Source organism: Rhipicephalus sanguineus, chromosome 2 (genome assembly GCF_013339695.2).
Source record: "Rhipicephalus sanguineus isolate Rsan-2018 chromosome 2, BIME_Rsan_1.4, whole genome shotgun sequence".
NCBI lineage: Eukaryota > Metazoa > Arthropoda > Arachnida > Ixodida > Ixodidae > Rhipicephalus > Rhipicephalus sanguineus.
Genome location: NC_051177.1, coordinates 193,939,921 through 194,012,009, shown reverse-complemented (window position 1 = coordinate 194,012,009; position 72,089 = coordinate 193,939,921). Strand labels below are relative to the sequence as shown.

The 72,089-nt window shown below is 48.8% G+C and overlaps 1 protein-coding gene across 1 annotated transcript; it reads left to right on the top strand.

The window, feature by feature from the left end:
• The first annotated feature begins 23,736 nt into the window (after nucleotides 1-23,736).
• Nucleotides 23,737-51,951, top strand: LOC119382129 (uncharacterized). The gene is made up of 3 exons (XM_037649861.2): nucleotides 23,737-23,919; nucleotides 24,479-24,595; nucleotides 51,635-51,951. Exons 1-3 carry the CDS (start codon nucleotides 23,737-23,739, stop codon nucleotides 51,833-51,835), a joined length of 501 nt encoding a protein of 166 aa, XP_037505789.1. The 3' UTR covers nucleotides 51,836-51,951.
• Nucleotides 51,952-72,089: the final 20,138 nt, after the last annotated feature.

Sequence of the window (72,089 nt, the reverse complement as noted above, 5' to 3'; positions counted from 1 at the left end):
GTCAGCCAGACGTGCACCCAGAGACAAAGAGGAACATCTGTATGTACAGGCTGTTTCATACTTAGGGGAATTCTCGGAGCACCTGGCATCGCGATGCGACTAGCGCTGCAATCGCGCGCCGGCAGCAGCTCGCGCGTGCGCAGACGCTTTAAGGGTGTCGAGTTGTACATCTGCGCAAGCGCGCTGCTGCTGACGGCGCGTGGTTGCAGCGCTAGCCGCTCCGAGATTTCCCCTAAGTGTGAAGCAGCCTGTACATATCGACACCTACATATGTAACAATCGCGTGCTAATGCATTTGTGGGAAGAGATGTCACTCCAGCTTGCGGAATTGCGGCTCGCCTACGCGCAACACCACTGGTAATGTGCGAAACATCTTAGGCCGCTTCTCACCCACTCGTAGCCATCAGCTGCGGCGAGCAATGTTTTATTCGCCGCACGGGATAAGCCACCCTGGCATAAATGCAACGCATAGGGTCCGCTTCGGCTAGCCAGGGATCAACAATGATCCTCGACCCATGAAGGTGCCCAGCTTGTGAACCCGTGAAAGTAGTCCGGTACACGCGTTAGACGGTGCAGCCGTTTAGGCAACCAGAGAGCCTTTTGTACGATGTGCACTTTGGCCCGTATTCAAGAACAGAACTTAACTTTCGCGAAAAGTTGACTTATGAAAGTACGACAAATGTATAAGTTTGAGATAAGTTTGGGGAAGTTTGTAAAACTGCGCTTAAGGCTCACTCATGAAACTGCCACTTTTCTGGGGAAGGAAGGCTCCTGAGAACGAGGCTATATATAGAAGTTCGCTGTGTCCAAATATATGTCCACAACTTCAGTTACCACAACGGTTTAATCATCATCATGCGCGTTAGTCGTCGCGATAGAGACATGCCACTAGGCGTCAACATGGGTGAATCCATGTCAAACGGTGCTATAGCTGTCAAACACGAAGTGACATTGTACAAGCTCTCATAATCACTATACAATAAGCACTACTTCTGTGAAGACACGTTTTACTTTCGTGTTATACAGATTCCTATGACGGAGGGATCAGCCATATTTTTTTGTCTTTCGCGGGCTTTCATTGCAGCTTAAAAAATTGTACACGCAAGACTTCCTTTATGGCAAATAATGCAATAGGGGTTTGTGAAGACGCTCTTGAACTTTGGGAATCCCATTTCTTGCCTAAAGTCAATATTTAGCATATTTAGCATATTTAGCAATATTTAGTAACAAATTATTATTTACTAAACAAGAAATTGTAGTGCACAAAGTAGCCGTCAGCATTATGCAACTGTTTTCGCTCGCCTGCCTCTAATATTGCTTTTTTTAACCATTGGCTAAAATTCGCTGGCACACCCAGTATATATGTAACGCAGGAGGTATGCACATTAGACATATCGTCTTCCTTCTTTACCACGAGAACAGTGTGGTGCAATAGAGGTAAAGGAGGAAGACAGTGTAAAATAAACATGGAACATCGTCCATGCAGCATTCACAGTCTTCGTATCGAAGAGCAGGAGCCACTTGTCAAAGGGGACGGCCCCTGCTGCTGCAGCGCACTTCAAGATATTGATTATTTTCTTCGATGTTGCCCTGTTGAAGGGCACAGTAGATTCTGTCGACTAGTGCAACGCAGGAGACAGGACGGTTTGTACGAAGCTCCATCTTTATCATACACTTCGTCTTTCTCCTTTGCCACTACGCACGACACCGTTCTCTTTTGGTTCGTCGCGTATAATATATGGGACGTGGCAACACTGCATATATATATATATATATATATATATATATATATATATATATATATATATATATATTGTAGTGGGGAAGAGAGACAGCGAGACAGCATCGAGTAGGAGTGGAAGAAGACCAAGACGAAGAGCCGATTGAGAGCGCGCGTGACAGTTTTTCAGCCGCTGAACCCAGGCCTTTGGTTCTGTGAATAAACCCCCTTATAATTTGGTGGAGTCGCTGGGTAGTCTTCGAAGCTGGATCTACGAAGCCGCACCTTACCTCCAGTGTCAGCAATGCCGGAAGAATCCGCCAACCAAGGTACCTCCCAGACCCCAGCCACTGCATGTCCTGGCGTGTTGCCACTGCGTCACCCGCCGATCTTCAGCGGCACTGACGACCAAGACGTTGAGGAGTGGTTGGCTACATACCACAAGGTGAGCGCAGCGAACAAGTGGGACGATGCGGCTAAGCTGACTTATGTCAGCTTTTACTTGGCCGGCGTCGCCAGTCTCTGGTTGCGGAATCACGAAGCTGATATTACCAACTGGGCTTCGTTCAAGACAGCCTTTTCAGAAGTCTTCGACCGCCCCGCTGTACGAAAGCTCCGCGCAGAACAGCGACTTCGTGAGCGCGCTCAACAGCCAGGAGAGAACTTCACCAGCTACATCGAAGACGTTGTTGACTTGTGCAAGCGGGTGAACCCATCGATGCTCGAAGCAGACAAGATCAAGCAGATACTCAAGGGAATAGCCGATGACGCATTTCAGATGTTGTTAGCCAAGGACCCACAAACCGTAGCCGAACTGGTCAGTTTGTGCCAGAGTTTCGACGAGTTGCGCAAGCAACGCGCCCAGACACGACGCTCTCTGGAACAGCGTGACTCGATCGCAGCTTTGACTCTCGGAGACCAGAATTCCATGTTGGTTCAGATAAAACAGTTTGTGCGTGAGGAGGTCGCTCGGCAGCTCTCCATATTATCAAGTACTCCCGAACCAGCACAGACACATCATCTGACCCCAGCCATACGACAAGCTATCCAAGAGGAGGTAACTGACGCTTTGCCTTTCGCTCGTTCACCACCTCTGGAGGCTGCGCCCTTGACGTACGCACAGGTCGTCGCAGCCAGAGCGCACCGTCAGCCAACTCATTCACCCTCGCCGGTGCCTGTTCCGTCGTCACCAGTTCAGTTCGGCCGACCAGTCGCTACATTTCCTAACCCGTGGCGCACCGCAGACAACCGCCCTATCTGCTATTCTTGCGGCTATGCCGGACATGTGGCACGTTTCTGCCGCCGCCGCCCTCTCGTCCACACAGATACCATGCCACGATATTCGCACGACCCTCGACGGTTTAACGGCACATCCAGGCCACAAGAATCTTCTTCACCCGACCGCCTCCCCTCAGTTAGCCGCCGATCTCCATCGCCCCGACGTCGCTCCTTGTCACCTATGCGCCGTCGACCCTACCCTTCAGACACGGAAAACTAGATGCCGCAGTTCCCGAGGCACGAACTGCGTCGTCGTCGAAAGAATCAAGTCCTCGCATTTCTCCGGCAAACCTCATCGAAGTTTTTGTGGATGGCTTTCGTACCCTTGCGCTTGTGGACACTGGTGCTGCCGTTTCAGTGATAGGTTTAAAACTTTGCCGATTACTTCGGAAGGTCACCACGACGTCAGAGGGATTGTCGCTCCGTACCGCCAGTGCTCACCATATTCAGCCATCAGCCGCCTGCACAGCCCGCATTCTAATCCAAGGTGTTTTGTATACTGTTGAATTTCTTGTGCTCCCTGCGTGTTCGCATGATGTGATCCTCGGCTGGGATTTTCTCTCTCGTAATCATGCGGTTATCGACTGTGCTCGCGCCGAAGTTGCCTTCTCTGCGTTGTGTTCCTCGTCGCCTGAAGCTGCGTTGAACAAGCTCTTTGTCGCCGACGATATCGACATACCCCCCAATAGCGCAGCCTTTGTTCCCGTGTCCTGTGCCGATGTGTCTGAGTCTCCAGTTTTGTTTACTCCCTCCCAAACTTTCCAACGTCGCAGGAGCCTCGCGTTGCCATTCGCTATTCTCGACGTAGCCACCGGCGTTACGAACCTATTTGTCACGAATCCCTTGCCGTCTACATCAACCTTACTCCGCGGAGAATGCATTGGCACATATCAAGAGTTGGACGCTTCCTCCATCTTCGGCCTTGGCGGCGCGAGTGATTTGCTCCTTAATGCACTGACACCATCTGCCTGTACGCCTGATCGCCCGACTATTAATGCGTTTGGAGCCTCAGTTGATGGCGACCTTGAAGGGGAACACCGAGAGCAACTCCTCGAACTTCTGCACCAGTTTCGCGGCTCGTTTGACTGCCAGCAGACGTCGTTAGGTCGAACACACACCGTTGTCCATCACATTAACACCGGCTCACAAGCGCCTCTGCGACAGCGCCCCTACCGCGTGTCTCCTGCTGAGCGACGTGTGATCACCGACCAAGTAGACGACATGCTTCAACGCGGCGTCATTCGGCCGTCCAGCAGTCCCTGGTCGTCACCTGTTGTCCTCGTGAAGAAGAAAGACGGCTCGATTCGCTTCTGCGTCGATTACCGCCGTTTAAACAAAGTTACGCGCAAAGATGTGTACCCTTTGCCACGCATCGATGACGCCCTGGACTGCTTGCAAGGCGCCGAATTCTTCTCATCACTAGACTTACGGTCCGGCTATTGGCAGGTCCCCATGGCACCCTCAGATCGCCCGAAAACTGCTTTTGTGACACCTGATGGCCTATACGAATTCAATGTTATGCCCTTCGGCCTTTGTAATGCGCCAGCAACATTCGAAAGGATGATGGATAGCGTCTTGCGTGGGTTAAAATGGAAGACATGCCTTTGTTACTTGGATGATGTCGTTGTCTTCTCCCCCGATTTCGACAGTCACCTGCGTCGTCTCAAAGAAGTCTTGAGCTGCCTCACGCGTGCAGGCCTTCAGCTCAACATCAAGAAGTGCCGCTTTGGAGCTCGCAAGCTTACAATACTGGGCCACGTTGTCTCAAAGGAGGGCGTCCTCCCTGACCCGGAGAAGCTTCGGGCAGTTGCTGAGTTCCCGAAGCCTACGAACGTGAAAGCGCTTCGCAGCTTCGTCGGTCTCTGCTCATACTTTCGCCGCTTTGTGAAGAACTTCGCTTCTGTCATCGCACCGCTCACAAAGCTGCTCACCTGTGATGGACACCTCTCTGATTGGTCGCCAGCATGCGATGAAGCTTTCGCAACATTACGCCATCTCCTGACTTCGCCACCCATTTTACGCCACTTCGACCCTACTGCTCCAACCGAAGTGCACACGGATGCCAGTGGCATAGGCCTTGGCGCTGTCCTTGCTCAACGCAAGCCAGGCTTCTCCGAGTATGTCGTTGCATATGCTAGTCGCGCCCTCACCAAGACAGAGTGCAAATACTCGGTTACCGAAAAGGAATGTTTGGCCATTGTTTGGGCATTACAAAAATTTCGCCCGTATGTGTACGGCCATCAGTTTGATGTCGTTACCGATCATCATTCCCTTTGTTGGCTTGCTTCATTGAAAGATCCTTCGGGCCGGCTTGGGCGTAGGGCGCTACGTTTACAGGAATTTGATATTCGCGTCATTTACCGCTCAGGACGCAAGCATACCGACGCCGACGCACTTTCTCGTTCGCCCCTGCCTTCCGTTGCACCCGTTTCCATTGCCGACGCTACTATCGCCAGCACTGATCTCGCTGACATGCCTTCGGAACAGCGCAAAGACCCTTGGATAGCGTCGCTCATAGACGTTCTCTCCACGTCTTCGGCGACACCACGCCAACGGCTACCTCGTGCACTACGCCGACAAGCCCCTCATTATGCGATACGGGATGCCATGCTGTATCGCCGCAACTATCAGCCAGATGGTAGAAAGTGGCTTCTTGTTATACCTCGCCATTTGCGCTCCGACCTGTGCACGTACTTCCACGCAGACCCACAAAGCGCCCACGCTGGCGTTTTGAAAACTTACGACCGACTTCGCCAGCGATTCTTCTGGCGTGGAATGTACACATACGTTCGCAAGTACATACGTTCCTGCACTGAGTGTCAGCGGCGGAAGACAACTTGCCATGCGTCTGGCGAATTGCAACCTTTGCCGTGTCCAGCTCGCCCGTTTGATAGAATTGGCATAGACCTCTACGGCCCCCTTCCTTGCACACCTGCTGGCAATCGATGGATTATTGTGGCCGTTGACCACCTTACCCGTTATGCCGAAACCGCCGCTCTGCCAGCCGCTGCAGCTCGTGATGTTGCTTTGTTCATCTTGCGCAGCTTCGTCCTTCGCCATGGCGCGCCACGTGAGCTGCTTAGCGATCGAGGACGTGTCTTTCTTTCGCAAGTCGTCCAGGAGCTTCTCACTGAGTGCAATATTATTCATCGCTCCACTACGACCTATCACCCGCAGACGAACGGTTTGACGGAGCGCTTTAACCGCACTCTCGGTGATATGCTCTCCATGTACATATCATCCGACCATTCCAACTGGGACTTGGTGCTTCCGTTCGTGACGTACGCATATAACACGGCCACACAAGCCACTACTGGGTTTTCGCCCTTCTTTCTACTATACGGACGTGAGCCCTCTTCGATGCTTGACACAATCCTCACATACCGGCCGGATGCTTCTGAATACCGCCCGGCCTCCGAACTCGTTCAATGTGCCGAAGAGTGCCGCCAATTAGCACGGTCATTTACATCCGTCGCACAAGGTATTCAAAAAGAACGACTTGACCAGGACAAGCCTGCCCACACCTTCCCCGTCGGCTCGTTCGTGTGGCTTTCTATTCCGTTCCAGTCTCCTGGCCTCTCCCGAAAGTTCGCACCCAAGTACACTGGTCCGTACCGCATCGTTCAATGCACGTCGCCGGTCAACTACGTCGTCGAACCGGTGACATCTCCCACCGACAGACGATGTCGTGGTCGTGAAACAGTCCACGTCAGCCGCTTAAAGCCCTATTATGATCCGCTTGTGCTTGCTTCGCCTTGAGTCGCCAGGATGGCTCCTCTTCGACACCGGGGCAAGTGTAGTGGGGAAGAGAGACAGCGAGACAGCATCGAGTAGGAGTGGAAGAAGACCAAGACGAAGAGCCGATTGAGAGCGCGCGTGACAGTTTTTCAGCCGCTGAACCCAGGCCTTTGGTTCTGTGAATAAACCCCCTTATAATATATATATATATATGCAGTCACCATATGAATAAATTTAGTTGGCACTTTGCGCTTTTTCTGTCGATTTCACTTTTTCGTGTGTTCGTCCTATCGTATGCACAACACATACATAGTGAAAATTTTTTCTAGAGGGCGAGGGAAGGGGTCGGTGAACCACCCAACCTCCTCTCTGGCAGGGCCTCTGTTGCATTTTTTACAGCGCTGAACCAGATGCAGGTAAATACACTTGTTCACTTCTTTCAACAGACGGAAGCCCTAGAATTCTCCGTAGGTATGAGGAACTATTTAGGCCACTGCAACCTATCAATCGGATGGGCTGTGTCAATGACTCTGAAAGCGCGGTGGTTCAAGGCAAGTGGCTCAAAGGTGGGACTATTAGAAAGGTGCGACAACATCACGAAAGCTGTGGATGTGGATCCATATTCCGTAAGTGGAAACTTTCGACCTTGACTTCTTTAGGCTTAATAACATATGTAACGGTGCGCAAAACTGGAAAGGACGACAACAGAGATAGAGTGTAAGCATGGAGATAAGCCATGCAACAAAGCTGTCCCGTTCCCGCAAAACCATTGCAGCTAAATTCGCAGAGAATGGCGCCAGCTGTCCGAATGCTTTTCCACTATAGGGCGCTCTTTCACTGGCGTCATTTTCTCCGCTCAAGGTGATGTTAGTAAGTTCTTGGTGTGGCTTGGTATAGACCAGTTCCGTGGTAAGGATATGTTAGGTAAACAAATGGTTTTATAGCAAAGAGGTTTTAAAGCACGTAAAGGTGTACGTCTGATAAGGTAACACAATTCCTGGGGCGAATGCGAGGGGTTATTTTCCACTCCTAAAATTAGGCCAACGTGGCCTCGAGCACGCCAGGGTAACGCCGTAATTGTGCTAGGGCAGCGCCAGATAACGAACACGCAAGGTCATCAACACGCGATTAGCCTTGTGCCACATTGATAATAATAAGTGATGGGGTTTAACGTTCCAAAACCACGATATGATTTTGAGAGACGCCGTAGTCGAGGGCCCCGGAAGTTTCGACCAGCTGGCTTTCTTTAACGCGCACACGGGCCTACAGCATTTTCGCCTCCGTCGAAAATGCGCAGGTCGCGGGATCGAAAATACAATCACGCGAACTGCGGGTGAGCAGTTGAGCCCCATAACCACTAGACCACCGTGGCGGGTGTGCCACCTTGATACTGTATCGTTTAGGTTTCTCTGTTTCAGCTATGCAGCGTCCCCTTTTTTGATGTCATGCTTTCTGACGTGGTTTGCTCGCACATGTGTCAATGTTTGCGTGACCTATTCAGGCTATTGTGGCGTGGCCTGAATGAGGCCACGCGAGGCCTCATTCAGGCTGCATATGAGGAACGTTTTCAATAAAACTTCAGCGGAGAGTACAGCGCACATCCGGTCTTCTTGTTGCTTGTGTATTCGTTGTCTGGCGCTGCCTCACCGCAATTATGAAACCAAACCAACTCGTCCACCTATCCGTTATCCGACAACACCATAGCCGCAGAGCACATGCAGTATGGTTATATAACAAAGTACCGTACTTGTTTTATGAGATAGCATTGTGGTTTGCAAACGGACAACCACCATACACTGATGATCAAATTCCTTGCACTGCACATATGTAGTCTTCGTCCTCTCTTCAGTTGCTTCTGTATAGCCTTATATATGTAACCTCAGACACTATAAGTGTCTGTCAGCCCGACACGCGAGGCCTCAAAAATTTTACAAACTGACATAGCTGCACCAGGGACCGTGCGGAAAGAAGATGGTTCACCCAACTTCTCCATGCAGCACGGGCTCCACCATTAGCTTGTGGGACGCTAGCGCAGGCGAGGATTCATTCACCCGGAAGCTGTGTATCCCAAACAATAAGTGGCGTTTATTTCCTCTTCTCTCGGAGAGAGGGAGAGGCAGAGGGATACCGAGTGCCAATGGGCAAGAGGAGAAGGATGTATGTGCATCGGTAGGCTCCGGTTACCGCGGCGCCTGAAGGAGCGCGGTCACAGAATCTAAGCACACATCCAGAGTGGCAGTGACTGACGCGCTGATAGCGCGCACCACGTCAATCTCTCCCCAGTGTGTTGCGGAACGTGAGTTTTAAATGTCAAGGCGAATGGGCACCGTGTTGCGCCTCCCACTGCGCGCTGTTCGAGATGAAGTAGAAGTTTGTGCTGTTGCTCTGGTGAGAGGTGCCATGGCCCGCGGAAACGCCTATTGTGAGTTCTCAATATGGGCCGCTTTCACGCGGTCTGTAGAGATCACCTCGCGTCGACCGTGGATGTCCGCCGTAAATTGCTTGCTGGAGCGGTTGAGCACTTTGAACGGCCCGTCGTACGGTGGCTGGAAAGTGCGCGTCACTGCGTCGCGCCGCACAAACACATCGGAGCATGACCACACTTCCGGGTGCAGATAGGTCGGTCGCAATTGTCGACGCGACGAAGGCGACAGAATCTGGCCTCCACGCTGCACCCTCCTACAGTAAAAATAGTAAAATACAGAAATCGGAGAGAAATTTTATCTGTGACAGCTCTCAAGAGATGGCGCTACTTTCGAAACGTCGTCGGAATGCTATGTGTCGCGTAAACGTTGATGTAGCTATTTTATTCGAACTTTCGGCTCGTTCCAATGTTGCGGGTCTGCCCAAGAGCAGGGTTTGCGGCGGTGTCCTTCAGTTGCTCACCGGCTCTGTTGTGTGACCGCGTTATCTCTCTTCCTACGAGAGGCTGTTTCCCGTTTAGGGGACGCAGGCGGCTCTGCATCCGCGGCGCCCGAAGGTATGCGGGGTGATCTGTACGGTGGAAGCCTAACGGATGTCGCGGTAGCTTCTTCTGTGTTTTTAATTAGTTTAGGCCATTATTATTCAGAGGGACGGCGGTCATCGAGTTCAAACTCGGTGGAGGCCGCCCGCGATTGGGTGTACCTGTTTTCAATTCGCGACACCCGATTGGGTGGGGTCAACGGGGACTTCTGAATGGTCCTTTTTGTTTGGTATCCAGGGTGGACTCAGGAGGCTTCTAGAGGAGCCCAGGGAGAGTCGCACCGGATACGCCACGAGAGCAGGTTGCAGCGAGTGCTGCTCAGATTTGTCAGAGTTATGTAGCGTACAAGTGTGTACAACGTCTCATTAGGGAAACTTTAGCCAAATAACTCAATTTAGGAGAAAGTCTATGGATCTGCTGTGTGTACGTGTCATCTCTCCGGCGCCGACCAAGTAGCGACCAGAACACTACGCTACAATGTGGTGGAGGCTGCGCGGTAGCGAAAAGCCCCCGTACGGTGATGTCCACTCTGAGGAGCCGTTGCGAGAATTTCCCACCTTCCAACTGCTGCAACCTCGAGACCCTTCATCGGGCCCCCGATCTTCGAAGGTACACCTGAGGAATCCGTATTGGAGTGGGTGACCTGCTACGAACATGTGTCTTCACTCAACTCATGGGACAACGATGCAAAGGTGAAATTTCTTTATTTTGCTTTGGGGGTCGACGCAAAAAAAATGGTATACAACGAAAGTTATGACCGGCGCTCCTAATACATGGGAAGAGTGGCCCACGATGCTTGTCTAGCTTCACTGGCCGCCACGCAGCAGAGGTAACCCGCCTGAGACTAGAGAATAGAGTGCAACTGCCGTCTGAGAGCCTAGAGCAGTATTATTAGGACGTAGTGCAACCCTGTGCCCGCGTAGACCCAGCAATGAAAGAGGAAGGCCGCGTACGTCATCTTTCGCGCTAGCCGTGCCGATGCTCTAGAGAAAATGGTCCTCAAACCCGACAACTTCTGGATAATTTTTACAAACTCTGCAGCGGGTAAACCATGCCGCGTTGATGGCCCGTGCCCATTTGACTCCTTTGATCAGCTACCTCCCAACCAACGTTACGCAGCCATGGTCAGCGGGCATTCCTGGGGCATAAAACGCGAGATCTACCTCGACACAGCCCTCTCTAGTGAGCGCCCCCGTGCACCAGGACGCCGTGCCGACATGCATTGCGGACGCCCAACATCACCTACGCGACGGTGCGGGCAATCTGGAATTGAAGGTCATTGCCGAGTCGATTAAGTCACTTGCCGACAGGTTGAAAGCTGTAGAGGGCGTGTTTGCCGGCAGCCTGCCCAGTGGCCTCCTAGAACATCCCGCGGCGGCGATAGGCGCCCCCGGTGCTACCACTGCCATCGCCGCGGCCACGTCGCGCTACAGTGTCACAGGCAGTACGAGTACCAGCAGCGGCAGAGAAGGGACGAACAAAGCGGCAACGGTGAGCGCCATTTTCACTCGGCAAACGGAAATGGCCAGGCATAGGGGGCCAGCCTGCCCGTTCAGCCTGCACATTGGCAGTAAACCAATTAATCTATCTACCGGTCAAGGAGAACGGAAGATGTGACAGACTAATCGTCGACACCGGATGTTCTGTAATTGTGGTCTCCCTTGATTTCGCGCAGAAGATCACTGTAGTTCCAGAACTGAGAGAGAATGGAATTTTTTACTAGAGGAATTGCAGGAAATATCCTGTCGCCCATGGGGGAAGCGGAAATACTTCTTGAGTACGGCACTGTGCAAATAAGTCAGAAATTTCTCATTGCCAAGGAATGTCCTTACGAGCTGCTAGGTGGGCTCCCATTTTGCCGAGCGGCTCGGTTGGTCATCGACTTTTCTGCGGAGAAATTGCAGACTGGAGACGAGGCGTTTGATCTTCAAGTAGGGCCGAAGAATGTCACTCATGGCGATGTCCCAGTTAGGTGCCAGGAGCAGATCCGCATAGAGCCACGCACCCAGGCAATCGTGCCTGTAGAGGTTCCCATAGACGGAGTTTCACATTATCGAGCCAAATATTAACTTGAGAAACGGGTTGTGTATGCGAATGCGAATGTGTTGAGTGGTGTCGGCATTGTCCGTGTGGCTAACCCTACTATGTCGCCAGTAACTTTGCATTGCGACACGAAGCTTGGCTGGGCTGCGTCTATTTATGATGCACTGCGGGTAGCGGCGACTTCGAAGTGGACACTGGAGGCCATTTGCAACCTTCCGAAAGAGCTGAGCTGCTCTCACTTGTGACTAAGTTCCGCCATTTGTTTACGGGAGAACACAACCCCATTCAGAGGACTGATGTCCCGGAGCATGTCATAGACACAGGTGATTCGGCTCCCATCCCTACCGACATTCTACCTTCGAAAGGGACGTGATTGGGCAGCAGATTGATGAGACGCTTCATGACGGAGTGATCAGAGAGTCCAACAGCCCATGGTCGTTGTGCTGATAAGTGCTGGTGCGCAGTTATCGCGTCTGGTCGCAATGCGCTGACTTATCTTTTGTATCTGTGCTCACGGAAGCCCCGGGGCAGTGACGTCAGTGCGTCTACATATACGAGTGGAAATAAACGCCGGGGGCCTTTATTCGGTTGGAAGCCTCCCGGGAACTGCGTATCACCGGCGTGATCTTTTATCGTGCGAGGGGCGTGTGTCGCTGGCTTGCCGCAGCCCGCGCCAACACGACATGGTGTCAGAAGGTTAACGAGTCGAGACACCCACGGAAGAAAACGAGACGTCGTCAAGCGGAAAGCGTCATGGCCTCTGCATCGCATGGCCTTGTGCAGCCTCCGCAGCTGGACTTCAACAACGCGTCGGAGTGGCCGGCGTGGATACAGACGTTCGACGACTATCGCTACGCGTCGGGCCTGAACGAGCGCTCGGAGGAGGCACAAGTGCGCGCCTTGCTCTATAGCATGGGCCGGCAAGCACGGGACATCTTTTCAACGTTCCACCTCTCGGAGGACGATGTGAAGAAGTTCGACGTCGTCAAGAAGAGGTTTGACGAGTACTTCGTCAAAGACCGCCACTTGGTGTATGAGAGCGCTCGCTTCCACAGGAGACAGCAAATGCCCGGAGAAACTTTCGACCACTTCATGACAGCGCTACATGTTCTGGCGGACCGGTGCGACTTCGGCGACTGCAAGGAACGCCTCGTGAGGGACCGGTTCGTCGTCGGCCTTCGAGAGGAGAAGCTCTCGGAGGCTCTTCAAATAGACGGCAAGCTGACTCTGGCAACGGCTCTAGCGAAAGCGCCACTGAAGGAAACTGTGCAGATGCAACAAGAAGAGCTTCGTGGCCCTGAAGGCACCGGAAACGCTTCCTTGTTCCAGGAGTGCGGCGAGCTGGGAGTTAACGCCGTCGGGCACCAAAGGAGCCAGCAGAAAATAGTCCCCCGAAATCAAGGTTCACGCTGCAACTTCTGCGGGGGCCGCTGCCACGCGAGGACTGCCTGCCCCGCAAAGGCACAGAAGTGCCACAACTGCAGTATCAAAGGACAATTTAGCAAGGTGTGTCTCAAGAAGACTTCACAACGGCGACAGGTACGGGTCTCTTCAGTACACACAGACTCTAGTGACGTTTTCTTAGGAACTGTCAATGCATCAAGCGCGGAGTCGCGATTTGTCTTAGTACGAGTTAACGACGTGCCAGTTATGGCCAAGGTAGATACGGGCGCCGAAGTTTCAGTCGTACCGCAGTCTTTTCCAGGCTTACCCACCAGACTAAATAAGGTGAACGAGGTACTCACGGGAGCCAGTGGGGCCCGTCTTGATGTCTTGGGCAAGTTCGAGGCAGAAGTTCAATGGAAAGGGAAAACTTCTCGCCAGGTGTTCTACGTTGTTAGTGCTTTGCGCAACATTCTGCTCGGTTTGCCTGCTCTCGAAGCATTACGGATAGTCAAGTTTGTGGAACCTGTTTGCAAACAGACTAATTATGAGGCCTTCCTCTCGCGAGCTTTTAGCAGTCTAGGCACAATGCGAGGTGAATATTGCATCAGGCTCAAGCCGGAGGCCGTCCCATTTGCTATATGCGCGCCGCGCAGGATACCGATTCCACTAAGAGAGCAGGTCAAAAAAGAAATTGAGAAAATGGAGCACATGGGCTTGATTCGCAAAGTCGAAGGCCCCACTGAATGGTGCGCCGGTATCGTGCCAGTCGTAAAACCCTCCGGCGAAGTCAGGGTGTGCGTCGACTTGACGCAGCTAAACAAGTCTGTTTTCAGGGAGAGGTTTGCGCTACCTACTGTTGATCAAGCGTTAGGTTCTTTGGCGGAGGCCAAGTGGTTCTCAAAACTAGATGCAAATTCAGGCTTGCACCAGGTTCAACTAGCAAAGGACTCGGAGGAATTAACCACGTTTATAACGCCATTTGGGCGGTATTGTTTCACAAGGCTACCTTGTGGAATTACGTCAGCGCCGGAGTACTTCCAAAAGCGCATGACCGAAATACTGCAGGGCCTCCCCGGGGTGGTAAACATAATGGACGACATTCTTATCTTTGGTGACACTAAAGAGCAGCACGACGCGAGGCTCACAGGTGTTCTTGCTAGGTTGGTTCAAAATAACGTCCCCTTAAACAAAGCAAAGTGTGTCTTCGGGGTGAATGAAATCTCCTTCTTAGGCCATCTCTTGAGCATAGACGGAGTAAAACCCGACCCTGCAAAGATTGAGGCCGTGAAGAAACTGGAGCCTCCCTGTAATGTAACCGAGTTACGCAGTGTTTTGGGCATGGCCAACCATCTCGGAAGATTCTTGCCTAACTTGGCGCATGTAACGGCCCCTCTAAGGGCGCTGTTGGCGAAGGAAACCGAATGGGTTTGGGGCCCTGCACAGAACACAGCCTTTGAGAACCTGAAGGACCTCATTTGCCCCGCTAAGTTTATGGCCTTGTACGACCCTAGACTTCCAACGATTCTTTCAGCAGACGCCTCATCTTACAGACTAGGAGCAATCCTTTTCCAGACGCAACGTAATGGTGAGCGACGACCCGTGGCGTTTGCCTCTCGAGCGCTCACGAAAGCCGAGCAGCGATATGCTCAAGTGGAAAAGGAGGCACTGGCATTGACGTGGGCTGCTGAAAGATTCGATGAATACATCAGAGGACTCGAGGCTGTTTTCGAAACTGATCACAAACCTCTGGTATCGTTGCTAGGAAAGCTGCCTCTGGATGTGCTTCCCCCACGTGTACAACGCTTTAGGCTGCGACTAATGCGTTATGAGTTTCAAGTCGTGTATGTTCCCGGAAAATCCCTCATCACAGCGGATGCTCTTTCACGGGCACCGCTCGCGAAATGCAGGCGCTTATGCGGAGAACTTTCAGTGGGCGAAGTGTCGTCATACGCTAAATCGTGCATTCAAGGCCTGATAACCGGTAGTGACCTCTTCAAACGAGCGAAAGCAGCTCAAGAGGCCGATCCTGTCTGTAAATCATTGCGCGAGTTATGCCGCAAGGGTTGGCCAGCAAAACCGAACCTTCCTTCTCATCTGACGCCGTACTGGCAAGATAGAGGGACGATATCAGAGTGTGAAGGCTCGCTCGTAAACGGTACGAGGCTTATCATCCCTCCATGCTTGCAAAAAGAAATTTTATCAAAGCTACACGATGGGCATCCAGGCATTTCGAAAAGCCGAGCGCTGGCGAAGGAGTTGGTTAGCGAACAACTATCGCGCCAAGTGAAAGAGTGTGAGACATGTGTGCGGTATGCGCCGCAAAATTCTGAGCCTTTGATTTCAACCCCCTCTCCATGCTTCGCATGGGAGAGAGTAGGGGCAGATCTTTGCTTTATTAACAATCGCCACTATCTTGTTGTGGTAGATTATCTGTCACGCTATCCGGAAGTAGCATTGCTTTCTTCCACTAATGCGGCTGCCGTAATCGAGAGGATGAAGAGTATCTTTGCATGCCACGTCATTCCGGAAACAGTGGTGACAGATAATGGCCCACAATTCTCATGTTCCCAATTTGAGCAATTTGCCAACGATTACGGCTTTGGTCACATCACCGTAAGCCCAAGGTATCCGCAAGCTAACGGGGAGATTGAAAGAATAGTGCAGACGATTAAGCGCCTTGTGCTCAAATCCGAGGACCCATACTTGGCTCTTCTCGCCTACAGGGCGACACCCGGCATTGTGGGGCTCAGCCCGGCGGAAATTCTGACGGGCCGACGTCTTCGAACCCGTGTCCCAATGGTACCACAATTGCGAGACGCAGTCAAGTGTAGTCTTTTTCACGTTAAAGCAAAAGACTGCGCTGAAAAGAAGCGGCAAGCGCGGTATTTTGACAAACGCCACCGAGCCAGACCACTAAAGAAACTAGATCCTGGCGATGCGGTCTGGGTGACCGACATGCAAACGAGAGCCATGGTAGTTGCAGCGGCAGCTAAACCCAGGTCTTACGTGGTGAGAACTGATCAGGGCATCACGTTAAGGCGTAACAGAAGGATGCTGAACCGTCTGCAAAAACGGGGAAAACCCGGAGGAAGCTACGAGTTTCCAGACTCCGATGATCCGGCTGAACAGCGAGGGGACAATACGGCCCCCTCATTAGCGGTTACTCAGGCTCCGTCGGCAACAGGTTATGTGACCCGAGCGGGCAGATTGGTCAAACGTCCAGTGCGTTGGGGTATTGATGAAGGAGTTGGTTGAATGCATTGCTTGTTGTGCCACGCATTATACTTGCTCTTTGTAATGCCCGATACAAACCCCACCCTTTTTTGTTCCTCAGGATAACGCGAATTGGTTTGCAAATAAAAAAGGGGGGATGTGCTGAAGAGTGCTGGCGCGCAGTTATCGCGTCTGGTCGCAATGCGCTGACTTATCTTTTGTATCTGTGCTCACGGAAGCCCCGGGGCAGTGACGTCAGTGCGTCTACATATACGAGTGGAAATAAACGCCGGGGGCCTTTTTTCGGTTGGAAGCCTCCCGGGAACTGCGTATCACCGGCGTGATCTTTTATCGTGCGAGGGGCGTTGGTCGCTGGGTTGCAGCAGCCCGCGCCAACACGACAGTCGTCCCCTGTGGTTCTGGTAAAGAAGCCGAACGGCGGCTGGCGCTTCTGCGTAGATTTCAGAAGAGTCAATGTTATCACGAAGAGAGATGTGCACCCTTCGCCGAGAATCCACGACATTCTTCATGTGCTGCAGGGATCCCGTTAGTTCACGACATTGGATTTGACATCAGGCTACTGGCGAATTGGAATTCGAGAGGAAGATAACCCTACGAGAGCACTTTCATGTGGGCGGGGACTCTACGAATTCAACGTTGTCCCATTCGGTCTGTGTAACGCACCCGCCACATTTTAGAGAATTATCAACAAAGTCCTCAGTGGCCTGTTCTGGAGGGTGTGTTTGGCCTACTTGGATGACATCCTGATTTTCTCTAAGACCATGGTACCTTATTTGAAAGACTTGGAAAGTGTACTTACGGCTTTGGACGCGGCGAACTTACGACTGAAGCCCGAGAAGTGCAGTTTCGCCCGAAAGGAGATCAAGTATCTCGGACACATTCTTACAGGCGAAAACATCCGGCAGGATCCCGACAAAATGGCAGCGATCGAAAAATTCCCCAAGCCACGAAACAAGAAAGGTGTGCAGAGTTCTCTTGGAATCTGCGACTACTATCGGCGATTCATTAAGGATTTTTCTAGTATGTCTCTACCTCTGACCAACCTGACCAAAAAAACATGTTTTCATCTGGGATGCTGCCTGCGAAGTAGCGATGCAGTCCCTCATATGGAAGCTTATCAAAGCACCCATTCTGCGTCAGTTTGAGCCGGGACCGCCAACAGAGGTGCACACGAATGCTTGCGATTACGGCATTGGCGCCGTGCTCGTTCAGAAAATCGCAGGTCAAGAAAGAGTCATCGCATATGCTAGCGGGAACCTTAATAAAGCTGAGAATAATTACAGGACCACTGAGAAGGATCGCCGTCGTGTACGCCTGTGCACAGTTTCGGCCGTACGTTTTTGGGGCTAAATTCGCAGTCGTGACCGACCACGCCATCCTTGCTTGGCTTATGAAAATCCGGGATCCGAATGGTCGTCTCATGCGGTGGTCTTTGTTGCTGCAGGAATTCGACATAACGTTGACACACCGCCCAGGCCGGAGGAATGGAAATGCCGATACGCTTTCTCGCCTTCCTCATGATCCCGCGCCAGCGAATGAAGAAAACCAATTACCGTTGCTGGCTCTGGATCGAGCGGATGTTGGGGAACGGCACAGGGCAGATCCATGGATGAGAGAAATTATCCAGCACCTCGAGCGGCCGAACGCACCCGTTGTCAGGAAAACTAAAAGAACGGCAAGGAGCTTTAGGTTGATCGATGGTATTCTCTATCGTAGGGCAAAATAACTTCATGAAGACCACACGGCAATTGTCCCCAAGTGTCTGAGATTAGACATCCCAAAACACTGCCATGGCGACATTACGGCAGGCCACCTTGGTGTCAAGCGCACATGGCAAAAAGTACGTTGCGGTATTTCTGGCCAAAGGTGTTCGCATACGTGAGCAAGTGTGTCCTCACCTGCCCAGACTGCCAGATGTGAAAGCCGCCACCCGGCAAACTTGTCAGTTTTCTCCAACCTATACCCCCCTTGGGGTGGCTATTCGAGCAAATCGGGATAGATTTTCTCGGACCCTTCGTGAAAAGTAAACGCGACCATAGCTACGTGCTTGTGATGACTATCACACAAAGTGCGTAGAAGCGGTCGCCTGCCCCGCTGCAACAGCCTCTTAGGCAGCCCAAGCTTTTGTGGAGCAAGTGGTTCTACGACATGGAGCCCCGGCAAACATAATCACTGACCGGGGAAAGCATTTTGTTAGTAACTTCATTCAAGAGATATTCCGAGCAATGGGGAGCAACCACATCAAAACCACCGCCTACCACCCGCAGACGTATGGCCTGTGCGAGAGGTTCAACTGTACGCTTGCAGACATGCTTTGTATGCATGTTTCTACAAACCACCGGGATTGGGACGAATTCCTCCCTTATGTCGTCTTCGGTTACAACTCTTCGCAGCAAGAGACAACCGGCTTACGCCACTTTTCTTGTTGCGTGGCCGCGAGCCGACATTGCCTATTGATGCCAGCCTCAACCGACGTGACGTGACAATGAGGCCGTATGCAGTGGCGCGCAGGCTTCGCGAAGCTCGGGAGCTCGTAGCTCAGCGCGAGAGAGACCAGCAAATAAAAAACAAGAGAGCATACGATGCTCGACTTCGGGGTGCTGTGTTTCGACCAGGGCAATTCGTCTACGTGTGGACGCCCTCACGAGCGAGGGGCAAACCAATAAAACTCCTCCACCGCTACCATGGGCCATTTCGCCTTCTTCGACAAGTAGCGGAGAACAAGTGGGAGGTCGTGGCCCGCAGTGGAAGGAAGAGATACATTGTGAATGAAGCGCGTTTGAAACTGTGTCGCCATGTTCATGTCTCGACGACGACGCGGATGACGAGAGTGAGAGCGAACGCAAGTGTTCGGTCCGTGTTGACACCACAGAGCCACAGTGTGGTGCAGCAGTTCCGCCCGTGAGCGACCACGGTCACTGTGAACATTCGACTAGGGACATCGAGGTCTACTTTGATCCGCGGGCCAATATAGGGACCCGTCATCCGACACCGAACCGAAAATACTCTGGGCTAGTGACAGTGACACCGAGATTTACTACACAGCCAGCGATGTTGAGTGAGTTAAAGGACTCCTTTTGTAACTATGTGTGTCTCCGTTTGTGCCTTCGTACTGAGATGTGTGCGTCAGAACTCCAGTTAGCAGTTTATTTTTTTCCTTGTTTCATTGTTTTAAACGAGGTTTTCTTTTTGAGCATGCGTATTTCGCCATCATGTATTAGTGTTTTAGTGTCTTGAAGATGTAAACTGTTTTGTACATTTATTCGGTCGCGGCTCGCCGTTTTTGCATGTTATAGTTATGTGTCATTTTGTTTTAAAGGTACGTGACATGTTCGTTCTTTTTTGGGAGGGCGCGAAGCACCTTATGTCCCTGATTGTGGCTTTTTAGTTTACTTGCAGCTCATCAAGAATGGGGACACTCTTAGTTCGTATAGAGGAGGTGTCGCGTAAACGTTGATGTAGCTATTTTCTTCGAACTTTTGGCTCGTTCCATTGTCGCGGGTATATCCAAGAGCAGGGTTGCTCACCGGCTCTGTTGTTTGACCACGTTGTCTTTCTTTCTACGAGAGGCTGTTTCCCCTTTAGGGGATGCAGGCGGATCGGCATCCGCGGCGCCTGAAGGTATGCGGGGCGAACTGTACGGTGGAAGCGTAACGGACGTCGGGGTAGCTTCTTGAGTGTATTTGCTTTAGTTTAGTTTATTATTCTTTAGGCGGACGGCGGTCATCGAGTTCAAACTCGGTGGAGACCGCTCGAGATTGGGTGTGCCTGTTCTGAATTCGTGACACCCGATTGGGTGTGGTCAACGGGGACTTCTGAATGGTCCTTTTTAACATGAAAGTGAGTTACGCCGGTGTCCACCAATCCTTCAGTGACGTACTTCCGTCATGAAAATGACGTCGAAAAAATGTACAGGATTAGATGGCAAAGAAAAAAGTTTCGTCAACGGGCATCGAACCAACGACCGCTCGGTCCGCAACAACAGATGCCGGGCACGCTATCCACTGCGCCATGGTCACAGACTCCAGCGGCTTTACAAACGCGCCTTTTATATCTACCGCTCTCACGGTCGCCGGGGTGGTGTTGCCCTCTGGGAGCGGTACAGTAAAGAAATTCGTCGTTACTGTGGCCTCCGCGACTAGCACCTGCAACGCGCTACACGTCCGTCCCATTCGGCGCGTTTTCAATAGAAGTTCAATTTTGTCAATGCCTTAACACACCGCGAGGTGTTCGCCTTAACCCAAGCGTCGTAAAATTGCCGACCTCGCTCATAACATCACGCTAATCCAAACCAAAAGTTACACCATCTCCCGCTAAAGGGGACCATGAGGCGATGCGAAGCCGGAGCACTTGCACGATCGCGTTCCGTTGGCGTTCGTTGGGCATGCTACCGACATCGCGTCGTGGAACGCGAAGAGGGACGCTAGCGCGTCGTATCTTCCATCTAGCCTGGCCGTTAATTCTCACAGGGCGAGCGCGGAACGCGGTCGACAGGCGGGCGAGAGGGGGGCAGCGTAGGAGAGGAGAGAGAAGGTGAGGGGACGCGCATGCGCTCGAGCTCATCGCGGCGTTGCGCAGGAGAGAATTTCGGCATGTCTAGCCCGCGTTTAAGAGGAAGAGTGGAAAGGGGGAGGGGAGAGGGGTATGGGAGAGGGAAGGGGGAGAGGGAAGGGAGAGGATGTGGAGAGGGGAGGGGGAGAGGGAAATTGGAGAGGGGAATGGGAGGGGGAAAGTGGAGAGAGGAATGGGGGAGGGAACGTGGAGAGGGAAAGGAAAGAGGAGGTATGTGGAGAGGGTATGCGCATGCGCAGTAAGGGTGGTCACGCCGCACACCACCGGATTGAGCTCGGCCTTAAGATACTTCGCATCTAAAATAGCTCTGCGACGCGCGCCTGCCTCACGTAGCTCTAACACCGCGTTCCCCGCTCCCGCGCTCGCCCCGACAAAAATCGCGGCCGGGCTACCGGGGCGGCACAGTGCGCTTTGCGTTTCCCTCTAGTCCAGCCGTGGTGTTCAATCACATTTTAACATACCGCTGGATGGCGACCAAGTTCTGCGTCCAAGATACGACGCTCTTCTGGCTATCACACCTCGTTCTCTGATTACGCTTTCACCGTTAACTACTACAGCTACAAGGGTTCGTTTAATCATTTACCATGGACGTTAGTCGTCGGGATGAAGATGTACCATTAATCACCGAAGTGGGTGCATACACGTTAAACGGGGCCATAGCTGCCAGACATCAATATACATTGTGCAATCTCTCCTATATCAATGTGCAGTAAACGTTCAGTTACTTCTGTAAGGGCACGCTTTACTTTCGTGTTATTCCGATTCCTATGGCGGAGGGATCAACCATGTTTTGGTAGTATCGTTGAATCCCTCTGGATGGCGGCAGCTACCGCATACTTCATGGCTGTGGCGCTCTCCCAGCTCCACGTTCTTATATGTGTTGTTGAAAATCTTGTTGAGGTGTTTATTTGACGGCACTCTGAGACGGTACGCAATGGCGACAGTCAATGCAAAACACGGACACATTGCGCGAGTGGGAGGAACAAAAGAGGACAACCCACTAGAAGGCGCTAGAGAGCGCAACCCATTACTCACCTCTAAGGCTTCGCTACAATCTATCTATCGAAACTATGCTCTGCTGCGCCGGTATGTTTTGCTGGCGTCGAGTGTACTTTTTGGAGGCACATATCGGGGCCTATTGCCCCGTAAACGCGTGGATAACGTCGTCTAAACCGTGTGATGCTTCGGCAAATAGACAGCAAGCCCAACATGCAGTATCCGAATGAGATCTCCTTTGCAGTATCCGTCTCTTCCAAAGCGATCGCTGTCTTGCTGGCCGAGCGAAACGTACAAGTTCCGTCGTTCCGTTTCGCGAAGTTGTCATCACCACAGGTTTGCCTGCTTGATTTTATTGTGGTATTGCTTGATAATAGGCTCAGCGGGACCGTTTTTGTAGCGTTAGCTACACTTGCCTAGCCGGAGCCGATTTCGCGTGGATCCTCATGAGCCCTGCTGTGCATGCGCGAGGATCAGGGATGTCACACAGCTGGGTCACCGGAGCTGGCATCTCACGCGCTCTCCGACACCGCCACGCGCGGCTCTCCGCTGCTTGTCTCGGGTTCAGGAGTGGCGTCGTAGCCGCGGCAGACAAACTCCGCCACCGCCGGTCTGCGCTTTCCAGAGTGACGTCGTAGCCTTGGCAGACGTATTGGCGCCAGCCAGCGCGCGCGCAGCTATTCGCCTTCGTTGTGCAGTCGCCGTCTGACACTGTCCTGGTGCCGCTTGATAGCGCATCTGACTGGCGTTTGCAGGTGGGTAACGCCATGGAGAAGGAGAGCGCAAATGCTGCTCAACGGCGTTGAAGAGCCGAGAAGCTTATCTCATCGGATCCCGAAGTAGTTGCCTGGCAATTAGCGGTTCAGCGTACGAAGAATGAACAGAAGAAGGCTAATAATCTTAGACAATCTGGAAAGCTAAGAATAATCAGCTGAAACTGTGCTAACGCTACGTGTATCCTGGCATAGCCGAGTTACGCCACTGCAATTTTTTTGTGATTACCAGTGCCGCATACTCGTTATCAGGCGGGGATCGATGCACTAGCGAGGCCTATTGTATTGCTCGTTTCCATAGAGTTAATATACTGACTTCAGTAGTCAGTATATTAACTCTATGCTCGCTTCACTAGCCTGGTGTCAGCCGTCTTTATTTTGACGGGGGAGGAATGTTTCTCTGTGGAAAAAGGGAGGAACGTTACTGCATTCAAACACAAGCATAGGGGACATTGTGGAGCGAGGGTCACTCCATTTTTAAAAGAGTGAAGGATGGCCGTATGCAGCAATCGCTGTGTTGTTGACTGCATGTAACGAAGATGAGCTCCGGCGCCTACGGTCAGCTGAAGACGCAGGGATTACGCTGACTTCTGTGCCTGTGTCAACAAGGAAGCAGACGACCCAACTACGGTCGGTAAGAAAGAAAACTGAGGGGCGACTCGCCGTGATTGTCGCAGCATCGGCTGCCCTCAATGCTGGCGTCTGACATTTCTGCGATAGTCACAGGGCGCAATACATTTGCGTGCAGCGTCGCCTTGTTTCCGGTGATACCAGCACCAACGTTGGCGCGGCTGCTGTGATTGTGCAGGACGTTCCTTCGAGGGGCGCGAGCTTCTTGCCTGCAAGGCCGCTATGTGTCAGTGAGGTGCGCAATTTCTACGCGGAGCTCGATCGAGTGGGGTGTCCGGCCCGGATCCCGTGAGCTGCTTCTCCGTAATGTTCTTTGTAAGTGCGTGTCGAGCAAGTGGTTGGGGGAGGAGGCGGAGGTGTTCGCTAGTTGCACGGCTGCCAAGGACGGGGGTGCCGCCGCCATGCTTGTGTATGGCTGCCATCCTGCCGAGATCTTATTCGTCCACCGTAGCAAGAGCCACCCGGACGTTGTCGGGGAAGTGCTGAAGAAATATCTCGCGCAAAAGTGTACTGTCGAGGCTTGTACCACTTCCAACAAGTCTCTTCATGTGCCGCAGCAGTTGGGCCGTTGTGCGGTCGCGGAGGTGTGTCGCTCAGAAGTTGCCGCAACCGTTCGGGTTCTGATGGAGTGAGGCGCCGAATGAGTGTGTCCTTTAGTATTTTATAAGCATTTGCCGCAGGTAGGGCGAGCAGCAAATCGCGGACCTCGCTGGCGGTCCCGCCGGCAATGCGGTCAGCGTGCCGATGCTTGCCGCGCGGAGGTTCCGACGGGCGAGACGCCGACGGGTTCTGACGGGCGAGACGACGGGCGAGACGGCCTGCTTTCCGCCAGTGTGCACGTACCTACCAAGCCCCATTGAAATAACGTATATTTTAAAACAAAGATACACTTTCCAGAACGTCGGCTTATTGCGCTGCCCTAAACATCCGGGTACTATCGCAGCCTATTTTTCACTATGTCATACTTTCTTGCTATTACGTGGGCTTTGTGCACGATGAAGCCGGTTATTCTTGGTTAAGGAGTAACAAGGCGGCTGATGGTAAATTATATATGTATTCCGGGCAAATAGAGAACTTAGGGACACAGAATACTAAGTGGATTGTGCGAAGCCGTTTCTTTGTGTTCTTTACGTTTCTCTCAAGGTGTGCAGTGGGCGGGCGTCAGGGCAGTACCGGTACGACCAGAAGTACATGTCCGGAGTATTCACCAATAGCACTCACGCACTGACTCTCGAAACGGAGCAGAGCATAAAAGCAAAGGTGAGCTCTACTCAGGCATCAAATAAAAAAAAAGCATAGACGTAAATAGTACAATGAACGACTACGCGTAGACTGTTGCATGTACCAAAAGGTAACCTGCAGGAAATGGTTCATGTATTACCAGAACTCCCCACAATTGTTTACAAAGTGACACCTTCCTTCCTGAAAACTGAGCAGCGTGAATGTGCTTACAGCAGCGGATAAGTTAGATGATGAAAAAGAAAGCGACAAATGACAAAGTGTTGTCGCTGGGCTCCATTAGCGTAATCAAAAAGACGAGTAGGAAAAACCCTGAGCAATCGTGAAGCAATTGATATTGTTTTTGACGATGTCTCCTGCACATTACATCATATCAGACCATTCCATTATTTCCGTCTTGTTCTTGTGTGATGCACATTCCCACAGTAAAACTTTTCCCATGCAATTCACTGGCATCCTGGAGTTCTCAATGAGTTTCGCCGGTTGGACATTGCGTAAATCTTACGGATGTACCAGAATGGCTCAAAAACCCCAACAGAAACACCGAAGGATGTGATACAGGCTCCAGGTTGGCGCGCTCTTAAATTCTGACGACAGAACGCGTTTATTTACAAGATGGGTTCCGTCCGCGCGCTTAACACGACAGAAGCCGAGAAAGCGGCCATAGCCCTAACAGCAGCAGCCGGATTCACCATTATACTAAGCGACTCAAAGGCCGCTATTTCTAACTTTGCACGTAGCATTGTGGCCCCCACAACTCTGCTTTTACTTTTCCCCACTGTCCCTACCGATCCGGAGGAAGAAACACTATGCTCCATTAAGCTGATATGGGTGCCGGCTCACGCGGGGAACCCGGGAAACGAGGCGGCCCATCAATATGCTCGGGAACTCGTCGGCCGAGCGGTGGGACCCGCCCCTGATCCGGAGGACCCTGGTGAAGCCTTCACGACATTACGCAATATTACCGCCTGTCGAGGCAGTTAAAACCACCCCCGCACCACAAGTTAACCAGGCGCCATGAAGTTGTCTGGCGCCGACTGCAAATACATTCATTCCCGTGTCCATATATTTATGCACTTATATACCCCGACACGATTGACCCATATTGCTCGCATTGTGAGTCAATAGCCACACTTCATCACATTCTCTGTGACTGCAGGGAAGAACACCCCCTCTCCCGATCTCATGACCACTCCCTCGCCCGAAGGGTGGGAGAATGTTTTGACCTCCAGCAGCCTGGGAGTTCAGCTGCAGGCCATACAGAGGGCAGAGGAGGTGGCCACCAGGTTCAGCCTGGCGGATCACCTACCTCCATAAAATCTGACGACAATAAAGTTGTGTTCTCTCTCTCTTTACAAGATGGGCAAAGGTGTAGCAAAGCGAAAACAGTTCACGGTGGAGCTCGCGAAGCAGTCCAGCCTCGTTCTCATCTTCGTCGAATCTTCGCTTGCACTTTTCACTTCCTGGCTCGCAGACGATGCCCACTGGGCCAATCAGTCAGATGGTTCGTGGCAATACGGTGTAAGGCGCGCGACGTGTGTCGGGCGACTATTGCTTGTGACGCTAGAGATTACACACGTGACGTCGCTGAGACGCGTAAGAATGACGAATGGACCTTAATATTGGGCCAAGAACTTCTGGCACAGACCACGTTTTCGGACTGGTGTTCCTAACCACACAAGGTCACCCTTGGTATAAAAAACGTTGCGATGGGGGCGTCCTGGAATGCTGTTGAGATGTCAGAGTTCGGAGGCGTGCGATGCGAAGGGCTTCTTCAGCGCGTCGTAGTGAATAGGCTACCAAAGTTTCCACAGCGTAGCGTAAAAGGTAGAATAGTGTAGAGGCAACTACGCAGGGACCGAGCGCAGAGCAGGTAAAATGGAGAGTGCCTTGTGTTCTCATTTTCGGGGTATTGTACGCGTACGCAATGTAACGTTACTCTTCGTCAAATTTTTTTGTTCGAGTCAACATAGATAGCCTGTTCGTGAGAGTCCTCTTCGTGTGCTCTACGAGGCCATTGGTCTGCAGGTGGTATGTGGTGGCATGGTGGATCTGGCAACTAGAGAGGCGCAGGATCTCTTCTACGACGTCGGCGATGAGCTGACGTCCCTGGTCGCTAATGACGACGCACGGAGGACCATGGGGCAGATACTAAAGCGAAGCATGAACTGCGACACGTGCAATGTCGTTGTAGCAGCTATTGACAGTTTCTGTGTAGCGCGTTAGGTGGTCGATACAAACACGACCCATCGATTACCACTGTTTGATTGCGGCAACGGCCTAGAAGGTCGACAGCAATAGCCTCAAAGGAAGGGTTGGGAGGCGCCATAGGTTAGAGTACTCCTGGTGGCGTAGTCGTGGGAAGCTCGTGACGTTCGCATTGTTCGCAACCAGCGACGTGTTTCTGCGCGTCGTGTCGCATCCTAAGCCAGTAGAACTCTTGCTGGGTGCGTTGAAACCTTCTGGCGAAGCCCATGTGGCCGCAGGTTGCCTTGTAGTGTAAAGACCGAAATACGTGAGACCGTAGAGTGCGTGGAACAACTAGAATCAGACGACTAGAACCCGGAATAATCATTGTTGTAAAGGACGTCGTCATCAACCACAAAACAGCTTGGTGCGGCGTACTGACTCGCGGAGGCGGACGGGGAATCTAAGGCACTGTCCTCGTGTTGTGCTGTCCTGGAAGTCACGAGGTTAGGGAAATTAGAGGTAATAGCATCAACATACTAGTCGAAGTTGTCATGTGGCGCCCAGTCGTCGGCAGAGGAAGGCGCGATAGGCAGCGTTTTCCTGCCGGTCACCGCTGTGAAGTAAAACTCTTGTAAGCGCAAAGTTCTCCGCGCAAGTCGTCCAGATGGGTTGCGTAGGCATACCAACCAGCAAAGAGAATGATAGTCGGCCATGACTGAGAAGAGACGGCCGTAGATGTATGGGCGAAGCTTGTGTACGGCGAAAACGACTGCGAGGCACTCCTGTTCAGTAACTGTGTAACTGTACTCTGTCTTGCTCAAGAAACGATGTGCATAAGCGATTACGTGTTGAGCATTGCCATGGCGTTGAACGCGTGCATTGCGCCGAGGCCGATTCCACTGGCAACTGTATTAATTTCAGTTGGAGCAGAAGGCGCAGTACCGGTCCTGAAGTCAGCATGAACTGTAGCTGCTGCTTAAATGCTGCTTCGCCATTTTGCCTATTGGAAGGGGACATCCGTTTGCAGCAAGTCAGTCAGTGGTTGTGCCTTATCAGCAAAATTCTGAACAAAGCGGCGAAAGTAACAACATAGGCCCAGAAAGTTTCCCAACTCCCTGAGAGACAATGGCTGCTTGAATATGCTGACAGCGGCGACTTTCTGCGAATCCGGTCTAACGCCATTGCTATCCACAAGGGTGTCTCAGAAACAGTTTCTTACGTTCTGGAAAGCAACATTTTTATCAGTTCCGTGTGAGCGCGGCTTTTATCCAGACAGGTTAAAACGAGGTCAAGACCGTGATTAAGTTCTTGAAATGTTCGACCAAAAATTACCACATCTTCCAGGTAACACAGCCAGATGTCCCATATGAGGCTCCGCAAGGCTGCGTGCGTACACCTTTCAAGTGTGTTGCAGCGGGCATTACACAAGCTTAATGACATTGCATTAAATGCAAACAAACCATCTGGTGTAAGGAAATCAGTCTTTTCTTTGTCAGTCGGATTCATAAGGATCTTCCAATACCTGGATCGCGAGTCTATCGGTGAAAGGACGCTGAATGCACGCAGGCGATGCGAGAAAAAGGATGCACGTCTTTCTTAGTTATAGAGTTCAGAGGCCGATAGTCCACAGAGAACCTCGAGGACCCATCTTTTTTGCTTGACCAAGGTAACAGGCGGAGCCCAGGGACTTGACGATGCTTGAATAACGCCGGTGGTTAGCATCTCGCTGACTTGCACTGAAATGACCTTGCGCTCTGACGCGGGCGGACACCCGATCATGTTTCTGCCGTGGGAGGGGGAGGGGGGTTGCGCAGATCCGATGTCGATTTGGTGACAGAGTACGTGTGCTCAGTACCTGTGCTCTATGCGACTTCTGGGCGAAATCAAATGCTTTATCATGCCTTTCAGCAGTGTAACGAATGCCTTGCGCTTCAGTTAGGGAACAGACTTGCAAACGATCATTTAAAGTTGGTCTTCCTTGTCGGAGCCATAAGAAGTCAGACTTAGCAGCATCGCTTAGAGCCCCAATGCAGACATTGTACAGCATTTCAAACATGGCAAGGCGCATTCCCTGTGGGAGTACGATAGACTTCGATGAGCAGTTCACTGCCCATAATTAAGCTTTTTCCCTCAGGAGGGGGGGGGGATCGGAGATCTCTGTTCGTTCCGCGTTCGTTCTGGCGGTGTTACGTCACAAAAGTGGGCGGTCCGCAGCTCTCTTCCGCCGAGAGGAAGAGGACAGCCAATCGTCAAGCTGTGAGCGGCGAGCTTTCCGGAAGTAGACGCGCATCGTTTGTCCTCGGCAAGGGGACCGTATATTTTAAAACGAAGTGTTTCTCGCCTTCTAATAAATACAGTTGAAGGAAAGAAGTGTTAATTTCAAGGGCTCGTTTTCTTTGTTATACACAATATTAGTGAGAACTAACAGACAATAATGCCAAGGAAAGTATAGGGGATGTTATTAGTAGTAAATGTAAGGTAAATGTGAAGAAAGAAAAAGTGGACGAAAAGATAGTTTGCCGCGGGCAGGGACCGAACCTGCGACCTTCGAATAACGCGTCCGATGCTCTACCAACTGAGCTACGTGACGCCAACAGGCAGAAAAAGAGTGTTCCACACTCGCCGTCATGGCTACTGGCGGCACTGACTGACGCTCCCACGTTTAAATGTACATATATACCCTATAAAGTGGACGGGGGGATGGCCGCCGCGGTAGCTCAGTTGGTAGAGCATCGGACGCGTTATTCGAAGGTCGCAGGTTCGGTCCCTGCCCGCGGCAAACTATCTTTTCGTCCACTTTTCTTTCTTCACATTTACCTTACATTTACTACTAATAACATCCCCTATACTTTCCTTGGCATTATTGTCTGTTAGTTCTCACTAATATTGTGTATAACAAAGAAAACGAGCCCTTGAAATTAACACTTCTTTCCTTCATTTCGTAGCGAGGGCCTCGTTCTGGCAGACTTGATGCTTTCAGGTAGTATGCGAGGGATTATTGGTCAGCTGCCAGCTCGTATAAGTTCACGTGCTACGTGACGCCAACAGGCAGAAAAAGAGTGTTCCACACTCGCCGTCATGGCTACTGGGGGCGGTGACTGACGCTCCCACGTTTAAATGTACATATATACCCTATAAAGTGGACGGGGGGATGGCCGCCGCGGTAGCTCAGTTGGTAGAGCATCGGACGCGTTATTCGAAGGTCGCAGGTGCGGTCCCTGCCCGCGGCAAGCTATCTTTTCGTCCACTTTTCTTTCTTCACATTTACCTTACATTTACTACTAAAAACATCCCCTATACTTTCCTTGGCATTATTGTCTGTTAGTTCTCATTAATAAATACAGTTGTTATACGAAAAGATATTGTTTTTCTTTTCAAGCTCAAACAGTTTCTGAAACAGCAATAGGTTCGAGCGCTGATATTTATTGCTGTTAGTTTTTCTAACGTGCGCGCTATGTGAAGTCGCGCACGCGAAAAAAAAAGAGAAAAGTAGCGGTTGGCACAGTTTTTCAAGATGTCGTCCCGCCGGAATGTCTGGCTTGGCTCCCGGGTGTCGAATCGTCAAAAGGAGCTTCTGCTGGCTTTTATAAAAGAGCACCCACAGATGCCTACGCCGTTGTGCGCACTGGTGCCGTCGTTCACGAGTGAGGACCGGGACGACACGTGGCAGTAGCTGGTAGCGCTTTTGAACTAAGAAGTCCCTGCGCGTAAGACCACAGCCGAGTGGCAGGCCCGTTCATTTTGTTCGCACTGTTCGTTTCGAGAACAGAAAGCGACGCCGCACTCGCTCATGGCTTCAAACGCATCTCGCACCTCCAACCGCAAGAGAAGCACACGTCGCAAGCGCCATTTTCTCAAAATCAGCTGTTGCGGCAGCCGCAACCGCCGCATCATGCCGTGCGAAGCCGTTTGTTCGCTCGAGAGAACGCGTGCGAACGGTCTCGCGCTCCGTTCGTTTGTAGCAGACGACATGCTCGTTATGACGCGGTATGACGAAACCAAAAAATAAAAGATCAAGCAAAAAGAAAAATGGCTGCGTCCCTCAGAGACGTGGTTTTCTCCGGCTTCGGCCAATCGCGTACGCCACCAGAATGGGTACAGAACGAAGGGCGCAGAACAGAGATCTCCGATCACCCCACTCGTTATGCCGCGTTATGACGTCACCAAAAAAGAAAAGATCAAGTAAAAAAAAAAGAAATGGCGACACCCCCCGGCCTTGAGTGGCATCTCCCGCCTCAGCCAATCAGCCCGCTTGTTCTTCCCCAGGAGAACGAACAAGTGGAACGAGCAGATCTCCGATCGCTTCCAGTATGAGATACAATGCAGCCCGGCTGAAAGATGTTTCTCTTCACGCAAGATAAAGGCAACGGCTCAAACACAATGTCAGGAGAACTCGAACTCGACTCAGCATTCGAAGCAACAGCGAGCACGCTGGCCGTGGACCGCGCCGAATAGACTAGCATCTTTAACTGCATTGATACTGTCTCTATTACACTGAGGCTGGTGGGCGAGGGCGGACAACAGAACCTCGCCTCCTCCGCAGTCTACAGTCGAAAGACCCTTTTGCAAAAAGTCAGTTACAAGGATAACGTCGTGCATCGAATGAGCACAGACATAGCGCATACACCTACAGGGCACAAAGCCGCGCTGCTCACTGCGCGAAATGTGGCAGGTTTGTCCCAATAAAACATAACATTGCGGCCAAAAAGCTAAACTGAAAAGAGAAACAGTTGCACCGCTATCTACCACAGCCATCGTGGTAGCATAGTCAACAAAACGTGAACCTGGTTATGAAGCATGGAAGCTGGTGGAGGCATACTTGTGTCCAAACGATACGTCCAGCGACTTCGCCTCCATCGTCCGCGACGTCTAGTTTCCCGGGTGCGGAGATGACAGCCGCGGCCGACGTCGTGGAGATGGTGACCGTCGCCAGCGCGTAGAAGGTGGGGTCAAGCTCCGCACACGGGCAGGCGAGTTGTTTGGCCGGTACCCGTGCTGCTGTGTAATTGGATACGAAGGCCAGTGTGTGTAATCGGGTTGTTGGCTCCGCCGTGGAGACATCGCGGATCGCTCAGAAAACGTTGTGCGCGGGCGACTTCGCGATGGGCAAAACCGGGCGATGTGTCCGCGAACGCCGCACTGGTAGTTCACGAGACATATTGAATGCCTCGGTGTGGTGAGGATGCGCAGTACGCTGTTCCCACACGCATCAAACGAAGGTGGTCGGCTGTTGCTGCTGTAACTCTTGCTGGCCGCATAAGGCGAGTTGACGTAAGAAGCCGTTGATGATAGAGTTCTGAGCCATGGACTGCGGTTGAAGCAGCTGCACTCGTCGAAACTCGCTGCATTCAAGCCTCTGGATGGAGTACTATACTGCGGATCTTTCCTACACTGTGTCATTTGATACTTCACTCAGCTTTTTTTTTTGTTGATTCTCGGTGCCGTGACAAAGCTTTGTTGTGTTTTCGCCCGTGCGTTAGTTTTCAAGCGTTTGCAAATTGTACATAACGTGCGCAACTCCTATTTTGTAATTTTTGTAAATTTGTGTGCGGGTGTGAGCGTGTGTATGTGCATGTGTGCATGTCTGCGTGTTAGTGCGTGTGTATATGTACGTGTGTGCGCCTGCGCCTGCGTGCGTTTTTGTATGTGTGTATTCGCGCCTGTCTGTGTGCGTGTGCACATGTATGTGTGCGTTTATGTATGTTGTGATGACAAAGAAAGACACTGATGTTTGGACGCGCGGGCAGCTAAAGCGCAGTAGAGAAAAAAGAAGAGGCAGAATATGGAATGGCTGGCCCAGCAACGGGTGCTGTCTCTGCGTTTTTTCATGACAATGTCTGCATTCGCGCGTATGCATGTGCGTGTGCGCACGTATGTGTGGGTGTATCTTTGTGCCTGCGTGTGCGTGTGTTTGCGTATGTCTGTATACAATAAGGCAGAGAAGTCGGCGAGTTGGGAACGATGCGTACTTGGAAAATCAGCGCGAAGACGTCGTTTTTGCCCTTATTTTCCAAGTATGCCTCCATTCGGGCGTGCGTGGGCGGGGGGGGGGGGGGGGCATGTGTGCGCGCGCTTGTGTGTGTGCCTGCGTCTGCGTGTGTTGGCGTATGTTGTATTCGCGCGTGTGTATGTGCCTGTGCGCTAGTATTTGTGCGTGCGTTTGTGTACATCTGTATTACAGCACTGCACGGACTGTGATTATCAGACCGGGCCCGCCACTCGCTGAAGTTTACCCGCCCGAGCCCGGTCGTCTGACTCAAAGCGAGGCCCACACCCCCCCTGTCGGAGCCCGGAAAGAAAACTTCACTCACCCGGCCTGGCCCGGCCCGACCGCAAGTCAGGCCCGACTGAGGCCTGAGCATGAAGTTTTGAGCAAGGAGTCTTAAACAGCAATAATAGACATTTTGCTGTCGTATGCTTGGCTAAGAAGTCTATTTTCATGTTCAGTAATTAAGTGCAAAAAAAGACCTCATGGCGTGAATATTTGAGCACGTATAATGGGTACGAAGAATATTTATTGGCCAGCGGTATACTGTACCTATTGTTCTCGATATTCAGATAGAAATCGTCAAAAGAGTTTAGGAACATAATGTGACAGCCAAATTATTTGTAGCATGACTTCAGTTTGAATAAAAAGCGTAATGAAAACAAAGGGGAGAAGGAGCGCACAGCAGTGTTCTGAACTTCTTTTTTATTGCGCTCTCTATGAAAACTTAAAGCATGTTCTGCCAAGAAAGCTAATCCTGCACCTTTATAGATATCTAACGAGTGTCCTCAGTATAGAAGCAGCTTGTTTTAACAAGAAAAGGCAAGATGAAACCCAAATTTACTAATTTTGTTTTAAACGCGCCGACAACGACGAAAACTATAACAAATCGCGTGTACACTTCGGCAGACACATGTACAGCCAAAAGAAGAAAAACTAATTGTGGTACGTTCTCATATCACGACACGCTACTGGAAGTATTAAATCCGTAATACGTTTGCGACACAGTTCCCAGTTTATTGTCCTACATGTTCTTGCGCAAGAAAATCAAATTTTGAAAGATTCTGTTTTTAAGCACGTCCTGCGCTCGTTCATCACATAACCTGCCACGCTGAAGCTTCTCTCATTACTTTCACTCGTAGCAGGGACGCACAAAATCTCCCTTGGCAGGGGAACTCGTCTTTTTTAGACCTCGACCACTGTAGCAGATTTTCGACGTCTTCGCACACCTCTGCGGAATTCAAATAGCTTCTCAATTCATCTCTTCGTTTCTGTGGCTTCATAATGTCACACCAGTCTTCAAAGTCATATACAAACATCCTCTTTGCGGGCTTCTCGCTGTAGGTTTGAGCAGCGCATGCATCAGGTGGCAAGTTATTCGTTGGAATGGCGAACATTCTTGTTTTCACTGACGCGTAGATTTTGCTTTTTTCATCTTCCTCGAGTGCTCGCGCAGCTGGCAAAAGGGCGACAAAAAAAATAAAATAAAACGACGCACCATTTTTTAGTTGACTAAGCTGCAGTTTCCGCTGAAGACACTCTTCCCCTCAATTTCAATGCAGCTATTGTTGATGCCTCAGATGGAATTAAAGTGAAATGTCTTACCAGCTTTGTCTTGCAGAGCAAAACGAGTAGCAGGGTAGTTTGCGTATCTTTCTCGAGCATGTCGGTCGCGCCGTTGAATGGTGCCAAAAAGTAAATTAACTCCTTTTTTGCAGTTTCGCTGACATCTTCCATCATCGAGCTTCCTGTGGAATCTAGAAGGGCTTCAACTTCCTCGTACTGCGTGTACACAGAGTTCAGCATAGTTAGTTTTGAATTCCACCTGGTACTTACTTCTTGATTTACGCCACGGGGTAACTGGCTGGAATGGCCACTCTGCTTCAGAAAAGTGACGATGGCTTTCACATTTTGTAACTGCCCACGAACATGTGGTAGGTTTTCACTCATGAAGCCATCGTCAAACGTGTGGCGTAGGATCGTATTGAGGACGTGTGCGGTGCAGTTGACCGTCTTGTATGGGCCAAGTGCGCTGATCACATTGAATCCTTGGTCGGACACGAACACGACATTTTCTAGGAGGCTTTCATCCAGTTCAAGCTTTGCGCATCTTCGCACAAGCTCTCTTCTAACGTTGTCGCGTGTCTTCTTTTCGGGAGGGAAATCGGTTGTGAACATTACTAAGTTTTGCAGTTCCAAGTCGTTGTCTACATAATGAGCAGTGACTGCGGTGTACACCGTTTTCTCTATAGTCATCAGTGCTCTTGTGGACAGTCATTGAAGAACGGCCATCCTCCATCGCTGCCTTGATTAGCGTGTATCCACACGACGGACTAAATCCGTCTTTCTCGCCGCGGACGGCGCATCACGTGATCCCGCATCACGGATTTGTGCCATCCGTGCAGCGTCCGCGGACGGCGAGGACGGAAAATGCCAAGCTCTTTTTCGCATCCGGTTTTTGGCGGACTAACATAGTATATTTGGCCGATGGTGCCGCTATAAGTCTGGCAACAAGCGCTCCTTTTTTTTTCGTTTTGTTTGCTAGATTTAGCCGACGAAGCGCGATCACGGTGTCATGTCGTTCTATGCGCGAACCCACGCATGACAGCAACTGAACAAACTGCTCTCTTGACACTCGTAGCAGCCTCCTGTATTCTTCGGTGTCACTGATCATTTTGCTCACGGTACAGTTGATGCTGAATACCCAAATGTTTGTTGGCGATGTAGTCCTTTTGATAAGCTCTTTTTGCAGGCAACAAGAGTTCTTCACCGTCTAATTCTGACAAAGCTACAGCCATTGCAGCTAATCGTCGCTTTCTTTCGAACTCCATCTTCAACTAGAAATGAACTGTGCACGACAAAAACAAAAACATTACCTTGCGCGCCATCTCGAGAAAAATGAAACAAGCACCAATCGTAGAAAATATGGCCTCTGAGATTTGCTAGCGCTAGAGCTCCACAGATCTCCGAGCTAATGTTCTGTCAATAGAGGCACTCGCTAAGCCTACAGCTCCGTGAATGCGAGTACGGCTCTCGGAAACGGTGCGAAATCGTCATGAATATTTTGCTGTCGAAGCTTTTGGATACACACATAAAGTAAATACAGGCGTCACTTTTCATCTAACCGACCACGCAGTGCGCAACGATGAGCTTAAAGATTCGAAGCGGGCAGCTCTCGCTTCAGACGGTGCCGCCATGACATTTTATCCGGAGCGTTCGTCTGCTCGCTTTGTCCGCCGTCTGGATGCGCTCCGCAGCCGGACGGGCTAAAGTCACTGGAAGGGGAAAAGTACCGCGACCGTCCGGCCCGCCGCCATATTTGGTCCAGCGCGGCTGAAGCTGCGGCGGCGCGTTGTGGATTTCACGCGGAGTAACGCATGTTTTACGCATTTCGTGCGCTTTTGCAGCCCCAAATGAAGCATACCCTTGTTCTCTAACTGATTAGGAAAGAAATAGCGGCAGTTTTCACTTGCCTACATGCGCACGCACGCGTACTTACGCGATAAAGAAATGCGAACTGCGCGGCATTTACGCGCTGGGCTGTCGGCATTTATTAAATGCGAATCATTTCTTAGCAAACTTTTTCGAGTTTGAACGTAGTATCTATCTATCTATCTATCTATCTATCTATCTATCTATCTATCTATCTATCTATCTATCTATCTATCTATCTATCTATCTATCTATCTATCTATATATCTATCTATCTATCTATCCGCCCACGACTATGCGCTCTCCTGGCCGTTTCGTTAATGGGATGTATACCAAATTTGGTATGGCATAACATGACTGTATGACGAATATAAACTACAGGTGGTAACATGAAAATAATCACGTCTACGGCATGATTTACATGCCACGCTCATGGTGCCCGCGCGGCCGCTTCGCTAGCGTGACACACACCAAAAGTGATATGGCGTGACAAGAGTGTATGACGAACATGAGTTACTGGTCATAACGTGCAAATAATGGCAGGCATACCATGTGAAACATGATTTACATGACATGGTCTCAGGGCGCTCGCGGTCGTTTAGTGAAATGCATATATACCAAAATTGACATGACGAGATATTTCTATATGATGAACGTTAGTGACAGGTGGTAACATGAAAATCATGACTTGCATGTCATGTACAGCATCACTTACTTGCCAAGCTCATGGTGCGCTCGCGGCCGGTTCGGTAGCTTGATATACACCGAAATTGGTATAGCGCGAGGTGACTGTATGAAGAACATGAATGACAGGTGGTAACGTGAAAACCATGACATGCATTACATGTACGGCATGGCTTACATTACACTGTCTTTGTGCGCTTCCGGCCGTTTTGTTAACTGGATGTATACCAAATTTGGTATGGCATGACATGGGTGCGTGAAGAACATAAATTGCAGGTCATGCGTTGTATATACCAGATTCTACATGCATGCATGCATGACAATTAAACATGCGATATATAGTGAACTAGATGTCATGACATGAATGATTTCATTTGCCTCAAAGACGAACAAGGCGATATATGCAGCGCTTTGCATGAGATTGATTCCCACAATGCGTGGGATCTGCCGGATTGACACAAAAGGCACAATTATACAGTCACGTCACGCGCTACCAATCTTGGTGAATATGAAGCCAGCGAACCGGCCGCGGGTGCACCATGAGCCTGGCATGTAAATCATGTATTACATGACATGCGTGCCATTTTTTTCATGTTGCCACCTGGTATTTATGTTCGTCATACAGTCACGTCACGCAATACCGATTTTGGTGCATATCAAGCCAGCGAACCGGCCGCGAGTGCACGAGCTGGCATGTAAATGATGCCTTACATTACATGCGTGCTATTATTTTCATGGTACACACTGCTATTTATGTTCGTCATACAGTCACGTCACGCAATACCGCAGTCAGTTTTCACGGCGCACTGATCGTTATATGTGAGCCCAAAGGCGTCAATTTTACGCCAAACATAATGAAGAGCTGTCCGGCAATGTTATTGTACATGAACCTTCTGCAGCAACCACGCGAAACAAGCTGCTGTAGTGCAGCGGAGACGCCAACATTCCCCGAAACAGCATTTACGAATTTTCAATGAAACGCTTGCCTCACAAAGGCGGGTATCAGTCGTGGGAACAAATTTTTCGCACCGTATTCTGTGCAGCGCACACAGCCCGTCGCTTGGCATCCTTTTTCCCGCTGGGAATAGCAAAGAGGGCTTTGCCCGTTTCCCGCCGGTTGCTGCTCCGGAAAGCGCAGCCGGCGCAACACCCAGGGCTTCTTCGATGCCTCAACAGGCTTGCGATGAAGTGTCAAAACGATACGGGATGTCGTAATGTTCCTGCACGCTTTTCTGAGGCTACACAAACAATCGCCCTTCAAAGCGCCGTGCGTCGGCGGCCGGGAAACGCTAGCGAGGCGAGCGAGCTGGACCATTTCTGTGGCGAAGCCGCCGAAAGCGCGCGGCGACGAAGAGAAAAAGAACGCGGTACTTTTCCCGTTCCAGTGACTTTAGGACGGGCGGCGGAACCATCGTCCACGGACGAGTTTCCCGCGGATTTGTCCGTCGTGTGGATACACCGTTACTGGCGTCAGCCTTCCTTGTAAAGCACCGGCCACTACAGCTGCCTTGGGGGACACTGTTGTGGGGTGTGGAAGCAATTCTTTAGCGGATAGGGTTCCGTGCCGGGCACCGGCGGCGACATGTTCATCAGCAATTTTCAAAAATCCTTCAGCTCGCACGACGTCGAAGGGCCTCATATGGTTAGCACACCATCGGACGCATGACGTCTCCAAGCTTTCCTTTACACTGGAAGGATGCGCGGGCTTCTTTCAGGAAAGAAAGAAGCACAGCAGGTCCTCTCGCTGACTTGCACTTGTGCCTGTTCAGGTGAGTCGTTCCGGTCTTACCGGTGGCAAAGCTCAGAAAGCTTTTACACTATTTGCATTGCACGTGTCCTACTGGAGACAAGGTGTTCGAATCAACTGGCAAAAGAAGCATTTTCCAAACGTCGCTTTCTTGGGAGTGCTTTGACACAAGCTTCAGTTTTCCGGAATAAGTGTCCTCTTTCAAGCCTGCGCTCACTGTCCACTGAGTACACGTAAAATTGCCCGTTGCTATTACATTACACATGTATATTAAATTAAACACGTAAAATGGCCCAATGCACTTGGTCAAACATTTTAAATGTCATTCCGCCTGAAAAGCGCAGAACTCACAGCGTAAGCAGCGCATTAGATACTTACGTTAGACAGATTTAGTTGTATTGCACTTATGTAATGCAATTAAAGTTCGCTTACTGTATGAACAACATGGCGTCTTTCACGCATTGGTAAACATGAACAGATCTCACACGATGACAGCGAGAAACCACTGTCACAGTGCTGGCGTGATGAAGAGCGGACAAGATTGGGGGAGCAAACGCATTGCGTTGCCACTCACTTCAATGCGTCTCCAAGTCCTAGAAACAACGCGACCTCCAAAACCATGACCACACGTAGGCGTTTCTAAGCGTCAGCATCATTCGAAGAGGCCGAATCGCATGTTGACGCGGAACCCGAAGCGACGCCAAGCGTGCGCTAAGAATGACGCCCAGAAACAGAGCACGCAGTTATGCCCGTTCTCAACTGGAGACAATCGTCCCACTGCCCAAGAGAAAGGGCGCCAAACTAAATCGACTGTCCGCACCTCGACCAGACTGATCTAGCTCAGTCGCCCTCAGCGCCGGAAAGTTGTATCCTTCATACAGTAGGGAATCCTTCTAAGAGCTTGGGCAGAATACTAGGCTATTCTGGTCGAAACTGCCCAATAGGACGGGGCACAAAGAAAGGCAAGACAAACGAGCGCAGACTAACAACTCAGTTGCTGGTCTGCGCTCGTTTGTCTTGCCTTTCTTCGTGTCCCGTCCTATTGCACAGTTTCAACCAGAATGCACTCGTACCAACTCGCCCAACTCTCCACGCTGCTTACTCATATTACTAGGCTATGGTTGCACAGACGGCGCGCTGAACAGTGATGGCAGTGAAAGCAGAGTTTATGAAATGTCAATGGCGCTACAATCGCTTCTTTTGTCCGCTTACATGTGGGACTCAGTGTAGCTCATGGCGGCTAACTTACTTTAGTTTTCGGCACAGCGAGGCCACCGCCACCAGCCGAGAGATAACCGGAAACGGCATAAAAAAAAACTGCTGGTGGTTACAATGGCAGCCGCTTTTTTGGAGCCAGGCGAAGGGAAACAGCGGAACGCATTGTGCGGAGCCGCACATGAGTGCGTCAAGTGGTGCGTCGATGGTCTGGGCTTCTGCATTTGTGATCTGAGTAATGGTGAGCATGAAAAATGACCTAGATGCCGCGCACATTGCTGTGAAATCATAAGCTGTGCAATATTTTGTCAAAATGCTAATTAGGCTCATTTTTATATCATCGAGAAACCGACAAAATATAGCACTTACCGTGCCGCTCAATAAAAATATTGTTTAATATTTATTCGCAAGTTAGCCGGCAGCGCCCAAAGGCGTTACGTAGGGGAGCGGGGAGGTGGGTTAGATAATGGAATAAAATGAGTCTTCGTTCACACTGTGCACCGCACTCCTCTATTTGCAATTACGATCAATACTCTTTGAGATATAGAGTGATGAACTCATTTCCAATTCGTGAGCAGAATCATATCGGCGTTAAAGCAAATTAAACGGCGGGCCTTCATGGACAATTAAGGAATTGTGCCTTCTTGTGTCCGCAAGGGCAAGTGTAAGCATAGAAACGTCGCAGGTGTATCGACACACTCGAAAAGACGTGCCCACGCACTAATAATAATAACAATAATAATAATAATAATAATAATAATAATAATAATAATAATAATAATAATAATAATAATAATAATAATAATAATAATAATAAAATCTGGCTGATCCCTCTGTCATAGGAATCGGTATAACACGAAAGTGACACGTGTCTTCACAGAAGTACTGCTTATTGTGTAGTGATATATGAGAGCTTGTACAATGTCTATTCGCGTTTGGCAGTTATAGCACCGTTTGACGTGGATGCACCCATGTTGACAGCATGTCTATATCGCGACGACTAACGCCCATGATCATGATTAAACCGTTGCGCATGGTAGCTGAAGGTGTGAACATATATTTGGACACAGCGAATCGTGAATCCCGCGTAAGGATGATATCAACAAGCTCATAATCAACACTGGTACCCGGTATGCACTTCTTCAAAGCGTCGTCAATTAATGAGAGAAACGGCACGGTGTGCGCTTTCTAGTAAAGGGTAGCCGACGTCTGTGCTCATGCATACATAACACACACTGCGCTTCAGCAACACGGGAGGTAGAGGTTCGTAGCCTGAGCCGCAAACGCGTGTGTCCCGCTGGCCTCTGTCTCGCAGGCGCTGCTCTCGCTCGACCAAGGCACGACATTCGCCCGTCGAACTCGCGTCCTTTCTGCAACGCATATTGCAGCAGTTTTGTTAGTCGGTACTCTCGCAATTGAAGCAGTCGGCGGCGGAGAAATCCCGTTGGTGCACGTGGGAGCTGCACTACTACGATGAGCCGACGCACGCTAACACGAAGCCAAAGGCAAAGAACGTAACCGCGTCAAAGGAGCCTCGGCGACGCCAGCGCGGCCAGTCTACCGCTCTGGTATCGAGACGCTTTAACCATGAACTCTGATATCGCGTGCAATCTCGGAGTAAGCGCTAGTGGGTGTCGAGCGTGAAGCATTACTTCTTTTCACATCTCACAGACGGCGGCACCGCCCCGCTCCGCCCGCCGCGAAAGAGAATGTGCGAAAGATATAAGGCGCGTTCGCGCCGTGTCTAGCATCTCCCGAGTTTAGTCGGTAGTGCGTCGGGCGCTTGCCGTCGCGGCCGCAACGTCGTGGGTTCGATTCCCAGCGGGGTATCTTTTTCTTGGTTTTTTTCTTTCTCACCCGTTGGCGTCCATTTTATCAACGTCATATCCGTGACGGATGTACTTGGTGGACCCCGGCATAAAACACTTTCGTGTTAATAATAATAATAATAATAATAATTTTAATACTTTATTAACATTTGGCAAAGTAACAATGTAATACAACATTTGCCTGCCAAAACCACATTGGGCTTGAAGGGCAGAGCCGACAGACATTAGACAACAGCAATTCATTTGTCTAGGACCACTCAAATGCAGACACCTTTTTTGTCGCACAACGACACGATGCATGTCGTTGTGCACGTACTCACTCACGCGCGTCCGCGCTGGAACGTGCACACGTATGTAAGTGTATGTAAGTAAGCCGCTAAGCTTCTGGATGCTCGACGATTGGGTGCATGTTGTTCGTCCTTACGGGCCCTTCCCTGTCACGCAAATGGTAACCGCCTCTTTCAAGCCAGAGATCTGGCCAAGGGAATATGCCGCGGGTTCAAAATTAAGCTTTCTGGTTTTCTTAAAATTAGGCGCTGGGAGGCACTGGAAGACCACTAGCTCAAATGAGCTGTGCGTCTACGGGGACAAAAAGTGATATGATAATTATCGCTTCCAGCAGCCCAATAAACGAAAATTTAATAATTAGCTTTTATTGGCTGCAGTAAGTCGGGATCTTTGTATTGAAAAAAATGGAGGCAGTCGTATTTATAGTTTCACTTGGAAGATTTCATCAAGCATGTCGGTCCTTCGAGATATAAGGCTCCGAATTTAATTGTCGTTCGCGTGATTACGCATGCAGGAGAATGAGTATCAGCGCAAAGCTCCGCTTTAAAGTGACGTAACTTCCGTGTGACAGCAGGGAGAAGGCGTGAGAAAAGATAACAGCTCCCCTTGTTACCTCTGCTGGCGAAATGAAAAAATCAGTTTCGCCGCAAGGGCGAAGCAATGAATGCGGTAGCAAGAAACTAATGCTATACGAAGTGAGGCTCGCCAATGGATACTCTCAGTTTGACCAGCGCTCCTGTTGCAAAGGCGGCCGAAGCAGCGAAGTAAACTAGCTTGCTTCAAATGTCGAGCTGTGTCACTTGATAGTTCGCGCTCATCTTCTGTTTGTTCGTTTAGCGGCGTCTCTTGAGCTCTTTTGACTTTCGTACGCTCCGTAACATGAGAGCGGACACCACGGTGAAAGCTTGAAACATCCCTCTTGCCCTCACCACGAGAAAACCGCGCGAGCAGACAGCGGAAGGCCAAGGTTCTCCCTGCGCAAATATAAGAAGAAGCGAGCGAGCTCGCCGACGACTTTTAAGTGCGTCCGTCGCACTCCTAGCGCCATCTCGCTGGTAATGAAGAAACGCTTATAAGCGCCTGCCGTCTCTGAGTCCGTCCAGCGGTAAAGGGTGTGTATATAACGCTCGCCGTTAGCTACGTGGAGGACCTGCGTTCCGTGGCGTAGTGGTTAGCGCCACTTGCTGCGGAGCAAGAGGTCCCTGGTTCGATTCCGCGCTTCGGAAGCATTTTTCTTTGGGGCTTTTATATATATATATATATATATATATATATATATATATATATATATACTTATACATATACGGTGCATGACGGCGACGTTCAAAATCCTGTCGAGACTGTCCATATAATTGCTATCGCAATAAAACGAACTACCCCGGAACGACTACCGTAACACGCAACCACACAGCCTGTAACGATGGCGGCAGCTGCCATGTCAAGATGGTGGCGCGAGCGGAGAGGCCGAAGGCCAGTGCGCGTGCGTAATGGTGACTCGGCGAGCGTGCGTGGCTGTTGCCTGGTCTAAGCAAATAAAGTGACTGCTGATGTCCAAGTATTGTTACTTTTACTGAAATCAAGAGCAATAACTGCGCCATGAACAACCGAAACAGTTTTATCCATGTTTACGAATATGTCGTGACGCTACATAAGCTTATGTGGTCATGCACAGATGTCATGGAAAAGCTTAAGCCATCAAGAGGTCAATGCGCTTAAAAGTGGTGAAAATTCCTGTCTTCCACAGCAACGCAAAGCATAAACCGCTCTCGCGTCAACTCGACACTCGGCGCAGCACTCCTGAACTAATGCTCGCACAGGCAGATGTTATCCTGTCCTTCATATCATTAACATCAATGGGCTCTGTTGCATAACTCGATGTTTAACGTAGTCCCAGAGGAAAAAGTCGAGCGGAGAAAGGTCAGGGGATCTTGGTGGCCAAAACATTGCTCCTGCGCGCCCAATCCACTGTTGTTGAAAACGTGTGCCCAGCCAGTTCTATGCCGTGGTGGAGAAATGTGTTGGTGCTCCGTCGTGTTGAAACCATACTTGGTGCAGGTCATTGAGGGAAAGATCGGAAACAAAGTCATCGACGACACCACCAATATTTTTCCCGTGCACATCTTTTCGTTCAAGTTGTCCTCGAAAAAGTAAGGTCCAATGATCCTGTTCCCGAGTATATCACACCACACATTCACACTCCAGCGAACTTGATGTTTGTGCTGCCGTAGCCAGTGTGGGTGGGTTCTCTTGTGCCCAGTAATGGGGGTTATGAATATTTACGCTTCCGTTGCGGCAAAACCGAGCTTCATCAGTCCAAATTATTCTGTGCAAAAAGTCCTTTTCCTGATCAATTTTGATCAGGCCCCAACTGCAGAAATCAACCCGCCTTTGAAAGTCCGCCTCATTTAGGTCCCGATGAAGGTAAACGTGATAAGGGTGGTACTTATGCTTTCCGAGCACATTTGCAACTGTTCCGACGCTGCGACCGCACTGATTGGCAATCTGCCGAACGCTGAGTTCCGGCATCGACGTTACGCACGTGACAACGTCGATTTCAAAGCCTTCGTCGACGATTCTTTTTCTGGTCTGTCTCGAATGATGGGTGGAGCCTGTTGTGCGAAAGCGCCGGAACACGTTTACGAAGGTAGGCGTCGTTGGAAGGGGACGGTTTGGGTGGCGAGCCGCGCACAGCCGCATCGCCAACGAAGTGTTGCCACTCGTTTCAGCCATTGCAAGAACCACGTCTATTTTTTCTTCGGTAGGATGCCTCGTCCCGCATGAAGAAGCCATATTACAGTAGGAAGGGGCTCCACGTGGATTTCCTTAGTTTTCTCGCCAAACAGTGGCGCCGCATCACCGGAAGGCCTGTAGTAGATGACAGTGAAGCTAACACGTTCAAAAGATGTTGTCCCAGTGTAATGTAAAGTCATGTAAAAACGTCGCGCAAAATTGTCTCCCGTTAGCTCGTCTAGGGTATTATGCTGACTGCTCATTGCGCACGGCGCTGTCACATCTTGATTGCGCTAGCAGAGAGGGCAAGGGGAACTGCCTACGCTGCCGCCTTCCTATAGACTAAACACGACACGCAACAGCTGCGTCACTTTAGGGGATCCTCTCTCTGATGCATGCGTAATCATGCGAACGACAATTAAAATTCGGAGCCGGATATCTCGGAGCACAGGCATGCTAGAAGAAATCTTCGAAGTCAACTGCGTAGAATCTTGACTGCCTCTGTTTTTTTCAATACAAACTGCAGCCAATAAAAATGTAATTATTAAATTTTGGTTAATTGGGATGCTGGCAGCGAGAAAGAACCCCAGGTGGTCGAAATTTCCGGAGCCATCCACTACGGCGTCTCATAATCATATCGTGGTTTTGGGACGTTAAACCCCAGATAATATTATTATTATAGCATTGTGAATATATTATAACAAATGCAAATAAAATCAGATAACTAATCCTGAGATGTTATCTGTACCAGTGCCTGATCCATTTATATCTAGGTCACTCGATCTTCTTTTGTGAAGTAGCCACAAGAAGCAAGAAAGCACGGTATTTCAGATAAACCTTCAAATAGTTCGTTCCACATAGAAACCATCAAGCCCAGAATATGTGGAACGTATATGTATACACAAAGCATGAGGAACCATCTTAAGGATGCACCAAAGAGCAAGCTCGGCCCGACGCGAAGCCCAGAGCTTCGGGTCGCGCTAGGAGCTAGTCTGTATTCGCGCCTGTGTGTGTGTGTGTTGTGTGTGTGTGTGCGGGTGCGTGCGTGTGTGTGTGTGTGTGTGTGTGTGTGTGTGTGTGTGTGTGTGTGTGTGTGTGTGTGTGTCTGTGTGCATGTATCTGCCTACATGTGCGTGCGTTTGTGTGTGTGTGTGTATTCACGCGTGTATATGTGCGTGTGTTTTTGAGCCTGTGTGGGCGTGCCTGTATCGTGACGGAATACAGGTACGCGTGTTAAATTCTTTGGTGGCTTGAATTTTGCATAAACTTTTCCAGAACTTCTTTGCTGGCTTGAACACAACATGAATTTCGCTCAGCGGCATTGGTACAGAAATACTTGGGGCCCATTAACTGCGGAAAACTCAATTTAAGTAAACCACCGCATTCCTTCTTGGCTACCTTCTCTGAGCACATCAGGACCACAATTAGGAAAGAAATTCTCGTCTGTGCTTAACGATGCTTACAATACATATGCGCCTAATACACCTCCACGTTACGGATCCCCGAAGCGGCGACGGAGAGGTAAACCGCTCAGCCACTAGTTGGTACTAATGTTTTCGAAGCGCTTCCGCTTGTACTTACCCAAGCGTCTTTAAAAAAAAATATGTACCACTATGTTCTATCGGAAGCCTACTTTCGTCACGAGTGTTTCTTATAGGACAGGTTCTCATATAATGTTTCAAGGCCTCGATTAAGCAAGCAAGCGCAGTGCTGCTAATGCAGCTGCAGCAAGCCAGAGGAGGGTCCAGCGTGCCGTGCGCAACGCGCCCGCCAGGGGAGGCAAGAAATCGGAGGAGAATTGAGGAGGAAAGGGTCTTTAGAGCGCCCTATTGGCCGCGAGATCGAGCGGAGTCGCCGCCTAGCGGCTTCTGGCTGAACGGCGCCTAGCGTGGATTGCTCCATGCGTCGTCTGCTAGCCCCGTCGTGTTTGCATGTGCGCGTACGTCATGCAGATCCTCAAAAGGCGGCTTGTTCCGTTGCGTTAGTGCCACTTTAACCGCTCGTACGTATGCCTAACACGATGAAAAGAAGCGTTTGGCCTTGATCGGCTGTATACGTACTGTAATAAGATCAGAGAGTGCACTTGTCGAGAGTGCTGTTTGTGGTCGTCGTACCCTCCGTTCACGAGAGTCATATCAGTGTAGGTGCCGCTCTGTGGTTCAAGCGCATTGCAAAGTGCACTTGGCGTTGCCGTAAAGATGAGAAGTATTAAATCTCAGGTGAATATAGCCTTTTAGCGGCACGGTGGTAAAAAAAAGGCTCGCGTGTACTTGACCGTTGAGGTGGGTGTTGTTTGTACGTTACGCGACGAGCTTTAGTTGTGTACGGTCCTGGTCTCACTAGAGAGAAATATTTCTGTTAAGTCACGTCTGAAACTTCGGTACTTAAAATGTCCCCTAAAAAGAGCAGAAAATGAAATGACACGGAAGTCCCAAAACTGAGTTGCCTTGCGCACTTTTAACTTGTGGCGAAACTTATACAAAAACACCCGTGTGCTTAGATTAAGGTGCGCGCGAAAGAGCGCTGATGGTCAAAATTAATCCAAACGGCGTAGTTTACATTTATGTCGTAGTAATTTCACGCGAAGCCACATCTTTTTTTCTTTGCATTATCTTGAGCGTTGTGTTGCGTTCTTTAGATTGACGAAAGGCAGCGGACATTATTCGTATGAAAAAACGTACTTTTGTCCCGTAAAATAACCGGGCCTTTGTTCCATTACTGTCGTGCAAGTAAACAATCGAAGAAACTTCCGTGCTGTACAGTTACCTTTGTGTACTGTTACTGGAATAATAACAAGCATGTGCGTGTTAAACGTCTCTGTAGCGCTAAAGCGCTGTCAGCCACGTAGCTTTCCTCAGTAAACCTATCAACTGTCCTACATTTCATGGAGAACTGAATAAGAAATGCGAATGAATATTTGAGCACGCAGTGCACAAAGTGCTATTTCAACTCATCGTGCAGGAATACGGGCTTTGTTTTTGTTGAGGGGCATCCAAATGAACAAGAAGTAAATGGTTAATTCAGTCGCGCTATACAGCAGTGCGTAGTATGTGGAACACAAGCTAAACTTGTACAAATAAAACAACAAGAAAACGTCACCCATTGCGAAAACGTCGACTGTCGCCGAAGGCGAGCAACCCGTTTGTTGACAGAATCCGCTTCTCTCACAAGTAATTTTAACGTTCGGCGCGCTTCGTGCATTAATTCGGGAATGAAGAGCGCACATATTACCACAAAAGCTGCAGTCAACGCATTTTGTTTGCCGGAAACCGGGTCACATCGCTCACAACAAAGCGCTGTTGTTCACGTTTGTATGCGCGCCGACAACCGCCTATCCACGCTAGCACGGCGACGGTGCTGCCACCTGTAGCCCGATCTCGCGGCGAATAGGATGCCTCGAAACGCGCGCCTCATGGCACCCTTGCGCGCCCTGATGCCCCCGAAACTTCGTAAGGTAGCGATACTCTCCTCCCCCGCATTCGTTCCTTCTATATCCTGCAGAGCCTCCACTGCTGCAGCGTAGCAGACGACATTTCGAACAGTTAACGTGCGCACGGCCAGGCGGCGGGCTACGAGCATTCACGCTTGCAGTCCGGCTGCGAGCGTCGTCGTTTGCGGCACAATAATTATATCCGGCATATTATACAAACTCGATAGCTGACATTTTACATTGTTTTGATAACTTTTGCGCAATGAAAGTGTCTGAACTAGCGTTTAGGCACTCATATCCGAAGACCACATATCCGGAGGTGCTGTGTGCGCTACAATCCAGCGCGCAACTTTTGTAAAGAGCCCGTATCGCCAGGTCTTGTAACGAATCGTTGTATATTACACGTTCGAGACTTGAGCGCTAACGTCACGGTATACAGCAATCCCTCTGGAGCCTAGATAATTACCGTCGATCTTGCTAAGTGAATTCGCAGGCTATATCAGTTATGACGCACAAAGGCTGGCACGAAGAATGAGTGGCCGCCACTCCCAAGGTTTGGAAGGGCGTTACAGCTTCAGTACCGCTTACGTGCCAATGTTTGTACTAAACACGCTCAAATGAACAGATGGTGGGCACCGGCGCTGTTGTGTCTTTAACGCGTCTACGTCCACAGCAGTATGCGCTGCGAAATCGCACGTTTCTCCAAGGCTTGTAGCGTTGTCTAGCGACGAGCGCGCCACGCATCTCGGTCGTGCACGCACCTTGTGCAAGTGTATTATGGACGTGCGCAGTGCTGCCAAACCGGAGTGCTGTGCGCCTGTCAATGGCGATGAGTGGACGACGCGAAGTATATGATTTCTAATTCTACCCGCTTTTCGCTTTTCATTGAAGGCCGATAGTATGTAGTACACCTTTCTGTAGCGAGTCCACCGCGCTAAAAGGTATACTACGCACCTTTGAAAAAAAAAGAACAAACAAAGAAACAATGCACCATCAGAGACAAATTGATAGAACGGTAGCTTGGACTGGTTGGTCATTTGGAATCGGCATATCTGCACAGCGCAAAATGAACGAGGACAGATGAAAGGACACAACACCGGCGGTGACTTCAACCAAATTTTATTAGCGAAAACGCCAGAAGTATATACACATGATACCAACAGTACACATCAGTGAAAACGCACAATCTATTGCATCGCAGTCAGATCAGTATTTTCCCCTTTGGTAAGGGCAACAGAAATCATGCTTACAGAGAGGTCAACCAGCTGTTGCATTTTTATTAGCTTCTATGATTTGACGTGCGAGCTGCTTACGATGTTGCATGACAACGGTGCACTTTTCAAAGTCCAGTTCACAACCGCAATCTCTACAACTAATGCCGAAATAACCTTTCACGGCAGAATTACCATGATAATAATGCTCCTTTAAACGCTCGTTCAAGCATCTGTCCGTTTGTCCAACGTACTTCTTGCTGCAAGTCAGCGGGATACACAACACCCACTGCGCATGCTACAAACCGCCTCACGTTTATTTTGTTTTTTTTTTGTGCAAACGGTCCTTGCTGTGTTTTCAGCATTCATGCGCTTACAGAGCACTGAGAGTTTTTCCGGAGCAGAGAATACAAACTTGACATCTACTTTGTACCCTATCTTTTTCAAGCTATGTAGGTAGGGGAGCAGCGCGACTCACTTCTCATCACAGGCGGCACAGTTTGCTGGTGCTTCACCTCTTTGTTTAATGGTATTCAGCATTCTTTCCCCGTCTGACAAGTGCTGGGCTTCCTGAGCTTGTGCTGGTATCGGTAGCAGAAATAAAAGTGCTGAGGACCAAACGTATAGGCGGGCGTCCCAACGAACGTACGCAGAGCACAGGTAAAAAGAAACCAGTTCCAGATAGCTAGCCACTGTTATCCCCACTTTATTATGGAAGCCAAATGATACATACCTGTCAATTCTTGCCTCAATACACTTTAGCAAGTCTTCTTGAGGTATCGAATAAAATAAGCTTGTAACGTCTACAGAGAAAGCATCAAAACTTATCCCCGCATGGTTACTGAATAATTCCACTACTTCCATTGAATCTTTAATTCTGAAGGAGTCTTCGCCACCACGAAGGTTGTACGAAATGTCAGCTCACATTGCCATTTGAAAGCAGACTTCTCACATATCTCATATATGGGTCATTTCTGAAGGGGACTTGGTGCCATGATTCCAGTAGCGTATCGATACCTATCTCCGAAATGACTAAAATCTCGACGCCGATTCTGAAATGTAAAGTTTTGTTTCACGGCTGTGTATCAACGTATGTTGACCGCAAGAGGTGCCCCACAAAAAGAAAAAAAAACCTTTAGGCCAGCCATGCCTGTTTAGCTCATGAACTCACTTATTAAGAAAATTTTTAAAAAATGGGACAAACACACTTAAAGGCCAACTCCGGCGATTTTTCGAGGTCGATGGATCTCAGTGAAAATCGCTGGGTACGTTCCTTTGCACGTTTCCGTCATTTTTGTCAAATTACAGGCTTGAGACATGCGCAGATTGTTTGCAAATGAATTTTAGAGATTGTCTGCAAACTCCCTCCTGGCTTCCCACAATTATTGGCAACATTGCGTCTGTGACGTCAGTGTTGGCAAGGCGGCGGAAGTGACGCAGCCGAGGGCACCGCTAACTTCGGCGCTTAGGCCGCTACAGCGAGCGTCTGCTGTGCACAAGGCGACAGACAGCGTTGGTTTGGCCGGCGCTTCGCTGGTCGTCCCGGCTGTCACAGTTTTCATACTCCGCGCCGGCGTGACCGGCATGCCTTGCACGACTTCCGGTTCGTTCGTAACAACGTCTACGTCATACGTAGGCAGTACACTCGGTTGGGTTTCGGTTTCGGTGTTGCGCTTTTTTGCTTATTTAAAATTATTCTCCAATTTGCCGAGTATTTCTGCTATCGGGCCCGTAACAGGAGCGTCTCAGGAACATAAAAGCACCATTACTTTGACATGGCCAAAAAATCGCCGGAGTTGGCCTTTAATGCGGGCCGCAGGCCGCTTGCGAGTGGTCCGTGGGCCGCGTGTTTGAGACCCCTGATATCATCTATATAAAATATCATGACGACGGATCGCTATTCATAAAAGTTTTGTTAGCTGGCTGAGACGACGTGTTGTCGTCTCCACCCCCCCCCCCCCCCTCTTCTGCAGGCCTGTCGAATTCCGTCGAGCCAAATTGTGCGCCGCCGTTACAAATTTTTTGTCATTGATATCGCACAACTCAAGCGCGCAAATGTGCCCTCACACGATATTGCGTACGCAGTTTCGTTAGATTTAGAGAACCGTTATCTAGAATGTGTTTACTAGCATATTCTTTGTCACTTCTTGAGAACGCCATATACTCAAAATTATTGCTCTGCTACGTAGAGCCCACGTCCAATAGTAGTGCTCAATAAAAAAAAAAAACTTGAAGAAAAAAAGTTAGTTGTACGTAAGATGAAGCACGTAAAGCGGACCGAACTCACATTTTTTTTCCTCCTCGCTTTCTTCATGCAGCTGTGCGCCATTAAAGCAAAGTACCTCAACATAGCCTTCGGAATTTCAGTGTACGACATCGACGCAGACATGGAGGACAAGAGCTGCGCACAAGTGGAATACACGGGCCGGTACAAACGGCTCAAACTCCTCAAGAGGATAAGAGACTTTCTGAAAGGTTACACGGCAAAGAATATGAAACAGGCATGCGAAAATCTCTAAACGCGAAGGACAATGACTCTTATAGCGCGGTGATCAATGTGTCGGGTGCCTTTGCAGAGCAAGGCGTCCAAACTTGTTTGCATTATAATTTCTAATATATACGTTATATTAATAAATATGCGACCTATAGAACGTTGATATATCTCTAACTAAATGTTACCACACGTGCTTTAGAAATTCAGCAGTATATTGTTTGCCTAATTTCCAATTTACCATCTTACTCTGTGTTTCTGCGTATGTACATGATCGAAGTTAGATGGCGTCATCTAACATGTGGGTTGACAGTTCCTGCAAGCTTATATAGAAAGAAAATCACTCGGTAATGACAGTCGAATTCCAGGTAGACATGTGCGCCGGACCCAAAATCACCGGCGGCGGCGCGCCGGTGTTTCTACCTCCGGCGGCGGCGCGTGAACGGCGCGGGGTTCATCGGACCGGCGGCGGCGCGGCGCGGGGGGATGGGGAAGAAGCAGTCAATGCGATAAGTACACACGCCGTAATGTTACATGAACGAGGGCTATAGCAGCCAAATCTTTTTGCGCCGATCTCACTTGACTCTACGGAACGCTGGTGTATGGCAATACGGTCGCTCCCGGGAGAGAAGCGGTTTTCGGTCAGTTTTTTGTATCAGTGGTCCGAGCGCGAAGCAGTGAGATCACAGCGCTCACAGCGCGTAGAAGGTATACGAGCCGTTCGCTGGCGGATGTCTGTCGAAATAGCGCGCGTGCCAGCGCTCTCGACAGCGCCCTTATAGATGGATGGATGGATGCTATGAGCGTCCCCTTTAAAACGGGGCGGTGACATGTCTGCCACCAGGCTCGAAGAAAAAAAAAAAAGAAAAAAAAGCTTCCTTGTTTCATGTTGGCCTAATACCTTATCTACATTGATTAAATCTATGTTATTATACCAAAAAATATAAATTCACGGTCCATCTCTCTGCCTCTTAAGGCAGAATGACCTTATTTTTCCCCCATTATTTATTTTTGTTCTTTATCTCTACTTTTCTGCCACCAATACTCTAACCGTCTCTTACTTATTTCTATCGCGGACGTGTTCAGCTTTCCATTGTTGTCCCTAAAACCCAAGGCTTCATGTAGACTCGTGCCCACACGTATACCTGGGTGAATATCGCCACATTCAATCAGTACATGTTCCATCGTTTCCTTAGTTCCCACGCAGCATGTACGCAGCTGTACATGTACAGATCTTATGCAAAATTGCTGCCATCTGTCGGAGGTTTGACGAAGCTACCCATTCGGCGCCATATTGGAGGCTTGTGGCCGAATCGTATTGCTGTCGCTGCTATAACTTCTTGATTGTATGTGCTTTGATAGAGGGCAATCGGGGCATAAAAACGTCAAACGAGTGTGTAAGGGCCTGTACACGTTACCGTCATTTCCTAGTTATTACGTTGAGGGTTATTACGTGTAAAGAACTGCCTCAGAGCGATAAGAAAATACAAGTTTGACACCACGAGTCACATGCAGGCCTGCCGTCGTCAAGAATGAAACTTTGCGCTAGGTTACAAATTTGGTCTGTCTGTTTTCAATGTAGCGAATAAAGCGTTGTTAGTTATCTGAATATCATGCGTGTAGTATAGGATGCATGGGAAGAAGCGTTAACGCGCGACACGGCTAGGCACAGCGTTGACGGAAAGAAAGTGCTGTAGACCCAATTTAAAACGCATTTCGTAAGGGACAGCCTCTGTCGAGCTGATGTATTGTGCATGTGATTTTAAATTAAAGGCGTTGTCCTCGTTTTTATTTTTTAAATAAAAAAATATTTCGCAGGTTTAGTCACCGACGTATGTTATGTATATAATAACTGCACGATTAAAATTAAAGATATTTGCGCATCTCACGCACGTGAAAAGTGAACATGAAAAGTGTTGTGTCTCCAAGCAGTAGATGCCGATCAGCTGGTGTTTTATTGAATATCCTTCCGACATGTGTTTCTATATAACACGATACGCCAGAATCACGTGCACATCGTCGCTTTTGGGGCATACTGGTGCTTTGCAATATCAACCCGTAGCGGCAAGGCAGTTTTGCGTCGCCGACTGAACGCCTGCGAAACCACCAGCGGCAGCGCACCCGCGTTCGAATGCAGCACGTTTCCTGGATTGCATTTTTTTTTAGTTTCATAAAAAAGTGCCACGCATATCAAGCACATTTTAAAATTTCCTAGCACACAGTGGTGGATACAGGACTTTTCCAAAGGGTGATCAGCTTTTGGGAGCAACTGATGCGCTCTTCTGGTGGTATAAATTAAACACAAAAACGTAAGGGGTAGGGGGCGATCAGGATATCCTGGCCACCCGTCTGAATCTGGCAGTGATACCACATGAAATGCTTGAAAAATACTCATCGTGGAGCAATACGCGCGCAAAGCATTCCACGGAACGCTACCTTGTTAAACTCTACAATCGAAAACAAACTACAAACAACACGCTGCAGCACAATCGGTCCGTTCGCTGAGAATCAATGACGCGCACGAGCTACCTGTCTAACATGTAATTGTTATCGCAATGTAATAAACAAAGTACTAGTGTCAACAGCAGCGCAGGCATGCGCGAGCAGCCGCGATGCAGCTTTAAAGCTCGTACACGAAGCGGGTTTGTCTGTGCCTGTAAGCACACGGCGCGAATAGGTCCAAGACAATATGCTATACAGCAAGTTGGGTCGTCGCCCTTTAATACTGGAGGACACGGCAGCGTTAAGGTCAGGCAATACTCGTGATATTTCTGGAGAAGACAAATATACTACACCTTCTGGGGAGCTATTCTCGATGCGTCCATCCAAAGGCGATGTCCACAGTTTATTTCGGCACAGCGCATTCAGTGATTCGAAAAACGGTGAGTCGTGATGTCACCTCGCTCTTGACCACGTCGCCGCACCGAACCCGCCAGCACATTCCTAGCGTAAGAAGAGAGTGGACGAAATCCACAGAAACCGGAACTTTTCAAGACTGAATTTTCATATGAATGTGTCCTAGATGTTTGAGAACGATGCAGGGAATGCCTACCGACCTTACAGCTGCGTTAGACGAGCGGTCGCATTAAACCTAAATCGATGGCTAACACGATCAAAAGACATTTGCACCGAAAATCGGATCTCTGAGGGCTGCGTTCGTTGGATTGAAGCGCATTCCGTCCCTATCATTTGTGTCGAGAGTGTTTGAAAGCTTCGTGATGTCATGATGGCGCTGGAGAACAAGAACCGGAAACAGGGGGCGCGCTTCTCGCCGAGCTCTCGCTATTCAGCGGCCGCTGAAATCGACAGTTCATTGCATGGATACATCGAGAAGAGCTCCTCCGGCGAAGTGCTGTGTTTTATTTCCGGATTCCCCATTTGTATTAAAAAGAAAAGTCTAACGGCGGCGCACCGCAATTATTGCGCGGCGGTGGCGGCGGCGTGAGTGGCGTGACCAAAAACAGGTGGCGGCGGCGGCGCACACCTCTGATTCCAGGTGGATTTCACGACGTGAAACAAAACAACGGCTATTCAAGGCGGTGCTTGATATGAAATATTCTCTCCGGCATGCAGCAATTTTAACACGAAAGTGTTTTATGCCGGGGTCCACCACGGCTCCACTGACGCATTTCCGTCACGGATATGACGTTGTAAAATATAAAGACTAACAAATGGCAAAGAAAAAACTATAAGAAAACGTTCCGTCACCGGGAATCGAACTTACGACCTCTCGATCGCCAGCGCGCAGCGCGAAACGACTCCGCCACAGACGGCATGTTCTCTGCTATGCTAACGGTGAGCTATTTATGTACACCATTTGCCAGTGGCGGTACTCAGACATCGGCGGTACAGCGTGTTTTCGTTATCACTAGCGGGATGGCGCGAAGGGCTCGAAGAGCGCGCTTTAAAAGTCGTCCCCCACGCGGATTAGCGCGCGCCTCGACAGGGCGTGGTCGCTCGTGCGCGCGCTTATCTCGTGATCTCGGTGGTTTGTACGTCTTGCGCTCTGCCTGCAAGTGTCCGTTGAGAGCACGAAGGTCACCTCACTCACTGCAGCGGCCGCTCTTGCGAAAGGAGCGCGCTGCTCAGACAGAAATAAGTTACAACTGTGACAGTTTGCTCTCATCCTGTGTATGTTCGTTCCGCGCGTCCTTTCTGCTTGAGCAGCGCATTGCAAGTTTCGAGCGGCTTGCTGTTCTTCGCGTGACATTACAATTTGATGCTGTAGCATTCATTCCTTCGCCCTTGAAGCGAAGGAATGCACAACAAACGCTCAACTACGTCTGTGAAGACACGTTTCACTTTCGTGTTATACCGATTCCTATGACAGAGGAATCAGCCATATCTTTGCTTTACACACAGGAAACTACTTTGTACTCTTATGGCAGTTTCAAGAAAGAAAAACACCTTGTCGCCTCATAGGAACATGAAAAAAAAAATAGAGGAGCACGGGGGGGGGGGGGGGAGTTAGCATTGTTTTCCTTGCCCAGATGGCGCTTTGCTTTGCGTAAGGGTCAGGCCCGTAGGCACGTGGGTCCTGGGGGCCTACCCCCTCCTCCCCATGTCGCCTGTATAAAAATATTGTAGAGTTTGGAAGATTTCTCCAAAAACTAAAAACATCAAACCATTTACAAAATAGAATGTGAACAGGGACAACTTATATACTGCAATTTTAACAACGAAGCTGTTTCAGCTAGCCGTAATTTGCGCGGCCTATCAGAAAACTATCATCATCTCGAACAGGTATGAGCCACAGGAATTGAGCAAATTTTATTACTCAACACTCGCCCACTAAAAGTGAAGGAGGCAACAATTAGCCCAAGGAATGGCCATCATCACGGGTATGTGTCACACAAATTGGGCAAATCCCACTATTCGCCACTGGTTCACTAGAGAGAGAGAAAGTTTGAGAAAGATATGGAAAATCGAAAAATGATGGGAATAAAGAGAACGAGATAACAAGACAAAGAAATATATATAGAGAGAGAGAGTACAGAGAGAGCATGAGAGAGGGTACAGAGAAAGAAAGAGGGAGATAAAAGGCAGAGGTAAAGAAAGGGAAGAAAGAGAAATAACAAGATCGAGAAAAGAGGAAGAACTAGAAACAAACAGATACAGTATAAAGATACCAGAAAAAAAGAAAAATAGAGGCGCGAACGCTCGGTTCTGGAGTTTGGAAAGCCGAGTCGTGACTAACCTAGCTACGCCTAGCAACAACCTAGAAGCAACCAGATTAGTCTTCAGAATCGTTCAGTTTCGTTGTTTCAAGCCTTGCGCGACTTAGTGCAAGCTTCCCCATCTTTTTTTACCAAAAATATTTTTATGCTTGCACTAAGTCGCTCACAGCTTGCCACAGCGAACCACGGGCCCGTCACCGCTCGTACTCCCCGTCGACCGACGCTTGGAGATGCGTGGCTTCCACCTCGGGAGTACGCACTTTATTAGGACATCCCATGTCTGCTCGCATGGCCGAGTGCTCTGCTCGCATGCTCTGATAGCGTGTCTGGATAGCCGAGTGGTTTGGACGCTCGCCTTAGAATGGAAGATATTCGGGTTCAAATCCCGCCTCGTGAAGAACTTTTTTCGGTAAGAATTTTTCTCTTTCTTTCTATCTTTTTTTTCTCACTCTCTACTTTTTCTCTCTTTCTCATCCTTTCTCGGCTACGCTTTACTCTATGCCCTTCTCCTTTCCCTCCTCCTTCACGTCTCTTCAACTCACGCTCACTATCCTTTCCAAACTCCTTGCTACACTATACTATACAAGGCCACACTGTAGTGGTGAGCAGTCGGATTTGCCCAAATTCAGTGGCACATACCGTTCATGATGGTGATCGTTTTGCGGCAGGGTAGACATTAAGGCTGTCTTAAACGGCTTCAAAAGTAATCAATAACACAAAACAGGCGCTTTCCTCGAATTTGCTAGGCCTTCAGCAAGTGGGCCCCACCTGCAAAAAATTTCTGGCTAATGGTCTGGTAAGGGGTAATGTTTTACCTAAAACACCCTTTAGGAAGTAGGGATATCGATTTACAGGTCTGTATGTTTACGGCGGCTCAAGATACCATGGCTATATATTCCAGCTGGTAGGTGTGTAGCTGTGAAGCGAAAGCGCTCTATTTTGTGTTTACGAGTGCTATGTTGTGTGCATGGTTGGGTGCGAAGTTGCGATTTCTACGCCGATGTACTTGGATATTCCTTCAGTGGTAGGATTTGTTTTTTTAGCGATAAGGGTGTTTAGATATTAGTGTTTGAAGTTGTGAAAATATATTTTCCGAGGGTGTAAGGATGTTATAGACACAGTAAACCTCTTTAAAAGCCAACTGCAACGAAATCTGACTACGGCAGAATTAGTTCGGAATGCGTAGTATATCCCTACTTAAACGTTCCGTATGCCATTCCAAAAATTCCGTATGTTTCAATACGGAATCCATATGTTTTCCGTATATTTTCCATATATTTCAGTAAGACTGTTAGGGAAACATACGGAATTGTTGGAACGGCATACGGAACGTTTCAGTAGGGATGTTGGGTAAGTAATGATAATCGCAGTGAAAAAATTTGCAGTCGCGTACTTCATTTATAATCGGAGCTCTAATTATCATTTAGCAGACAACGCGGAGAGCTAGCGGTGTGCCCGGGCAAATAGGACACAAAAGAAAATGACGTAAATCGCAGCTCACGGCCGCTCGTGAGCAGAACCAACAGAACTCCCTACAGCCAAATCCCTTCCTTTTCTGCGTGACGCTCCTCTACGAGCTAACTTTTTTGTAGGACGGAATGCGGGGCCGCAGGCTGCTGGAACACGTATGTTACGGACGGGACCAGCTTTCACACTTTTCGAAAAAAAAGTAAAGCAGCTCCAATAGCTGCGGGTTATCGCAGTGAGGCGAAAGGAATGGGAGCTATTGAAGTGCGTGGTACTTTACGCGGCGCACTTTAAAAATGACGACTTTACGTACGACCGGTCTCTTTTTACCCAACTACTGTTGAAACTGAAAAGAATGTTGATTCCTGACTCAGTGCCTTCAATATTCAGCCACTGCAAACCCAAGAGCGCGAAGCCCCGACTAGCGTTCGGAGAAGCACGGGCAGCAAGAGGTACTCGTATTAGACAGCTTTAGTATAGCGTAAAATGCTTGCGTTAACGTGTTTCGCACGCTAAAATGTAGCGTAACGCTATTCGAAACAAAGTAAAAGCAGGCCCCGGAAAGTCTCAAGTTCCAGCGATCGCCACAGAGGGTGAAAAAATCGACCGCGGCGAGTTCCAGCTTCAAACACCGCGAGTGGATCTACTAACCTCTGCGTTAGGATAACATGGAGACGTTGTGGTGGCCGCCATTCGCGCTATTTGACTTTTTATGTAGGGGCGCCCTCGTCGGGCCCAAACTTCAAATTAAAACATTCTTGAAATAAGGAAGTTTAGTTGTTTGCTTACTGTTACACTTCAATAAACAAATTGCTGTTTATAGGAAGTGGCCTTGCCTTGCCAGGTACCACGTCATCAATCTTTTGTAATAGTTTTTGCTCCAACAAACTCGTAGTTGTCAGCAGCCTATCGGCATCATTATCTTCATTCCAAAATATACCGCGGCGCAACGACAGGTAACGGTTCGCGGTGCATTGGGATGGGTCTCGCGCTGTTTCGTTTCGCTGTAAATGTTTCGAGCCACTGCCGGCCGACACATTCGCTTTTGTTCTGTTCGTTTTGACTCGTTAAAATCCCTTCGCGAAGTGCATTCAGCTGACTTCAGGGGAACGAAGGGACCGTTGAAGCTTTCACCTGATGACACTCGTTTCAAGCCCGAGAATACACGGACCGGTGAGTAAAAATCCATTGCTTCAGTTTTTTTTTTAACTAATGGCTTTGTGTGGGTGTGACACGGAGGCGACGCACTGCAATATTCAATTTTTCAACGTCATACTCTGTCGTTGAGAAAACGTGCGTTCCTTGCGGCGTGGCTTCACGTGGGAGCGGGTTGCCGAGTTTTATCGTTCGGTTAACATTAACCAGGCCACTGCAATAAATAAAGGGAGGCAATTGCATCACCAACGCCTCGCATGTATCTTCGTAACTAGCCCGTATATCAGTGCAAAAAACATATGAGTTATACTTTGCCGGATCGCATTTGAGAAGCCAGGTTTAGAGGTCTCATTTCTCCTGCTGTTAGTTTAGGTTACCTTTGCTACACATTTAGTGTAACAAAAGCTTCACATAATTATGAGTGTACTTTCACTTTAGTGTGATAAAAAACCGTCACTATAATAAGAAATATTTTTTTTCTGCTGTAGCCTCCTGGCCTGACAAGGAAACAGCTGTGTGCAGTGAGCAAGGCACCTGTTACATGACACGCCTTGTAAAGAAGCTAGCCCGAGTGATACAACATGCATTATGAGGTACGTTTACATATATGTATAACAAACCGCTGTTTTTGTTCACTATGTTCATATGTTTACTTTTGCAAAATTTAATATTTCATTGATTATGCTTATCAATATCTGGTGATGTCATTACTTGTTTTTCCAGGATTGCCAGGCAACGACAGGGTGACTACCCCCGAATGTCCACTCTGCAAGTGCGGCGAAACATGTGAACGTCTGCTGCTACAACAGGTCATCTTGAACCTCACGCTTGCAATGCTGTATTTGTGAATGGTTTACCAGGCATCTCATGGAGCTGTGCCTACAATCGTCTACAAGTATTAGCTGTCTACTGTGTCATGCAATCTACACCGCAATAGCGTTGAAATTGAGCACTAGCTCCGTGCATTAGTTACGTTACCTGGCACTGCTGAGCTCAACGACGCAGGTTTTATACCCAGCCACGGTGGTCACATTTCATTGGGGGCGAAATGCAAAGACACTCGTGTGCTTAGATCTGCATCTGAAGTTCAGGGAAAGACGGAAGCTTGAAGAGACGAAAAATTTGTGAACAAGAGGTGTCGCTGGAGCAAATGTTTCGACAAGCAGTCTTGTCTTCTTCAAGGCTACAACTGCGTTTGTTAAACTCTAGTCAGTTAGAATCAACCTAGAGTTGCCCACTACTGTATGACTCATAATCATATCATGGTTTGCATGTGAATCATCAGAAATTATAAATTTAAGGGTAAATATATAGAAGTCTGTCTGGCTGGGCAAGAGTATAAGAATAAAAAGACTCTCCAGCCACATTTAATCATTAGTCTTCTTAATTAAAAAAAAAAACTAAAATACCAAATGGGTCTCGAAACGTAGGGTCAGTTTTTTTTTAAATTATAAATCACATTACAAAACGAACATCACGGCAGTGAGGAGAATTAACAGTCTTTCCAACACCTAATAATATCTGGGGTTTAACGTCCCAAAATCACGATACGCTGTAGTGGAGGGCTCCGGAAATTTCGACCACCTGGGGTTCTTTGACGTGCACCTAAACCTAAGTACACGGGCCTCAAACATTTTCGCCTTCATCGAAAATACAGCTGCCGCGCAACGTAAATGCAACATTTAGTTGTGCCTTATGAGACAGTTTACAAACTATGCTCAAAACTGTTTTGCCTTAATTAACTGTGTTTAGATCATATAAGTTTACAAAAAGATACGACAAAGCTTTATAAGGCTGTGCTCAATTACATTAGTCTCTGCACATATGTTCAATGGGCTCCTTCAAATTACTTACAGCTAATAAACAAATTATAAGTGTGACGAGCACTTCTTCCAGCACAGCTTCACCAAGCACGTTTACGTTGTCGTGATGAGTGAGATTGTGTTCAGTGAGTATGGTAGTGTTTTCTTTTTTACATATCAGAGAAACATCCCAAATTTGTTTGAACACACCTACTTCTGCTGTTTGATTAAATTAACATGTCACACTTGTAGCACCTACCACTATGAAGTGAAAGTCTGTGAACTACTGTCACGAAAAAAACCTAGGAAATCGAAGAGGTAATTTATAACATACATGAACTTGGACTTATCCACAGCCACACTACAAGATTTACGTATTGTCACGGGGTCGTGACGTCGACGAAAGCAGCAGTCGGTGTGTCCAAGATGAAACTTTTTATTCGGCCGAACTTGTGGCCGGGAAACGAAAAGTCAAACTACAGCAATACACACTGCACACTGATAGCGGCGAACAGGCGTCGGCCGTCGATAAACTGATCTGTGGCAAGGCGCGTCGGCATTTATACCTGCGGCATCGAACATTCGAGCATTATCACTGGTGGCTACGTTAGTTCGACAATAAACTGAGCTGTTTGCAGTTGCACGCTCCAGCCTAACAGAAGATCCTAAAATAATCTGGAATGTTCCCAGACATACTGGCACGGTTTGCGCAATGCAGTAACTACACGTGCAATTGGCCAATAACATAAAACATAGAAAGAAAGGTGCGCATGTGGCAGTATTTCAAGTCGGAGCTTCTAAAAGTAGCAGGGAGAATACATACTTGAGCTCCCAAGCCCAAATATATTGAAAAAGTAAATAACACAATAACAAGTATGCAATATAGATATGACCTTTATTTATCCAGCATTGGCACAGGTTCACATCATGCCCCACAGCTTGATTTCGTGAGTCTGCTTGCAATAGAGTGCTCAAGTTGTATCGACATGTCTATGTGATACAGAGATTGTGCTTACGGCTGAGCAGTTGTTTAGTGTTCTGTGCGAACACCAACAAAGATGTACACTGCATGCCTAAAGCTTATTTTCTTAGAATTGTGCTTCTAGAATCTGTAAGCACTCGCCTTATATCTCTGTTTCTTTAGCATTCATCTATGCTGCATACTCAGCAGTCCAATTACTACTAGCGCCAAGAAATTCTAGCTGTAGAAACTGTGTAACTGAATTATATCGAGGAACAAAACGAGCCTGAAATATTTTCTTCCACCTATTACCTGAATACGTAATACCTATGGCATGGCTTCACGGCCGAGATTTTAGCCGAGAAATTCGTGCCTGCCCTGTAGACACAACGCGATATTCTTTATTTGTAACGCATTCAAGGTGACATCGCAGAGCGAGGATGCAGAACTGTACGCATCCGCGATTGTTTACGTAAAAGATTAATCAAAACTACATTGCTCTCACTGCGCTAACTATCTGTCGGCGTAGCGCACGTTTCGTTTCTGACTCCACACCATGCACTCAAAGATCAACACAACCTGGCAAGCGCCGCATAACTAACGGAAGGATAAGACCCCTGTCCTAAAGCTATGCTGTTAAAACTCGGACGCTGCTACACAACGAGAGCAACGTTCTTTCAGCGATGTCGGTGTTCAGTTATATGCACATATTTGTCAGCTTTCAGGCTGATTACACACGTACGGGTTGAAAGCTTTCGACGTGTATGAGTGACTTGTTTTGCTTGGACCTGACTGTATACATTGCTTGTACCAGCTTGGGCGCTCACAATAAATGACGCAAATCTTACTTGATTGACGTTGTTTTTGCCAGTCGAGGCCAGTTTGGTCACCTGGCGATAAATATTACACACGCGAGCAGCGATTTAGTAACGACAAAGAACAAAATACCACAGGGAACAAAAAGCGCAGTAGCGCGACCAGGGCGAACCAACCGCAAAAACGCGTTTTTCTAATGATGATGATAGTAGTTGCAGCGCCATCTCGCCTCGCTCTATTGCAGTTCAGTACGCCGCCGCTACCCTTATTTCTGTACTACACTCAAAGGTACAGTTTCCGTTCTCTAAGGTGGTAGATATTCTCTGGTAAAAGCGACGGCCCGCAAAGCGCTAGACTGGCTGCGCCATCTACGGGCGAGTAATAAAAGCTCCAAAAGCTGATCGGCTCGCTTCTAGTTGCGTGTGGTCAAAGCAGCAAGTCGTGCTCGGTTGAAAGGAATTCAAGCACGTAAACGTATTTTAAGAAAACAAATTGTGCCATGTTAGGTTTAATGTAAAAGTCTTGGGCGCAGTCGGACAAGTGTTTACAGAAATTCAGAAACGCTTTCGGTGGACATGGGAGTGTGCCAAACCGAGCATCGATATCAAAAACAACGATGTCTTACCGTCCGTAGTCTATCAACGAAGCGAGAATGCCCAATGTGTAAACCAGCAGCATCATTTATTAATATAATAATAATAATAATATCGGGGGTTTAACGTCCCAAAACCACGATATGATTATGAGAGACGCCGTAGTGGAGGGCTCCGGAAATTTCGACCACCTGGGGTTCTTTAACGTGCACCTAAATTTAAGTACACGGGCCTCAAACATTTTCGCCTCCATCGAAAATGCAGCCGCTGCGGCCGGGATTCGATCCCAGCATCATTTATTGTGAATCAGCGAGTTCGCCAACGCAGTGTAGGGCGAGATGATAGGTGCGATGCGGCAGCCGTTGCTTAGAGGAACAGTTTATGGGCATGTATCCGTGTTTCCTTCACGGTGGATGTTTACATACTTTGTTCTTTCGTTACCATCTAAAAATAAAACGCTGTGGCGCGGCCGCGAAGCGAATACTCCGGCGCTCAGAGCAGACGATTTGCCTGCATCGGTCGGTCTGTCGGGCTGTGGTCTGCGTCACTTCCGGTCAGCTGTAATGCCGTCGTTTTTTCTAGTTTCAGTATCAAAAATTACGTCGTTGGCGGGTTTTTTTTCTTAGGTAACCACTTGCATTTTGAAGGTGAGACTTTGCAGGTGGCATTATCTCCAGCTAGACTGCCTATAAATCGGAATTTTGAGCTTTGCGAAATTTTGTTGCAGTTGGCCTTTAAATGTGTCAACTGGTGTACTGTGCAGGTGTGGAGGTATTGGATGCATATATCCTGAAGGTAAGCAAGGCGATAGCGATGACAAATTACAGGCAATTACGATGCAGCTGTGCATCGCAGCTGTGAGCGCAGCTGTGCTGTGTTTTAATTTGATGATATACTGGGGAAAATCAAACACACGCAAACTTAAACACACCAAGTTATAACCACACATGTGAAATTTAAGCGCAGACAGTTCTTCATTAATAGAATGTTCAAGAGCTACACTAAGTGTACATTAAAATAGAATAATCCTGTGTCATCCCGAAAAAAAGTGTTTGCTTTATCTTCAGACTTGTCTAACAGAACAGGAATAACACGTTTCGAGCTAGTTGGTTGTTCATACTGAGGCGAAAACAGCGCGTGCAGACGAGTACGAACAGACACAAGAAAAGGCACAGACACAGGCGCTGTACACAGGTACTCGTCTGTACGCGCTGTTTTCGCCTCAGTACTAACAGAACAGTCCACTGTGTGTTCTGGTGTACGCATCAGTACAGATTTTCCTGAGCGAGAAACCAGAATGCCAGCTGGAACCTCTTCGACTCGTAATCCATACTGCTATTTTGCTGCACAGTTTCATTTTACACTGCGTGTGCCTTTCGATTATTTGCACCTGGTGCATAGCTTTTCATTATCAGGTTTGTCAATCACTTCAGAAAGTGAATCGCTGGTACGAAGAATTCATTGTTGAGGGCCAATGCTTTGTTAAAATTTACTGTTTATAACAAAAGTATAAAAGTTCTTGATGCAAGCAAAAGGATCTGTGAAGGTGCTCCAGGGAACTTATTACTGAATGTTGTTACAAAATCACTATGATTTTTTCCAATGTAGGTTATATGTTCGGCCATAGTAATACCATTGGCTCGGCAAAAATGTATGACAACTTTGTGGGAAATGGAAGGGGATGTTTAACGTGCCACGTAATCACTTAATTGATCAAACTATAAGACATTGGGCTTTAGTTTATTTATTTGACATGTGCAAGAGCGATACCCCTTTGGGGGTTAACAAATTTGCCTTCCTCATGTCACACTTCACTTAAAGGCCCCAATATCTTTTATTATGGATAACACAAGTGGTGTAGAATTGCCATTGCTCAGTAAGCCTGCTTCCCGCTTCTATGCTTTTATGCTACTACCTGTATTTCTTGGACATCATTACATGAAGAAACATAACATGCCCCCATGAGCACTGGGTACCCTGTGAAAGATAATTTTATGTGCACGTCTTCAGTTCTATCCAAACCCTTTATCTGTGCTGCTTATATGCTGAAATGCCGTTAAAGTTTCGCTCTCCCAACATTTGCATATGGCAGACATTTCTTATAAAATATTAGTAGAGAGTTTGAACGAGTCCATGACTATCTACCTATCTCAGCTGCCCTTACCATGTGAAATGTAAACCAATATGCTAAGCGTGTTATAGGAAAGAGACAAAACTCTCATCGCCCGCATATGCATTGCTACGTTAACATACAGAATTTCAATTTATTCAAGGAATCGTGTGCGTTATGTAGCCCCATATTTTACTACAGATCTGCCACAGACAATACTTATGTTTTAGTGGCTCTAAGTTAATCTGGTACCTAGAAATACAGGGCTCGTGTACTTTGTCTTTTTGTAAGCACTCTGCCCTAATAAAAAATTGACGGGGTGACCCTCTCTAAAGTCGTGTTCGCCTCATAGCGCACGGGCGGGCATATATGCCGAGGTTGCTAACAGGCCTTGACATTTTATTGGTGAGGCCAGTCCATTTGGTAGTAAATACCCTCTTTGTGATTAATAGTGGTTGTTGGGCAGGCAACACGAATTAGTCCATCGTTCAACAAATGTATCTGGTCTAGGTGCCTAAAAGCTACATTTACTCCAACAGAGTGGAAACTGTTGTGTCTGGTGTCATCATTTATTGCAACAGTTTGAAAAAATGTTAGAAAATACTCGAGGGCCTTGTTGTTGCATCACGTTTGTTATGTAATGCGGTGTTCAACAAATTTCTAATGCAATCTTCTGGGTCTCTGCTGAAAGTTGAAACAGGAACAAGACAAAGGCAAGTCACGGATAACAGAACGGCAAACAGTAAGCTGTAGGGGCTTCCTACGCTATTTCAGTGCGAAAAACTTTGTACAGTGTTGCTCTTAGAACGTTTTGATACAAAAACAGAATTCCTTTTTTTTCATATCATTGCTGAACTCCTGCACCTACTCGGCCAAAGGAAATATGTTGGTTTGCGAACTTTTGTGTTTACAAATAAACTCGCCTGAGCAAAATCGGATATATCCCAATTTGCAGTTTCAAAAATTTCTGAAGGCAATGCTCACAGCAGGCAGTAATATTTGTGTCAGAAATAAATCCGAGAATACTTACTACATGTATTACTTACTAAGTAATACATTTCTTACTTACGTGAACAGTAAACAGCTGTAAAATTAAGCGTAAATATTTGAAATATATATTTATTACCACTGCGCAATATATCCATCGTTAGCTATACTCCGTTTCATACATCAAGTGCAACCCTGTGGAGGCTAGCGAGACTTCTTGCTGCAGATGCGTTCGCACCAATAAGTAGTTCACTGAGTTCGCCGACCGTAACGTGATTGGTCTGTTTTTACATGCGAAGCATTTCTTAGCGAACCTTTGGCACTTTGGGCCTTTCTATCTATCTATCTATCTATCTATCTATCTATCTATCTATCTATCTATCTATCTATCTATCTATCTATCTATCTATCTATCTATCTATCTATCTATCTATCTATCTATCTATCTATCTATCTATCTATCTATCTATCTATCTATCTAGCCGCCTACGTATGGCTGCTTTCAGGATCGCCTCCTTAACTTGGTGTAGATCAAACTTGGCATGGGAGGGTAAGGGGATTTGACGAATATGAATGCCGGGTCGTAACGTGATTAACGTGAAAATACTATCGCGTAAGTCCCCAAACTCTTTCCTCCAGGCAGGTGTGGCACATACCCGTTTACCACGGGCCGTGGTGTACGGGTATGTCATAACGTAGTTCAGCGCAAAAAACAGGCAACAGACAAGTAAGAGGACAAGGACACAGCGCATTCTTCCAACTAAAGTTTATTGGATTGGAACGCATGTATATATACACGCAGGGAAAGCAAGAAAAGATAAAAGAAAAAAGAAAAAAACAGGAAGTAAAAACCGAAAGGTGAAAAGAAGAAAAGTGCCGATAAGTCACACACGTGTGCCAACACCGCCCCCCTTCCCATGACTCGCCAAAAACAAAAGCTCTTTGTCAGAAAGATGCAAGGAAGGCATGCTTACGCATGCGTCCCCAGACCGTTTAATTTCCTCAGCCTCCATGATTGATTTCCCTCACCCTTTGGTCCCGACTGCGTGCAAGGACCGCAGTGTTTTCAAAGAGTCATGGCGTTGGAGTTGTTTTTGGCGAGTCATGGGAAGGTGGCGGTGTTGGCACACGTGTGTGACTTATCGGCACTTTTATTCTTTTCACCTTTCGGTTTTTACTTCCTGTTTTTTTCTTTTTTCTTTTATCTGTTCTTGCTTTCCCTGCGTATATATATACATGCGTTCCAATCCAATAAACTTTAGTTGGAAGAATGCGCTGTGTCCTTGTCCTCTTACTCGTCTGTTGCCTGTTTTTTGCGCTGAACTACGTTATGACTGACTCGTTCCAACTCGCCCAACAAGCAACGTTGCAAATGTACGGGTATGCGCCACAGGTGATTGAGAGTTTATATCTGCCCAGGAACCGCGTGAACAGACATTGGTAATTTAAGTGCGAGAGCGTTAAGAAAAACCGATATCGGTAGCCTTGAAACGGCGAATGTAAAGAATAAAAATTCGGATCCCAGCAGGAATCGAACCCAAGCATTCTGCGTGGCAATCAGGCATTCTACCACAGAGCCACGCCAGGTCTATAAACTGGTTCGGAGAAGCCGGCTATGCAGGCGTATGTCGGTGCAACGTCAACTGTGGTTGTAGGGCTGGCTATCAAATGTTACAAGAAATCAATAAACACTGCATATGTACTCCTACGATAGTACGTCTGTGATTCCAATGTTGGCTGTGCTTCTATAGCAGTCTAATAAACATTACATTTGTAATCCTATGATTCAGCAAGCTATATTCAAGCATTACTCGACGCCGGAGGAATACATTAATGAAAGTCACAATGATATTTACATGACTGCACCATAAAGTGCGCTTAGTTTCGACAATACTGACGAATATAGCCTAACGTGAGCGCTGAAATTATGTCGAACCATAAGTTACTGTTTAAACGCCAGTGTTGTCGGCGTGCCTGGTAAGGCCACGATGTGCACACAGCTACTGCACTTACAACGACACGACGATCCACCTCGTAACGCTTGGCTCAATGCCATAAAATACAGCATAGAAGTACTCGTTGACTGCTTCGCATGAAACCGATTCCCACAACGCGTGGGATCTACCAAATTTTTTTAGCATGAGTAATCAATGAAGTTACTTAGTGCCTTTGAAACAAACAAACCGAGTTATTGAAAAACCAAAAAGACGCGTACCTTCACGGAAAAAAGTAAGGACAGGACGCCCTTTCTGTCCTGTCCTTACTTTTTTCCGTGAAGGTACGCGTCTTTTTGGTTTTTCAGTAAGCATGTACCAACTAGCCCAACAAAAAAGTTCTATTAAACCGAGTTATACGGCTGTCAATGCGTTGTTCTGGATCACCTAGCGTCTGTTCGTTTTCGTTTTGTAGTGTTTGATTTGCAGTCCGTCGCGACGCCCCACGCGCACGCTCTTGCTCGGCTCGCACGAGCATTTACAACGACGAAAGCCAAGGGCGAGACGCGTGGACTTCGACATTTTGCTGACCGAACTTCTTGCATAGCTTCCACAGCGTTGCACGTGATGTACGGAACGGAGTATAGTACACCACGATACATGTTAGACTGTGCCATTTCAAAGGACTTCTGTCCTGGGAACCTACCCTATGGCACGTTCATGTTACAGCAGAGCTGTAAAGGTGGAGCTTGGCCGTGTGCCGTATAGAAAGGAAATGATCATCTTCATGAAACGGCACAGGCCACCTTCGTCCTCTTCTTAATCGCCTTGCTCTCCTTCCTCTGCTGCTTCGCTACCAGAATACCTGCGCCGGTTTATCTGGCGAATGATGCAATAACTTCCTGGGCGAGAGAACGAATACAAAGAGAGAGAGAGAGAGAAATGTGGCACTCAGGAAGAATGGTATGGGCCGTGCCTTTACATTTAAAGTCTTAAAAGATTGCCAACTGCAGTCCCTGGGCCTAAAATTAGCCTTTTTTGTGTTTCTTAGCAGCGATTTAATTTAGCTGCGGGATGTCTCAATCCCCCTTTCTGCTTTTGTAGGAGCCTCGACAACTGGTATCGCCAGAACAAAAGCCTCCGAGATTAACAAGCGCTTCACGACTTTTCCGTTAGAGAAATGGCGCATGCGCCGTGGCATCGTGAAAGAAGGCAGATTGTAAGCTCTGCGCGCAGCGGTGGCAGTCCTCTCGACATGCCTCCATGACGTCACCCTCGTCGCTCCTGATTGGTCATTGGCCTCGCGGCGAGCCTCATTTGCCGCAGAATTAGTTCTCGACCCATTGCATGCGCATGCCGCGAAACTCCCGTTTTCTGCCACTTTCTACGCGCGCGGCGTGACGCCTGCGTTCCCGCCGCTACCGTCAGCTGCGAGAAGTACGCTTACCGTAAGCACAGGCTCGGCAACGTTGTTCGATCTCTCTTCCTGTCAAAATACGTTCGGGCGCAGCGATATTGCATGCAACGCCGTAGTCCTTTCGCATCCCAACACAAGACTGAATCCTTACAAGTGAAATTATGCACATGGAGAGAAGCCATATCTTCCGCTATGTCTTCGTTCCACCGACTGACATACAGCTGCAGAAGCCGCCCCTTTCAGCAACTACGGAAACAATGTGGTGACTGTGTTAGTATATGGTCTTTTATGGCGGAAGGGCCACTGATACTCAAATAGAACTAAAAGATGATATGAGACAGTAAATGTGTTTAGTAAAAAGCTGTAAATAAAAAATTGCGGTTTAAAGGCCTGATCAACGTAAAATGCGTAAAATATTTATTATAATGTACAATGCCAAGAGATATTTACGATCACTGCAAAATATATTTTTGAAGCAATATGTAATATTTTTGTTTACATGTACCACTGTCACCTCCCGAGTATATTTGAACGGGAGCGCCTGAAAGGACATGATTTGCAAAAAAAGTGCGGCAGATCCTACGCGTTGTGGGAATCGGTTTCATGCAAGCAGTCAGCAAATACTTGTGTGCTGTATTTTATGGGTTTGAGCCAAGCGTTACGAGGTGGATCGACGTGGTTTTGTAAGTGTAGTAGCTGTGTGCGTTAGAGCACTGCACGGGCCGGATTTTATGGCCCGGGCCCGGCCCGGGCCCGCTTTATGAAGCCCGAGCCCGGTCCGGGCCCGGGCGTACTTGACCGTACCCAGCCCGAGCCCGGCCCGGGCCCGGACGTACTTGACTGTACCCAGCCCGAGCCCGGCCCGGGCCCGGGCGTTCATTACTAAACTAATCCAGGGCGCGCTTGTTCATGACCAGGTCCGACCCGGGCCCGCTAGACCATATTAGTTGTTGATGATGATTATTAATGATGCCGTGCTCTTTGTAGCGGGCGATAGGACGGAAAATTCGGTGTGTGCATGCATCGAAATGTTGCTTAGCCCGCGGTGGTAGCTCAGCGGTTAAGCTGTTTCGCTGTTAAGTCCTAGGACAGGGGTGCGATTCCCGCGGCTAAACGTTTGCGTGTGCTCGAAGGCCCGACTTACGCCTTTTAATGAGCGGGTCCGAGTCCGGCCCGGCCCGCAGCCTCAAGCCCGGGCCCGGCCCGGCCCGCAGACTCAAGCCCGGGCCCGGCCCAGGCCCGCAGCTTCAAGCCCGGGCCCGGCCCGGGCCCGCACTTTCAAGCCCGAGCCCAGCCCGGGCCCGCCGAAAAACGCTTCGGACGGCCCGGCCCGGCCCGCGGGCCGGACCGGGCCCGGGCTTTCGGGCCGGCCCGGGCCCGTGCAGTGCTCTAGTGTGCGTATCGTGGGCTTACCAGGCACGTCGACAACACTGGCGTTTAAAGAGTAAATTATGGTGTGACCACGTAACGTCAGCCCTCACGTTAGAGTACATACATCAGTATTATCGAAACTACGTGCACTTCATGGTGCAAACATTTGAATATCATACGTAACTCTCGTTAACGTATTACTCCGGGGTCAAGCAATGTTTCAATATAGCTTGCTGAATTATAGGAGTAGAAATGTTATGTTTATTAGACTTCTATAAAAGCGGAGCCAACACTGGAACCACAGACGTTAATCTGATATGACGCCTGTATTGTAGGAGTACATACGTACTGTTCATTGCGTTCTGGTAAAATTAGCCAGCACCACAACCACAACTGACGTTGCACCGACATTGCGCCTGAATAGGCTAACTTTTTACCCTGAGCATGTGTGGTGGCAGTACGCGCCCAGGTCGCAAAAACCTCTATTGCCTT

What these genes read in the sequence shown, in the direction of transcription:
- LOC119382129 (XM_037649861.2), top strand. Translation starts at nt 23,737, where the DNA reads ATGCTTGTGTATGGCTGCCATCCTGCCGAGATCTTATTCGTCCACCGT. An exon ending in GCCGTTGTGCGGTCGCGGAG is followed by an intron (nt 23,920 to 24,478) that starts GTGTGTCGCTCA and finishes GTTTCTCTCAAG; the next exon opens with GTGTGCAGTGGGCGGGCGTC. An exon ending in AGCAGAGCATAAAAGCAAAG is followed by an intron (nt 24,596 to 51,634) that starts GTGAGCTCTACT and finishes TTCTTCATGCAG; the next exon opens with CTGTGCGCCATTAAAGCAAA.